We start from the raw sequence: 66,154 nt of genomic DNA on the forward strand, positions 1-66,154 counted from the left end.
CAACAATAGGTTGCCTATGTATCTCACTCCGAAAGAGGAGAATCAGGGGTGCGTAGTTCGTCCAGATTGGACAATTAAGGATTAAATAACCAGCTAGACCCTGACGTAAGAGATTCGACCAAAGACAAACGATGAACAATGTTATAAAATATTTTTGAGTTTTTTCATTTGACACTTCACATAAAACTGACACCAACAACTACGAAAGGAAGATCTTTTTGGTATTTTATTTTATGAAATGAACACAACTACTACCATTTTTTTGAATTTTCTTTTATAAAGAAGCTCCTATTAAGAGAAAAAATCTTTTTTGAAAATTTTGAATTATGAATGCATGGTAAAGAAATAAAAGGAAAAAAAATTTGATGTTTTTGAGAACATGAGTGCAAAGTGTAAAACATCTTTTTGAATTGTGACAAAAAAAATCAAAAGTCATAAAGAACTCTAAAACTACGAAACACTCTTTTTTTACTCACCTTTCTTTTTTCTCTCTTTTTTTCAACATTTTCTTGTCTACACACTTTACTTCTAACACATGCTTTCCCCAAATTAATCGGTCAAATGACCATGTTATCTTTAGGGATGCAACATTTAGCATGTAGGGATGCTTTAGAGGTAAGTCTTCTACAAAGGACTAAGTGAGTCCCACTAGGTCTCAATATGATGCAGATAAGCATGATCTAAAGACTAACCTACGCTGGGATCCACTAACAAGGTTGTTCGGGGGAGCGTATGATCGATAGTGGCTGCGAGAGCTTCCCACCCACTCCATAACACCGACGGCTCCCCCTCTTAAAATAGGGGTGACTCAACTAGAGGTCGTGTACAACACGTGTACTACAGACTTATTGTAGAAAGAATGACTCGGGTTATGCACATGATGCCAGATATAAAGCGGTAACACGTAAAGAAAAACTGTAAACACATAACAAGTAGGCACTCAACAATGATAAAACAAATACGAACAATAACACAAAAATGTCTATACACCCATAATGTCAAACAAAGCCGATACAACTTCAAAAATTAGCTCGAATTCTGAAAAATCCTCAGCAAAGTCGCCAGAGCTGTCACACCCCTTTTTTTTCAACTCCAAAAAGATTCATGAATTGTTTTGAAAGGATTTTTATTATTAAGTGACAAAATATGAAAATTTGTTTCGAAAAAGATTCATTTTATTCTAAACTCAAAGTCGCCACTTGGCATAAATCGGGTGTGCCAAGTCACCCGTGGATATCCTTTTTCAAAATGGTTTTGACTCTGTAAAACTGATCTGCGAACAGAGATTCCGGCTAAGGAATTCTGTTGGTCGAAGGAAAGGTGTTAGGAACCCCTCGATCTCGTGGTTCGACCACGGTCGCTTGGTGAAGCGTATCGGCTAATTTTGACACTACGAATGTACAAACCACAAAGAAGCACGTAAAGCAATCAAACAAACAAACCAAACAAAACGAATAAAAGTATAGTGTTCAGTCCAATTATACAGTCCCAAAAATAAAAAAAATGTAAAAATAAATCATATCTAACCTATACTAATCCTAACTATGCTCCCTTGCTTTACTCGACGCCTCGGGCCTTCCTCATGAACGTCTTTCTGCCAACATAGTACGTCGGGGCATTCCCCAGTGAACAAACACAAATACCTCGGGGCATTCCCCGACCAAATGAATACATTTAATGAAATGTGATGAAAATGAAGAAAAGCACTCAACACAAATATTTACACATTCGGTGATTAAAATCCTACGAGTTGCCTACCCACCAAAACCTAGAACTTGACTATCAATGTCCAACCTAAGACATGATACTATTACACTAAACATCAATATTTATTTCAAAATAAACCGACAACAATAAATCAAGACTGATCCTTATTCATTTTATCAATTTTTCGATCTCGACCCCAAACAACAACTTTAATTCTCAATCAACGATTAACTAATCTTTAGACTATCAATTTAATCTTCATAATTTGAATTCAACATCAACCGACATTTATGATTCAAACATCACAAAATCAAACAAAAACAAGATCTACACATTTTCAATTCGCCACACAAAATATCAAAATTTAAAATTATTCAAGAAAAGGGATGAAAAATGAACCTCAATCGAAGCTTTTATTGTGTCAAATAATGTGATTAAAAAATAGAATCGGGTCCAAAAGCCTCAAGTCGAACCTCAATCGCGAACTGACCAACTCCAAAACTCGGTATCACAAAAATCAAAACCCGAAACTGACCACAATGACCCAATCGAGACAAATCGAACCTTTGAAGCGTGTCTTTCAATTTTAAAAAATCTTTAAAATAGAGCAACCCTTAAACCTTGTATAAAATTCACACTCATTAAAGAATCGATCTTAGCTTCTATTTTTGCCTTAACCGATGGTGCAGAAAACACCAAAATTCCAACAAACCTAGATTTTTACCCAAAATCTCAAAATCAAAGCAATGAGGGAGAAAGAAAGTAAATTCGACAGCTCCTCAAAGAATTCCGTGACTGTTTTATGGTTTATCCTATGAAGATCAATGCGAAGGGAGTCATCTAGTCAGTAATGAAATGGAATTTTGGAGATGAAGATGTGGGTGACGTATAACCCAAAATGAAAGAGGGTTTGTGCTGTTATTCTAGGAAGAAAAAGAGAAGGGGGTGTGAATGTCGATGGTTGTGCGTGTATAGTGTGTCAAGAAAGAGTGACGATGGAAGGAGTAGTGTTGGTGTTTGTCTACAGTGAGAGAATTGTAAGGGGTGAGTGTGAGAGTGTGTTGGTTAGGATAGGATTAAAACAAGATAAAATTTATTAGGGATTTTGTTGAGGGTTGTTATTTTTCGTACATTTGTGGGATATAATCACACGGGTGAGGGCACGCAGTAAAAAGAGGATAAAATGGTAAAAAAAAGCTTTCAGGGAGGGATAAAATTATGTGTCTACACCAAATATGCATTTGAACTGGTCCATGTAGATTTATAGGGCCCTTACCACACATCTACACATGACAATTACAAGTATTTCCTCACTATGGTGGATGATTATAGTAGATCTACCTGGACACATTTATTGAACACCACAAGTAATACCTTGTCTGTCCTAAAAACCTTCATCTCATTGATAGAGAACCAATTCAATACCTCAGTCAAAATAATTAGATCTGACAATGGTCTTGAGTTCACCAATAATGAAGCCTTAGATTTCTTTCATTCCAAAAGTATAAACCATCAGAAAACTTACCCATATACACCACAACAAAATAGTGTGGTGGAAAAGAAACACAAATATTTACTTGAAACATATAGAGCACTCTTATTTCAATAAAAATTACCTCTAAAGTATTAGGGTGATTGTCTTTTAGCAGTAACATATATCGTTAACAGACTTTCCTCTACCCATCTCAACAACAAATGCCCTTATGAACTGTTGTACAATCAAAAGCCTGATTACTTCCACTTGAGATCATTTGGATGTTTATGTTATCCAACAGTACCCAAAGTGGATAAACTTGAGCCAAGAACTACACCCCATGTCTTTATTGGATATCCATTTGGAACAAAGGGCTATAAGGTGATGAGTCTTGCCACAAAAAGGATACATATCTCCAGGGATGTCATTTTTCATGAACATGTTTTTTCTTTCAATCTAGTGTCTGAGAATCATACTTTTCCTTCTGTTCTCAAATCTGTTTTCAATAGTAATCCCATGTACAGTGATTATGAACCACAACAAACCTTGGTGAATGATCATGGTAGTGATTCTGTTACACATACTGCACCACCATCCAATCTTGGTCCTACACACCCATCTCAAACATCTCCCACACTACATGTAACCTTTTATGACTCTTCTCATCATGGACAAACCAACAATATTCCTACAGAGGTGCAGAGAAGGAGGTCCACCAGGGAAAATAGGACTCATCATCACTTCAAAGACTTCATCTATTCCATTCCTACTTTAAAGACCATTATACCATCTCCAAATACACATGCTGATTCATACGCTGATCCATCCCCTACCAATTTCTATTTAAGTGCCATATTTACTAACCACCATCATGTGTCTCCTGATGTTATTGCATACCATAGTCAAATACAAATATTTTTCATGATAGTGAGCCATCCTTTAATGAGGAAGCAGCCATAAATCCTGCTTGGAAAAAGTCTATAATCCAAGAATTTGAGGCACTATATGCTAATAATACCTAGGATCTTGTTGAGTTACCTCCAGGAAAACAAGTAATTGGATGTAAGTGGGTATATAAAGTTAAGCATAAAGCAGATAAGAGTGTAGAAAGGTTCAAAGCTAGGCTTGTGGTGAAGGGATATACACAGCAGGCTGGAATAGACTATACTGAAACATATTCACCAGTAGTCAAAATGACTACAGTTAGGACATTGATAGCATGTGCAGTGAAGAAAGGTTAGAACATGTTCCAACTGGATGTAAATAATGCATTTCTTCATGAAGATCTATATGAAGAAGTATATATGCAGGTGCCTCAGGGTCTAAATATTGGAGATTGTAAATTGGTCTACTGGTTGAACAAGTCTCTTTATGAACTAAAACAGACAAGTAGATAATGGTATGCCAAATTGACTGAGGCCTTATCTGCTAGAGGATACCATCACTCACATCATGATTATTCTTTATTCTATAAGAAAAATGGACCATTTATGTTGTTCATAGCAGTCTATGTAGATGATGTAATTCTGACAGGAACAAATTCAGAAGAAATTATAATGCTTAAGAACTATCTGCATGAAAGTTTTGGGATCAAAGACCTAAGACAATTGTACTATTTCCTGGGAATGGAGGTGTTAAAAACAGAAGGAGGTGCCATTATTTCTCAGAGGAAGTTTACCATGGACTTTCTCAAGGAGTACAATTGCTTTGATTACAGTTCAATGTCATCACCACTTGATCCCACCACTAAGCTGAAAGCCAAAGAAGGAGATCCATTGCCAGATCCCACATATTATAGAAAGCTTATAGGGAAGTTGAATTTCCTCACTAATACTAGATTGGATATAGCATTTAGTGTGCAACAATTAAGTCAATACATACAAGATCCCAGATTGCCTCATCTCAAGGCAACTTTTTACTTGCTTAGATACCTAAATAAAGATCCAACACTTGGAATTTATATGTCCAAAGATGCAGATTGCACAGTAAAGACCTTCTGTGACTCTAACTGGGCCTCTTGTCCTGATTCACGGAGGTCAGTTAGTGGTTACTTAGTGCTTCTGGGAAACAACCCCATCAGCTAGAAGTCCAAGAAATAGGTTACCATCTTTTTATCCTCTGCAGAAGCTGAGTACAGATCCTTAAGAAAAGTAGTGGGTGAGTTGGTATGGTTTGATAGATTGTTTGCTGAGTTGAGTGTTCATCATTCATCTCCTAGTGAGGTATATTGTGAAAGCCAATCAGCAATACACATAGCTCGAAATCCTGTGTTTCATGAGCGTACAAAACACATTGAGGTCGACTGCCACTTTGTTAGGAAAAAGCTTCAAAAGGGGCTTTTCACTCTTCATCACGTTGATACTACTCACCAGTTGTCTGACATCCTTACAAAGGCTCTCACTGGAGTTAAGCACTCTACTTTTCTACACAAGTTGGTTGTGAAGTCATCACCTCCAACTTGAGGAGGGGTATTAAAATTAGAGATTAATTATCATAAGATTGTATATTTTAGTTTGTTAATGATTAGTTAGTTTGTTAGTGATTAGTTAGTTAGTTGGATTAATAGTGATGTCCAACTGTCAAGCAAGTTGCCACTTGTATATATATTGTACTCTACAAAGGAGTAAAAACAGTTTTCATTTTCTCCTCTTAACTGTTTGTTGTTTCTCTCCAATGGAGAGTATTCTCTTTTTATCAATAATGCATGTTTGTCAACGTGTTTCTCAATAGTAAAGTATTCATTGCTTACTTAGACTGCATAAATCAATCGAGTTTAGACTTTTGGTCTACCAAGGTTACTTGGCTTTAGAATGCTTCCCACTATGTTTCTACTTTCATAGGTCTAAGTTTGTTGATCTCATGAACATAAATATTTCATTTCATTTGTGATTTGATAAAAAGTTCACTAAAATTTGGCTATATGTGCTCTCAACAACAACATACCTAGTGTATTCCTAAATAATGGGGTTCGGGAGGGTAAAGTGTACCCAAACCATACCACTACCTCAGGTGAAGTAGAGAGACTGAAACTGATAAACCCCCGACTCAGGACAGATAACATTATAACAAACAAAAAAACATAAAAGCGTGTAAACTAACACTGCTAGCTACTACAAGAAACAATACAACCACAAGATAATACTATACACAATCTATCCGAAAATCATAAACATCACTCAAACACCCCGAACAGGGAACTCCAGGCGCAAACAAAGTACGCTTCCCTACTGTCGCAGACGGACTCCTACCCCTTAACCCTCTACCCTAATCTGCGTCCTTCACACCTTCCTATCAAGGGTCATATCCTCTATAAGCTTTAACTACTTCATATCATGCCTAATCACCTCCAATTTTTTCAAACTAAATGGACTTTTAGTAATCGTAGAAACTAAAGTTGTGCTTTTATGAAATTTTTTCAAAATTAGGCTTGTGCTTTTGTTTGTACAGCCAATTTTCAAGTTGATGCCAACAAAAGAACTAACAAAATAGCTAAATATTTTAGGAAATTGAATTTAAGGTGAAGTTTGGATTAAAATGTAAAAATGTGTTTGATCATGGTTTTTGGAAATATACTTCACTGTTTTTTGAAAAATTATAAAAAATGACATATATCCATAAATTTCAAAAACTATCAAAAATATTCACAAATTTGAAACAGAATTTTTATTTTTATAATCAACGATAGGTACATTATTCTAAAATTATAATATGATATTTTAATGAAAATTATTGATAACATAATTACCAGCTACTATAATTCGTCAATTAGAATTAATTATGAAAATCTTGAATCCATTAGTGAAAAGGAAGGAGCAAATAATAACAACAATAGTAACAATCAAATGGAGTCATAATTATGGACTTGTGTTAATATAAAATATAAAAAATTCTAGTAAGTTTTATAAATTCCTAAAGAAACCAATAACTATATTTTGACCCAAAAACATTTTTTTGCACTTTCTTGAAATTGTGGAATTTAATTTCCACAATCTCTCAAATATTAGACAATTCCATGGCCAAACATATATTTGGCCAACATTTTCCCAAAAATTACCTCCAAAATATAAGGCCAAAAAGGTCCTTGCTTGTTCACGTGAATATCCATCAGCAGACATCACATGTCGCCATGGCAAGTGAAGGTACCAATCAGAAGAAATTACCAAGATTTCTTTGCCTTCATGGATTTAGAACAAGTGGAGCAATTTTGAAGAAGCAAATTTTTGATAAATGGCCAACTCAAGTTGTGGATAAATTGGATCTTGTTTTTATTGATGCACCTTTTCCATGTCAAGGCAAATCTGAAGTTGAGGGCATATTTGACCCTCCTTATTACGAATGGTATCAGTTCAATAAGGTTGCAGTTCTAATTTTTATTTTTTCTGAATTAAAGCAATAAAGTACTAAATCTCGGTAGATCGTGGCGACAAGGCTACCCTGCCACTTAAAATGACCCATTGCTTGTTTAGATGGTATTCTAATTGTAGTTAAAGCTTGTTACATGAGTTTATGCTAAATTAATTGAAAAAGGAAAAGAAAAAATATTTTTATTTTGTTTTATAACTGTTGTTGTTTTGAACTGCAGGATTTGAAAGTGTATGAGAATTTTGATAAATGTCTTGAATACATAGAAGAATGTATGATTAAACATGGACCTTTCGATGGTCTTCTTGGTTTCTCCCAGGTATGTCTTCAATTTTTCCTTTTCAGATTTTAAAAAAAAATTGTTGTAGTTTTCCTTATTCTCTTAGGATGCTTGGATTTAAATTTGGTACAATTTTTTGGGGGGGTTTATTTTGGAAAAAATTGATATTGATTTTGTGAGAGGGAAAAATCTATTTTCTGCATTTCTGAATGACTTCGACAGTCCTAGACTCTTTTAAGTACTTTCTCTTGTTGTCATTTCAAATTTGTGATGGTCTGTATCTTTCTTTATAGGAAATTTGCACAATCTGATTCTGAGTATCTGTGTCTTTTGGTAAACTTCAGGGGGCAATTATTTCTGGAGGATTGCCTGGGTTGCAGGATAAGGTAAACACTAGGCATTAGAAATGTTTCCCCATATAGTTGGATGTCTTTCTTTGATGTGTAAAAATGAAAATGTTGATTGTTTCGAGAGACGTTAGTGATAAACACTCCTTTATTTCTAAATAAGTGTATGTTTAGCATTTTCATTTGTTTCTAATAGTGGATACTTTATATAATTAAAGAAGATATTAATGACATTCTTTCAATTTTATCCTTTTTTAAGTAAAGAAAATTTTACAAAATCAAGAATTGCTAAAGAGTTAAGTAATAATTTTTTTCAAGATATTTATTACGAATAAGTTAGTAAAAATATTTTTTATTTTCTACAAATGAATAATTTTTTAAGAGGTGTGCTCAAGTTAAAATGTTCGCTTGTTTAAGAACGGAGGATGAATGTCACAATTTGGACCATAATGTATTATTGTTCTTGGTGTTCAATTAAACTTGTCCATCTTGTGATGGTTATTTTGGTGTGATATTATTGTTCTTGGTGTTCAATTAAACCTGTCCATCTTGTGATGGTTATTTTGGTGTGATATTGGCAGGGAGTGGGACTTACAAAGGTGCCAAAAATAAAATATCTGATAATTATTGGAGGTGCTAAATTGCAGGATAATTCAGTGGCAGAGAAAGCTTATTCATCACCAATTACATGCCCTTCTGTTCACTTCTTAGGTACTTTCTGTTCCTACAAATTACCACACGGCCTCGTTTGGCCATGAATTTTTTTCATTTTTTCAGAAAAATTCTTCACTTTATGTCATAATATAGCTTCAAGTTGATGTTTGGTTACGAGATTTCCACATATAACTTGGAGTTATATTTGAAAAAGTGAAAAACAAGAAAAACTTGTTTTCACTTTTTTTTCATTATTTTTCTTTCATGAAAATTCAAAAACAACTTCAATTATTTTCATCAACTTTAGCTCAAACTCCAACTCAAACTTCAATTTTTATGTCCAAATTCCTTCTTTGTATGTGCTACACAAAACACCTTGTACTATGACTTAGTTATGAATAAATTCCTTAAATTTTAAATTCAAATACTTACGTCGTCCTACTATAAAAATACTACATTTACACCCCTAAGATGTATATTCCTAGCTTTTTCGGTGTTACTTTTATGGGTTTTTCCAAAAAAGAAGTCGAAGGAAACATTTAACAAACTTTTTTTTTTACGTAAAAGTTACATAAATTCCAACTCTTTTGAAGTTAATTATTCATTATATCAATTTTTTCTGATTTAGTCCACATAAATACATCACATTCTTCCTAATACATAACTTAATTTTGCCCGAATACATTACATTCAGTACGGATACATCACATTCTTCAGTGATGTATCCGAATTTTAAGTGAAATCAGGACTTTATGTAATTATTTAAAAGAATTGGGATTTTAAATAGTTATGGTAAGTTAAGTTGTGGTACGGTGTAATTTTTTTCATTATGTTTTGATTATATGGTTACAAATTATTTAATAAGATATACCAATTATTAGTAATACACTTTGCACTCTAGAATGTGTCCTAGTGGATAATGAAATGAGTTGAACATTATTCGGTCTTAGGTTTAAATTCTAGAGAGAGAAAATATCGGAGTAAGTGATTTTTACTCATTTAATTTGTCCTAAACTTGATGATCAAAGTTAGCTGATACTTGTTGTGGTGGGAGGTGGCAGATACCCTAGTGGACAACACTATTTAGTATTTGTTGCTGTGGGAGAAGGAGAGCTTTGAAGTAACTGATAAACTTTATGTGATCAGAAGGTCACGAGTTTAAACCTTGAAAACAACATCCGACAGAAATGTAAGATAAGACTGCGTACAATAGACTCTTGTGGTCGGACTCTTCTCCAAACCCTGCCTATAGCGAGCACTTTAATGCACCGGGTTGCCCCTTAAACTTACTCGTGCTTTTCCGATCAAAGTCCCTCCCCTCTGTTATCATCTCTTACCCTCCTATTCATGGACCATTCACCATTCTCACTTTTGTTTGTTACATGCATTAGAAAACAAATTAAAAAGATTTTAAATTTGTAAATTTCTTATTGATTATGGATATTATAGGTGAGCAAGACTACCTAAAGAAGTATGGGATGGAGCTCTTGGAACTATATGTTGATCCAGTGGTGATTCATCATCCCAAGGGTCACACTATACCAAGATTTGGTAAACCTCTTTAACATTTTTATTTATTCAACTCCATTTATTGTACTAATTATATTCTGTGCAGCCCAACTTGTTGTTTAGCAACAATGACAAATATCATCCTTCTTTTCTTTTCTTTTTTCAGATGAGAAAGGATTAGAGAGCATGCTTAGTTTCATTGAGAAGGTGCAAGCAGAGATTAACAAGTGATCAACTTTGATAATTTTTTATTTTATTTTATTTTTCTTGAAGCTCCATGTTTTTGGAAATTTTTCTTCCTTTAATTTTTAAAAATAAAATCACTTCAAATAATTAGATTTTTTAACCTATAGGGAAGAAAAATTCTAGGCCTTACTAGAAAAGTTAAAGAACTATATCTATATGTGGCCATACTATTTATTGTATTTACGGCTCTCTATGCCATTGGATTATTTTACATCCTTGATATGTTTCTCTTGGTTAAAGAAAATTCTTGTTCATTTCGGATTACTTGCTTAAATTCAATGTGCAAATATTGGCTATACATCACTTTGATATGTAAATATTGGGATATACAATAACATACCTTGTATATTTCCACATAGCAGGGATTTGAGGAGGGTGGAGTGTACCCAGACCATACCACTGATCTGCGTACACTCCCCCCTCCTCAGACCCCCACTATATATATATTGGATCATTTCATTGGATTTAAATGTGTGGGTTGTGGAGAGCAAATCAAAAGTGTCAATGTAGAAAAAAGAAAGGAATCAATAAAGTTATATCATGTAATGTTGATATGCATGGAAGTACTTGGCATTGGCAAGTAGAATCCTTCTTTTCCTTAGAGCTCCCAATTTTATCATTTGTTGGGAGCCTTATATGAGCTTTTCACAAATATATTTAAGGGATGAATCACAAGATTAAAATGATGAAATCTTATTTACTTCTTAGCTTAAAAATAGCGGAGAAATGTTAGGTAAATTATTTTTTGTCTACCACTACTAGTATATAACACGTTATAAGGAGAAATTGATACAAGATCAATGGGCTCCACTCCTTTGGGATTGATGCTTCAAGGATCACATCTATGGATCCAAGATTTAGTTGTTTTAGGGGAACAAATACGTGTGTGGATGATAGCTTGGAGCGCGGGAGAAGCTACATTTGATGATGTCATCCACGGAAGCATTGAGCCACGACGTGTTTGGAAGATAGCGTGGGCTTCGAGGGAGCATGGACGCCCATGACATTATTTTGGGCTTTGGGTCACTTTTGGGCCCAATAGCTTTTAGGGTCAGTTTTGGACCCATTGTGTAATAAAGATGCATGGCCTATAAATAGTCAGTTTGTTTAAGGGGAGATTTTAGATGACATATTTGTAGCCTCTTTTGAGAGCCTCTTTCAAGGTGGAATTCTTGGGCAAGGCAAAATCTTGTGTTGATGATTTGCTTAGAAACGGAGATTGTTTGGGGGTTCCGGTTCCCTTGAGGTCACGTAAGAGATAGGTTTAGGTTGTGTGTGATATTAAAGGTCCAAAAGTGGAATAAGCTTTTGGATTGTTAATATTACATCTTTATTTTTCTATCTATCTATCTTTACTTTCTTGCAATCGCTTGTCTATATCTAGTGTAATCCATTTGTGCTCTTGTCTTGTAACCGTGTGTTGTTGTTATTGCATCTTGTTCATCAAGTGTTGTTATTGTTTTTAGTGTGTTTTACTCTTGATGTCATTTCCTTTCTTGTTCTTCTTGTGAATCCGAGAGAGGTCATCAAAGGGGTCCTCGGTTCTTCAAATCGTTGACTATTTTGGTGTATGTTTTTGTGTCTTCCTTGTCGATCTCGTATCAGAAATCTTTAGCAAAATTGGTCATCCCGATTTGAATTTGTTTGATAATGATAGTTTGAGCAGTCTGCACCTTGGTCATTTTGTTCCGTTTATATTTGTACGTAAAAAAGAGTATGATCAATGTTTCAAAAATTAATTATTTTTTTTTACCTTTTTTTTTTTCCATTCCTAGGAACTGGGTGTGGCTCAAACTCTTTGAGATTGAAAGTGAGGGGTGCTTACCATCAATTACTATGTTTTAATTTGATAATTTCTCTAAAATTATGAAGGACAAAAGGTTTTTTTTTTTTCATTACTAATAATGCGATACTCTTCTTTTTAAAATTGAATACTAATATTCATGTTTATTTTGAACTGTTTTTTAATACTCTAAAATTAAGTTAAAAGTAATTTGAAAGGAATAGTGCTACTCCAAGTATTGAGGTTTTTTTTTTTGGTGATTCTAGTTTTTGAACACGGGTGATTCTCGTTAGAGAAAAATGAATTCATAGGCCCTCCCAAGTCTTTAATTAGAAAATGGGGATAAGTGGGTCCCACAATCTTTTAAAGTTAAAAAAATAGAGTCTCTTGAACAATTGAGACAGTTGTTCGACAATTGCATTAGTTGTCTCAACAACTTCACACAGTTGTTGAACAACTTCGCAAAGTTGTCGAACAACTTCGCGCAGTTATTAAACAACTTTGCGCAGTTGTCGAACAACTTTAATAATTGTTGAACAACTTCGTAAAGTTGTCGAACAACTATCAAAGTTGTTCAACAATTGGGAGAAGTTGTTGGAACGAAAAAACTTTAAAAAAAAACTCAAAAAAATTTTGTCCCTTCCACCTAATTTTAAAAACTTGAATGACCCTCACTTAATTGGAAAACTTGTTTGTCCCTTTTAATCCAAAGTCCCGGCTCGGAGTCTTTTGATGTTTCTGGTCCTCAAAGACGAAGACATTGATTATTGAAGTTATGTTTAAAACTAAAAACCAAATAACATAGATATACACTTTAATTTACCAAAGTATTTATAAAAATCTCAGTTAATTATGTATCTTTGTTAGTTGTATTGGGAGTTAATTACATATCGTAACAGACCAAAAATCAGAAAAAAATTATCCAAAGCTAATTATTTATTTTTTACAAGAAAATAATGTATCTTTATTGGATGAATCAGGAGCTAATTGTGTATCTCGACAGACTCAAAATTGGGATTTCAGTAATTATATAATATGTCAAAATTTTCTGTAATTAAACTTTAAATTGTTGGAATTTATGTTGTTTTCCCTAAATAGTAACTGGGGGGGAAGGACACCCAGTGGCCATTTTTAAAACAAATGGCCAGCATTTGATCAATTTGACACTTTATGACCAGTCGGTCAAATTAATACCAATTAATAGTCATTGGGCTACTTTAGTCCATTCCTGCATATACAGTGTTTATACAAAATTTATACAACGCTTATACCTATTGATACACTTTTTCAAAAGAGACGGAACCTATGCATGCATATACAATTTCTATACCAAATTGATACAACGCTTATACCATATTGATACACTTTTTCAAAAGAGACGGAACCTATGCATGCATATACAACCCCTATACAAAATTAATACTACGTTTACACCATATTGATATACTTTTTCAAAAGAGAGGAAACCTACATATGCATATACAATTTCTATACCAAATCGATACAATGCTTATACCACTTTGACACATTTTATTTTTTAAAAAATACAATAGTGAAATAAAACAAAAGAGAAAAGTTGAATTCCTCTTTCATAAGAAAAATGAACCAAGTTTTTTTAAAAAAAATTGAACAACAAAAACTTTAAAAATAAAAAATAAAGAAGGAGACGAAGCCTACATCAAAATGGCTAAACGTAGGAATTAATTTAGTAGCTAATTACAGGCAATTAATTTTGAATGATTGTTACGATGAAATTATTTTTGAGTGAAGTGATATTTTTGTCCTTTCTTCCTATAACTATTAGGGAAAATTTCAGAAATAGCAACTGTAGAGCCTTAATTATAACTTTTATAATAACAGTTTTAAAATTACAAAAAATAGCAACATGTATTCTGTATTTTAGTAAAAGGTTGCTATATAAATACATATACAAATAGGGTATCCATTCCTTATTTAACTCTAATCAGTTAGAGTTAAATAAGGGATGAAATTGTTCCTTAATTTATATCACAATTAATTAAACAGATTCATTTACCTTATATGACTCTTTTATTTTTACCTCAACCATTAATTTACATCAACATTATTCAAATTCAAAAATCATTTTTCATAAACAGTAATTCAAAGCTAATTCAAAAAAAAAAAAAGTGCTTCCAATATTATTGATCAACGTCTGAAATTTGTGAAGAAAATTTGAAAATACAATGCTACAATTACAGGTATTGATAAACAAACTTGATTCCGTTTGTGAATTTCATAAAATATATTTGCAAAAAATTCTGAAAAATTAATAAGTAACAAGTTTGCGTAACAGTCATGAAGTTCAAATTTTGAGATCGTATTTTGAAAAGTTTTCTCAACGATTTTTTTTTCTCAATTTCAAAGTTGTCCTTGTCGTTGTGTATTTATAAAATCGAATAACAATTTGTATACGTTAAATTTGAATTTTAGTCGATGATACATATTATTCGACTAAAGAATTTGTTTCGTTGAAATTTGTTTTCCAGTTGTATATATACAAATGATTAATTGTATGTAGTATGTATTTGATAATTGAATTTATATTTACTGTTTTGTGGTGTTCTGGACATTGACAATGGAAAGCATACTTGTTATCGTTAAGCACTTTAGTAGATGGACATATGAATAACAATATGAAGATTACATCAGTGATACTGTATTGATGAGCATAAATGCTTTGTATAATCAACACTACACACTACTAGCTTCTTATATTGATGTAGATCTGAATTGCAAATGCATTCAAATTGAATATACATATGCATAGCAGAAAAATATATATGCAGACTTGTAAAATACACATACAGACTTGTAAAATACATATGTTGCATTGGCAAAATACATTTGCTAATTGGAAAATTGCAAATGTCAAAATTATTTTTATTTTTATAATTTTTTATAATAATTTCAAGTTATACCAATCTTAAAGTGTGTCTATACGGTCCACGACAAGGAGCAACATTTTATTGTTTGCCTTAAGAAAAAAAAATATTTTTGCCGTACGTTCCAATTGAACTAGATACCGTGTGTGCATGTTTATGCAGTACTTGATAAAAAAAAAATTAAGAAGGGACCATATTGCTCAGATCTATACAAGCTAAAAACAGTCTTGAGAACGTATGATCTTCTAGTTTATTCTTTACCGCACAAAGATGACTGGGTAATTTCATCAGAGATATTGGAGGAGGTTGTTCTGCCCCCAAAGTACAAGCAGCCACCTGAAAGACCTCCAAAGAAGGATCATAGAAAATTAGGAAGAGATATATTCGGAAAGAAGAACAAAAATTATTGTAGTTTATGTAGATTTAAAGGTCATAATAGGCGTTCATGTAGGAAATATAATAAAGGATAAGTTTGTTGATGTATTCAGTCAAAAAATAAGTGTTAAATTTTTTCATTGACAATTATGTGATTCTACATTGTAAGACAAATGTTTGATTTTCTTGAATTTATTATAATTAATTTGTTGCAACTATTTTACTGAAGTTGCAAATATATACATCATTAATATAACGTCATTATATATGTAATTAATTAATACAACCGATTATTTTGTAAAATATATATTTAAACCTAAAGATAATGAAAACTACACATGCAAATAGTTAAAATCTGAAAAATACGTATAAGGATCTAATAAGTAACTATGCCCATAAAATACATATATAAACTGAAAAGGTACATTTGCGTTATTGATAAATACATATGTATCATAAAAATATATGAAACTGAAAAAAACATATAACGACATATTAATCAGAACTAAAAATATATATGTATTAATAAAAAAAAATATGTGTTAAAGATACATACATATGCGTTATTCATAACTACATATGAATATAAAAAAATTACATATGTATTGCACAAATGACTATGACACTTGTAGAATTTTTCTTAGTCTCAAGTGACATAATACATCTCCCTAATTGCGCTTAAACCACATAATTCTTCTTCTTCACGTAGACATCAAATATACTATTATTACAAAACATCTTGTACTGATTCTTCGTTACTATTGACTTAATACGATCTTCAATGTCGTTGACCGTATGACATTCTATATGTGGTACAAATTTGGACAATACTCTTGCCATGTATATTTGATCGCGCAACATCTACATACCACAAAAAATACAATTACAAGTCTAAACAGTGTCACATATGTATTTACAAAAAACATCTTAAATTTACATTACAACATGTATACATAAATTCAGTGTATGTATTTTATGAATACATCACTGACCCAAAATTAAGTTGTCATACATCAAAATACATATCGTGTTCATCATCTCATGAATAACAAATACAACTGAACAAACAAAAAAAATCTTAGAACAAACAAATACAAAATACATATCTAACCCGTAACAAATACATTACATATAATTACAAAATACATATCTTAAAAGTAACAAATACATATCTTCACACTACAATTCCATATCTTAACAGTAACTTTCACATAAGCAGATAATTTATCAAATGTATATATAAAATACATATCTGAACATACAGTCTAAAAAAATTAAAATATAAATACATAAAATTTTATGAATACATGAATGGTCCAAATTTAAGTTATCAAGAAAAGAATACAACTGAACATCAAATACAAATCTTATCAGTAACTAATACAAATATCCAACACATATCTTAAATACAAAATACATATCTTAAATATGTGTTTTTTCATCCGACTTCCTCTTTTTCATCGATTTTTAAATTTTTGTGGGTTTTGGGGATGAAGATTTTCTCAATGCTTTCCGTTTTATGATTTTCACAATTTTTTTCGAATCGTTACACTGATTCAATCTCACACCTCCCTTATACTGAAAATTAGTAGAAACCAAGTTAATTTTTTCTTTTGTTAAATCAAGACTAAATGATGGTAGTTCATCAGACTCAAAATTCATCGGTGGAATCCCATTAACTGAACTGCTACGATGTGTATGTACTGGCATTATCGCGTAACTCCAAAAATTTCAAACCGCAAAAAAAAAAAAAAAAAAACTCATAGAAGAAGGTTGAAAAGCCGAAATTAATTTACAAAAAAAAAATTATATGAAAAAAAATAACAAGCATTAGCTGTAAAATCATCTTCCCTTAATTATTGGGGAACAAGCTTATCCGAAATTAGAGAGCACATAGCGATTTTGAAAAAAAAAAAAAAAAGCAAACGTTAAAATGGAGGAAACTGAAATAGGTAAATTGCTTGAAAATAGGGTAAATTGCCTTGAAAATAGGTAAAGGAAAAGTAATTGGTGGAATCCACGCTCATAACTCTAGAAAAATCAAAATATTTCTAGTTTTGACATAAGTTGTAATTTTGAGAAAATATCATTATTAATTGTAATTAAAGTCTTAAGATTGTTAGTTTCTGTAGGCCCAATTACTTCGGATTTGGCCCAAATTCCCTAAACCCACTAGTTATTTGAAAAAAAAAAAAAAAAAGGACTCTAGTCAATGTTTTCTTACTTGTTTTCAATCCAAACAGTGAGAGTAGCAATTAATATAATTGCTTAAAGTTAGGAGGGCTCAATTGCCACTTGTCATATTATATAAGTAGTCTTTTGCAATTAAATCAAAAGCCAAAAATTAGAAAAGAAACTCAAATAACCAACCGTTGAATGTCGCTGGGTTGTAGCACTACGGGCTCCAGGTACTTTCTAATTTCCTTTATTTAACCTGATTTGAGTCGTGAAAATAGCCTCTGTGGTCCGGGCCAGCTGTAATTTTGGGGGATTGGAGGAGTTAGCAGCTTTGTTAGTTAACAGGAGGCAAACTCAAGAATCTATGTATAGATCACGCGACTCAAATTCTTCACCTTGTTCAAATTTGATTGAGTTGTGAAGGGGAATCGTTGCAATGGACCTGATTTCAATTGAATTTAAAGCTAATGATTAGATGTTTTTGATGAGAGATGAGGGTTTACTGATATGTAGGTGTGAAATCATGATGGTTGAAGGTGATAAAATGACATGAGGTAGATTTATAATCACATGGAAGGAAGTTATGTAAATGAACCTCCAATATCTTGAAATCTATATGAAATTTGTGATGAACGGAATACAATAAATGCAAATAATCCATATAGGCAATACGAACTGGTTGGATTAATATAGTCATTATTCACACATTTATATTAGATCATGCATTTGATAAGAGTCTATGAAGTATGTTTAGAGATTGTATGGAAGTGTAAGGATACGTGCAAGATTAGAGAATCTCTAATTTTTCATAGAAATACAAACAATTGAATGGTAGAATGAGACGTCCCAAATCCAAAAGAATAGATATAGAGAATGCATATAGCGCGCACCTCACTAGTTTGGAGTTGAGGTGTTATTGTTAATGTAATGCTATTCTTGCCTTTCCGAGCTGTCAATATAGGTCTTCAGATAAAGGATCCTCTGAAATTCCTCCTTATTTATTTTGAAAATACTGATAAAAATAATGTGGTTATATAGGATCCAATAATTAAGCAAATCCCTGCAAGTCGTCACTTGCTGCCCCCCATATTCTCATGATAATATATTAATTTTAAGATAGCATTAGTTACATAACTAAGTTTTTTACCCTTCCGATGGCGAATTACTCCATAATTGCAAGTTTATGCGCCATCAGCTTCTGCACATGCATGCTTCTTCTTCTATTCGATCTTGCAATTTCTTAGGTTAACTGAAAATGGTCTCGTCAAACCACAATCTATCTTAAAGTTATCTAATTGGCTCCCATTCCAGCCTGACCTACAGTGTAGCTGTCGGAGTTTTGATTTGCTCGCTTACATTTTCTTTCGGATTTCTATCACTAACTTCAATCATAGTACATGAGCTATATTTACATTTGTTATTACTTGGTTTAAGGAAAATTTTGAGCTTATCATCAGCATGTTTCTTAAAGAGCTCTCAAGTTTAGTGGTTAGGGTCAGATTCAAATTATTTCAAGTCCTTTGACAGAACTCATTTTGGTGTAACTTGCCACTTACTTCACCTCATATGATTGCGTGGTGGAATGGTCAAGACTTAATTTTTAGCAACAACAGCTCATACTTTCTGTCATACTCCTCAATTTCACTTATGGTCTTTGAAATAGTATAGCACTTCCTTCAGCTTTTGAAGAAAAATATAAAAAGAAAGCTTTACAAGGAAGCAACTGATTCTTGTGTCTCTTATGCTTTTAATGGATATGTGAATGTAGACTCTAGTGCCATTGAATTGTGAGCTCGACATTGTGCAACAATAAGCTTACTAATCATATTATACAATATTAAATGTTTCGGATGCAAGTGAAGATGAGGAATATAATGATGTCACTCCTTAAAGATTCTCATTTAAACAGTAATATACAAGCTACTTTCTCTGTGATGGATCAGATGTTTATCCTGCTACTTGATACTCGTTGCCATGTCTTCTTTCACTAGTTCCCAATTTGTCACACAATAAAAATAATTCATGCTTTGGCTGCTGCAAGACTATGACATTTTGAGTTATAGTTCATATTGTCTAATAGGTCCCATGCAAGCATGGAATTTCAGAGCTAGCAGTTGAGGTGTTGTTGATATTGTTGTTTATTTTTAAATAACAACAAGATAGTAGTTGTACCAAATGTAATGAGAAATCTCCAGAAATAGAAGTGGTACACAAAAAGTATAGAACTTGTAATAAACATGGTTATATATGAAAGACATGCAACTATATATACTAACAGGAACCTATAGGTGTATCAAAACAAAGGGACAAAAACCAAACCCTTATATATACAAGTTTTTTTTGAAGAGGGACAAAGCTAGCAGTTGAATAATTGGACAAACGAGTAGTTCAGTCAATGCAACACAAAATTGCTTGCCAAATCATTATTCCCTAGGGTTGGATCTACTTACAAATTAGAGGTCGACAAATGTGCATGTTTCTTGCATATCCATGTTCTCGTTTTGCACAAATCATTCTAATATCCCAGTTTCAATTTCAACATTTCTGCTGCATTAAATTCCTAGAAACTAGGCGTCCATCAGTTATTTTTTGTGACAGTGAATACTTCCATATGATGCAATCTGATTTATTGGCTCAACTGTTTTATACTATAATCTCTAGGGCATTTGCTCTTTGTCCGTATGATGCATGTTATTCTGAACCCACAGTAGAAAAGATTTGGCTTATATTGTGCTTGACAAACAATTTTTGTGTCTATATTTGCCAATTTTGTTCGATGATTTTTCAACAACGCTGTGCAAACCTAAACTGTCTGATATCCAGTGCCATTAATGGGATTGGCTGGTTATCTAGCCTGTTTGTTTAGGAAAAACTCTTCCACACCTATAATTTCACTTCGTAAAGTATCCATTAGCTTACCTAGACTGCATAAATCAACCAAGTTTAGACTGTTGGTTCTACCAAGGTTAGTTGGCTCTAAAATGCTTCCCACTATGTTTCTGCTTTCATAGGTCTAAGTTTGTTGATCTCATGAACATAAATGTTTTATTTCATTTGTGGTTTGATAAAAACTTCACCAAAATGTGGCTCTATGTGCACTCATAAAATTTGAATGAGCTTTTTCCATATGCAATTTGTCTTCGTAGTCCTCCTCCTGTGGCATCTTACAACATTATGACATCTTGCTTGGTCAAGTATTAGTGCAGATATAAAACATTTGAGACCTTAGTGTTTCATGTCTATTGCATTATTTTGAGAAATAAGACTAAAGCATTTATGCTTTCTGGGCAGGAGAAAAAAATGAGGCATTTCAGCTTCTCTTTGGTCTGGTTAGCACATTAGCCTTTTAATGCAAGTTGTTGCTTCAAAGGTGCCCTTCAGGAGTCTCCACACAAAGTTTTATGATTTTGAAAGATACAAGTCGAGCACATAACAAGTATGCTTGTCTATCTTTTAAATGATTACTCTTATTGTACTTGTATATGGTATTGTATATGGTATTACTGGATATGTTGATTTTGTCCTTTTATTATTCCTTGTCTAGATTGTTTTATTTTGAGCCGGGGGTCTATCGGTAACAGCCTCTCTATCTCATTTCTGAGGTAGTGATACAGATTGCGTACACTTACCCTCTGCAGACCCCACTTGGTGGAAATATACTGGGTATGTTGTTGTTGTACTCTTATTGCTTGAATCCAGTTAGAAAGCGGGACGAAATAACTTTGAACTACTAGATCAGGTTGAACTTGTACAATTTGTAGGTCAACATTAAGAGATTTTAAGGACAACTGGCACCTTTTGCTCCTCAAGCTACTGCTTAATTTCAAACCCTGGATTGTTGCACTTGGCTGGTCTTTAATTTGTTTAGAAGGAGACAGTCTGGTCCTTTTTGGTAATTCAATCAACCAATCTGACCCTTTTTGGCAATTCAATCAACCAATCTTTTTAAGAATCCCATAAGTTCCAGAGTCTTCCAACCCTTTCTTCTTTTGCCCATCTCTCATATCCTTCATAATCCATCATCAGACCTTGCAACCCCTTATGCACTCCTAACTCTGCTCCCTACTTCTAGCAACCTTGCTGTTTGCCTCATACACTGCATTTCTCCATGCATTCCCCCTGGTTGGGAAATGGCGCTGCAGCATGTGCAACAGGATGAGGAAGAATGCAAATGTTGCGGGTACTTAAAGATGGGGTTGCAAGGTGCAGGGGAAGGTCATAGAGCCACTTAGTGGTCATTTAGATGCCACTTACACACTGACACCTCCATATTATTAATACGGTGCATCAACAGTACACCAAACTCTGGTAATTTACCACACCTGCCTCAATGTTGTTAAAAATGTCTTTCTCACAGATTAATTTGAGTTAGTTCTTTTTTTCCAATTCAATTTTAGGTAATTACCAAAGTGGGGTTCATATATCTCTAAAATTAGAGATGGCATACTTTGTCTACCATTTGTCCTATCTCTATATCAACTGTAGCACTAATCTCGAGATCATAATGCAGCTGTATATCAATACTTTATAATGCACATATTATCTTCTCTTTGCATGAGATGAACCCTTGGAGGGATAATCATTGAAGCTAATTGTTGTACAAATTTTATTCTGATTTAGTTGTTCCAATTAGAATGAAAATGTAAAGCGCTGGATTTTGTTTTGCTAAGTATTACTTTTTCGTTCAGGCGCTAAGATGAGCACAAGGGCATTTGAAAGGTTAAAAATGTGTATGACACCTAAATCTTATGCTTAAGAGGTTTTATGGATGTTTATAATAAGGAGGAGTAAACTTGGCAAAATTTGGAAATGTTTGACGAAAGAAAATGATCATAGTCGCACTTAATCTAACTTCAAAAGATCATATCTCCCTACGTATATTGAGTTGAGCTTTGAGATAAATGTCAAATTTAAGCCCTTGACGTCTAGTTTCCGGAACATCAAACCGTTCGTTAATCTGAGTGTAGTAAGTTATGACTGTTTTTCCAAAGGGTGATTGTGCTGTCACATGTGGGGCAATGGTAGGGCGAAGCATAGCCATAGCACCACAAAATGGAGGATTCTAGAATGTATGAGGGCGATAGTGGGGCGACTAGCAAGGATCCCCAAGCCCAAAAAACACAGAAGTCTGGGAAGGTTTTCCCAATCATAGTGTAACATAACCCCTGCAATTTTTGAAGAGTTTTTCCTCTAAGGATCTCTTACAACATCTAAGATCAGTTTCCTACCATCAAATTGAGTTTAAGCTATGATATTAACACTGATAGGTTCCTTTAATATCGAGTAAAGATTTTAAAGTGAGATCGCCTAAAGAGCAAGAATTAGTAGAATTGCCCATAAACAACTTTCCCAAGAGTTACAAGAACCCTAGATTTTGAGAAGAAGAGAGAAAAGAGAAGTTTACTGATATTTCTTAATCCACAAAAACTGCTTACAATTGAGAATGCAACTGTTGCTTTATACAGGGGAATTTCCAGAAGTTAGTTATAACTAACTTTCACCTAACAGCTCCAACAACTTTAACTAACTCCCTCTGTCACGTGCTAGTCATGTGACTATTTAATTCCTAATTACAATTGATTAAATCGGAAAGAAAATTACAAAAATCACTAGAGTTGTAACAATACTCCCCCCATCACAGCATCCATGTCCTCAAGGATGGAAATCTGGAAACTGCTGGCAGATAATGTGGTAATCCTCCCATGTACTATCCTCCGTAGGAGCATTGAACCATTTGATAAGCCATTGTGAAACAGCTCGACCTCTCTTTTGCACCATCCTCGTATCTATAACAGCTTCAGGTACTAGCAAAACGGACCCTCAACTAGAGTGCACCACAGGGAAAGTAACAGAAACTGGATGGGATCCTACCTTCAATTTCAGTTGTGATATGTGGAAAGTAGGGTGGATTTTAGCATCCGCAGGCAAATCCAGTGTATAAGCAACCTTCTCCACCTTTGCAACAATTTGGAAAGGTCCAAAAAACCTAGCCGAGAGTTTCTGAAAAGAGTGAGACTTGAGTGACGCTTGTCTATAAGGCTGCAACTTAACGTACACTCAATCACCAATGTTGTAGCACTTGTCAGTTCTTTCTTTATCAGCTTGTACCTTCATTCTACTTTGGGCTTTAGTCAAGCAAGCCTTGATAGACCTCAAAGTGGCCTCTCTAGCCACCAAGCTTCTGTCGACAACATCCAATTGAGAGTCAAGTGGTAAGTAAGGCAGTAGAGGAGGTGGTGGTTGACCATATACAACCTCATAAGGAGTCATCTTGATTGAGGAATGGTAAGTGGTATTATACCACCACTCAGATAAGGGTAACCACATAGGCCACTCTTTAGGTTTCTCAAATGTCATGCATCTCAAGTAGCATTCTAAACATCTGTTAACCACCTCAGTTTGCCCATCAGTCTGAGGGTGGTATGTAGTGGATGTCAACAAAGAGACCTTCTGAAGAGCAAACAATTCCTTCCAAAATCTGCTAGTGAAAACAACATCTCTGTCTGAAACAATGGGCTTAGGCATGCCATGCAGCCTAAAAACTTCATTCATGAACAACTGAGCTACATCCAAGGCTGAATAGGGATGTTTGAGAGGCAAAAAGTGAGCAGCTTTTCTTAACCTATCCACAACCACAAAGATCACCCTTTTCCCAGCAACGGGAGGTAAACCCTCAATGAAATCCATTGAAATATCTTGCCACACACTAGTAGGAATGGGTAAAGGTTGTAGAAGACCTGGATAAGACACATTTTCCGCTTTGCATTTTTGACAAACATCACAGTGTCTGACAAAGTTATACACCTCTTGCTTCATCTTTTTCCCATAAAAGCCTTGCCTCAATCTTTGTAAAGTGGCTTTGATCCCTGAATGACCTCCCAGGCACTCTCATGATAGAAAACCATAAGTTTTATTCGAAGAGCTTCATCATTCCCCACCATTAACTTGCCTTTCTTGCTTAATATACCAGTTTGATATTTGAGGTAAGGTTTGTGTGGTAAACAGCTTGAATTGTTTGAATCAACCTCATGAGTGCAGGATCTATCAACCACGATTGTTTAACTTCTTCCACTGAACTTCGGAAATGCTGTTGAGTTGGATCAAACTATCCTTCCTGGACAAGGCATTAGCCACAGTGTTATCTTTCCCTTTCTTATAATCAATGGTATAGTCATACCCTAGCAACTTGACCAACCATTTTTGTTGACTCGGAGTAGTAATCTTTTGTTCTAACAAATATTTAAGGCTGTTATGATCAGTCTTGACCACAAAATGCCTACCAAGAAGGTAAGGTCTTCACTTCTGAACTGCTGAAACCAAATCAAGTAGTTCCCTTTCATAGACTGACAGAGCTTGATTCTTATCACATAAGCCCTGGCTAAAAAAAGCAATTGGTTTACCTTCTTGAGTCAACACTGCACCTATGCCTCCATCTGAAGTATCCGTCTCAATGACAAACTCTTTGGAAAAATCAGGAAGAGTGAGTATTGGTGCTGAAGTGATACTAGTTTTGAGTGATTCAAATGCTGTAGTGGCCTTCTCATTCCATGCAAACTTTCCATTCCTTAACAAATCATGCAAGGGCCTCGCAATGAGGCCATAGCCCTTTATAAATCTCCTATAATATTCGGCCAACCCCAGGAACCCTCTTAATTGTTTAATAGTTGATGGTAAAGGCCAATTCACCACTGCATCTACCTTGTGTGGATCCATAGCTACCCCTTGTCCAGATATAAAATTAGCCTAAATAATCAATCTGAGAAACTCCAAAAGCACACTTGCTTTGTTTGACAAATAAGGTATGATCCCTCAAAATTTGAAAAGTGATTCTCAAATGAACTAAATGATCAGACATTGTAGGACTGTATACCAAAATGTCATCACTAACACTGATAGGTTCCTTTAATATCTTTAAAGTGAGATCGCCTAAAGAGCAAGAATTAGTATAATTGCCCTTGAACAACTTTCCCAAGAGTTACAAGAACCTTAGATTTTGAGAAAGAAAAGAGAAGTTTACTGATATTTCTTGATCCATAAAAACTGCTTACAATTGAGAATGCAACTGTTGCTTTATACAGGGGAATTTCCAGAAGTTAGTTATAACTAACTTTCACCTAACAGCTCCAACAACTTTAACTAACTCCCTCTGTCACGTGCTAGTCATGTGACTATTTAATTCCTAATTACAATTGATGAAATTGGAAAGAAAATTACAAAAATCACTAGAGTTGTAACAAACACCTTAATTACAAGGAAACCTTTTCAACCCATAGATTTCAAGAAAAATCGGCAACAAGTTCAAAGAATGATTTTAACTAAGTTCTTCGATGAAGTAAGTCTTACAACACTATCGTATTCAAAAATCGATTATAAGTCTTTGAACGATTCTAGTATACAGAATCACATTATATAACTAGAGCCACCATCACCTTGGAAAGATTGAAACTTGAACCTAGGGTTCTTGAGAACTAACAAAGATCATTAATGGTATACCTAATCATTACCTTTGGTGATGAAATTCAATGTAGATTCAGAATGTTTTTGGTGATTATTGAGTGACTTTGTTATGAATTTAACCAAGATGGAGGTCCTATTTGCAAAGATGTCAAATTACATTTGGGACCTCGGGAAGATGTTTATATATAGTAGAGGAATATAATCTATTAGAGGAATGTTATGAAGTTGTCTTTTATTTTCTTAGTAGTTTTAACATTCTGAAATCTCCCTTTTCTATTTTCCTTTTGTTTCTATGATGAATTCTTATTTCAATGTATGTGAATATGAATCTCCTTACCAATATGATTCCCCATCGTTACAATGGTGCTTTCATTGTCCCTCCTTTACCAAATGGGTATCATCTTCCTTTCAAACTCCTCCAGCCCCATACAACCAGTAAGAATTACTGCCCCTTCATCACCGAGCCCCACTTATCCACCTCCAATTTTGGAGAAGATCTTCACTTCCCTCAAAATCGTGCAGGATGCAGTGGTAGAGTCGCAAGAACGTAGCAAACGTATCCTCTCATCTATTTGCCATGTGTGATCAGTGTTGCAGGAGGAGATGCAATCGAACTCCACTTCCATTGATGCTCCAGAGATTTTAAATGCTATAAATATCACCTCTGTACAAGAGTCAACTTACGTTGATAGTAACGCCGAGGTGGCTGATATGGTGAAATCCCATTTTGATTCAGAGCTTCCTGTTCTTGGTGTTGGAGATAAAATACCGCAATACGTTTTTCCTGACGTGCTGTCCAGTGATTCTATTGATGCTACCGAGCTCAAATTCTCACCTCTCTTTCTCAGTTAAGGGATCACTAGAGTTTGACTGCAAGGTGTTCGATGGAGTGCCGAAGAGGGATATTTCTGCAGAATTTCATAGTCCTAGTGCACCTATTGGCTCGCTTCCACCTGTTTTGAGCATTAATGATTGCAAGTGGGTGGATACTGGGCGGTTAAGTGATTCATTTGACAGGCACTAATACAACCAAATTAAGCTCTTAGGTTGTGCTCCTCTTTTGATTAATCGTTTAAGTTCCTCATCAGATACACCTAAACTGTTCGATAAACTGGCTGAAAGAAGTAGATGGCTTTCCATGTTGCATGACTCTGAATATATAGGTGAGGCCGCCTAAACTGTTCGATAAACTGGCTGAAAGAATTAGATGGCTTTCCATGTTGCATGACTCTGAATATATAGGTGAGGCCGAAGTGCTAATTGAATGCAGTGATAATCTTATAAGTTTTTGTAATTCCTACAAGCTATTGGGTATATCTCTAGAGAATTCATTTTTGTATTTTCTTGATCGGGCTGCTATTTCTCGTGTGGAGAGGTACGCAATTAATCAATTCAGGCATGTTAGGGCCAACTGCAAGAGGGATATTAGTATGGAGAGGTACATATTCGAGAACGCAAATGTTTTTAGTGGAAATTTCAGATCTTATATATATCTATTGTCTGATAATATGGCACGTGCAACAACTTTATCTTTATTGATTGAGCTTTGTTCATCCGAACAAGTAGAACCAGGCTTGCCTCTTCGGTTGCCTTTCGACTTTAGGTATAAGATTGGAAATTTTACACGGCAAATAAATCTGGAATTGGTGATTTCTCAGCCTGCACGAATACTTGAATGGATTGATTCTCTCAAGGGTTGGACGTCACTTTCGCCTCGACAAGAACAAGTTGAAGGAATTTCGATGCTTGTTGGTCAGATTGAAGGATTGTCTGACTATGATTATGACTCATGCGTGGTATATGTACCTAACAGCAAATTCTTGTCAAGGAATGGCCCAACACATGTCAAATATTGGGAGAGATATACAGGACTCGACTTAGTGAAAGGGTGGAGGAAACATCTTGACATAATACTTCCAATATTAGTGACTTCTATCTGGGTAACTTAGGGAGCATATATTATGGCCTGTTTTGTGGATGGTAAGATTTTAAAAGCTACAGTGCTACATAATGAGATGGTTGTGCAAGAAATTAAATCAAATATTGTGCTATGCACCAATCAGATTCATGAATTTTGCAATGAATATATGCCATTGGAAGCTGGTTTTGTGTTGGTTGCCGGAAGTACTTGGCTCGAGGTGCAACCTTTTTCTTATTCCTCAACAGCTTTTCTTATTTTTATCAGGTTTTCAATCCATACCTTTGATCCTGGTATACTCAATATCCATATAACTGATGATATGGACCTGGCCATGCATACACATACTAGTACTCCTGCTACTTATTATTTAATTGCTATACTGGGGCGCGACCGAGTACATGACCCTAGATAGGAAGGTCTGGAAGACGCGAATTACGGCAGAGGATTAGGGCCAGTTTGGGTCGCTAGTGTAGGTAATTACTTGATGGGGGTTTTATTCCTGTTATGATTCCGCATTCCGTGTTCCATGTTTATTACGAATCTGTGTGCTTCCCTCTGCTTTCCTCTGTTTTATATTCCTTATGGGTGCCGTATTTAGGTTATGTAATCTGCTTCTGTGCTTTACTATGTGTTTGTGTGGTATCTCGTGCCTTGAGCCGGGTCTTTCGGAAACAGCCTTTCTACTTCATCAGAGGTAGAGGTATGGACTGCGTACATCTTACCCCCCCCCAGACCCCACTAGGTGGGAATACACTGGGTTTGTTGTTGTTGTTGTATACTGGGGCGCGAGCAAATTGGTGGCCTTGTGATGGAAGAAGTAGGCACTGATGCATTTGTAAATTTTGATAAAATGACCAAGTCCAGTGCTCAAGTGTTCTTGTTATCTGAAACGGTGATGTTTGACATTCACAAATCAAATGGTCCTTTGTCTGTTGTAGTTAAGAAGTGCATTTTGATGTTCTTTGAAATATCATAGAATAGAACGGAACACAACAATTTGTATGAAGCAATTTCCAAGAACATCCAGTTCGGTATCCTTCTTGCAACAAATAGTTTGGCTCTTAGCTATGTGGTTCTTGAACACTCAATAATGGACTTAGTCGCTAAGCTTGCAGTTGGATTGACACATGTTTTTGGTCTATCAATGTCTCTTTCATATCTTACTGTTGATGTTGTTTCTCATATACTCATCTTTGCCTACACAACTATTCTAGTAATTTTCATAAAGACCAAATACTCCTTCCAAAATATCACAGTAATGCAAGAGTACGTGAAGGACCCAAGCAAGTTTACTACGATTACTCTAGCTCCAGTTCCTGCTACTTTTTGTGACCCTTATGGTACCCAGACTTGGCGCAAACCACTTGAGACTACTGATGCAGAAGAAAAGGAAAAGCAATATTCCATGATTAGTAGTAAAGATGTCTTGACCCATCACCCTCGTTGCCATGTTTCTCAGTATAAGTTTCATTTTTGCAAAGCAGAAATATTTGTGGAGAATTACTCCAGATCTTGGAATCATTTTTCATCATTTATGTGCACATGTAATTGGTGGCACATTAAACTTTCTTATCTGGAGAAAACATGGATGCAACTCTTGTGGCTTTTAAATGATGCTTTCCCTTGGATTTCTAGTAAGTTGGTTTTGAAAGTGCCTATACGTTGGGGTGCTTCTTGGATTACAGAGATCCTACATGTGCTAATGCCACCAATACAAACTGCTTTAGAGGAATCTGATCCAACTATTAACAGTGATCTTAACTCAAAGCTCCATCAAGTGTTCAATGTTTGCCCTTTGGTTCTACCATCCAAGGAACTCTTTGGTGATTATCTTGTTAGATGTGGATGCATCCTCTAGTTTGAAAAGCAAAAAGAAGGATCAATATTGGAAGTTGCTTTGGATAATGAAGCTTTTGAGGAATTCTTTTGGGTTGTTAACACTGACAAAGAGGAACATAACAACACCATGTCTCTGTACGACTATACTCGAACCTTGAGGACAAGGTTCTTATTGAGGGTGGGAGAATTGTTATGAATTTAACCAAGATGGAGGTCCTATTTGCAAAGATGTCAAATTACATTTGGGACCCCGGGAAGATGTCTATATATAGTAGAGGAATATAATCTATTAGAGGAATGTTATGAAGTTGTCTTTTATTTTCTTAGTAGTTTTAACATTCTGAAATCTCCCTTTTCTATTTTCCTTTTGTTTCTATGATGAATTCTTATTTCAATGTATGTGAATATGAATCTCCTTACCAATATGATTCCCCATCGTTACAGACTTGTAGCAGGTAGTGTTCAAAAGGAAGAAATCGAGTTGAGTAACAACAATGCTTTTACTAAAGTTGTCTCCTCACAAAATTCATAACATGTATTTTTAGGTAACGTGTTTATATTGTTAATATGAGTTTGATTGGAGCGGGCTGGCTCATATTATCCATCAAATAATGTTGTCAGAATGATATTCCATTAAAAGTATAGATCCTTATTCTCAAAAGTTGCATTCCATGCATTCACATGTTTTTATCAAAGTGTAATAACATTTTTGAGTCGTGGAATTCTTTTATTTATAAATGATGCATTCTCTTTGACGCGAGATTTGATTTTAAACTGTTTGAGCAGGGAATGATTTATTGTTGAACTGTCTTAATGAGAATTTCAAAGAAAAATTGTTATTCAAGTTTTATGATTTGAGAATTGTTTATAACTGTTTTTGGGAGTCCCGAGATCTCTGAGACAGGTTAGTAACCCTTGGTGATTTACGAAGCCTTAAAACAACTTGTGCCAGAGTGGGAATTATCAATGTACCGTTGGTTCAGGTACAGTAAGAAGCCCGGTAAGGCTTAAATTTATCAGTTTTGCCGTTGGTTCAGGCACGGTAAGAAAGCCTTGGTAAGGCTTATAAGTATACATGCATGTTAAGAATCTTGATCAGTATGGAAACCACAGTGATGGGACTCGGCAATTAGGTGGGGATTGTCCTTGACTGTACAAAGAAGAAGAAGAATGAATCAGAATCCCTAGAAAAAAAAAAAAAATTTACAGAAGTTACAAAGAATGATTTTTCCTAAAGACGCACCAGGTTCTTGCATTAACTGTTTATAAAGAAGTTTATGATTTTTAACTAAGTCATGCATATCATGTTTTCATCTATGCCGCGTTTTAGGTTTAGCGGGAGGACTGCTTTACTCACTGGGTACTACTGCTTGGTGTACTGACACCCTGTTATTTTCTATGGGACCTACCTTGGCTTCTGACAATGTAGATGCAAGTTATATATGAGAGCAAGCGACAAGTTAGAATTTCCTCCTTCCAGCTGAGTTGGTGAGCTCCGTTGATACCATGGAGTTCATGAGCCGTTTATTATCATTCTTTATTTACGCATTTATTTACACCTGAGGATTAGTTGGACATTTATATCCCAAGCAATCCACGTATTCTTAGAGGCTTCATAGATAATTCAGAGCCATAAGTTAATTCTAAGTATTCATATCGATTTTCATATGTTTAATTATTTTTTTTCAAAGTTGAAACATGTGAAATGTTTTCAGACTAGTCTTTGAATATCTAAAAGAACGTCTTCTTTTATTTAAATGCTTTGACTGCATGACTAGGTAAGTTGTAAGACCAGAAAGGGTACATTCGATCAAGTTAAGACATCGGGTGCTGATCGCGGCTCAGTCAGAAATCGGTTTGTGATGGAAAAATTGGCTAGTTCTTAGAGAAGATGAAATTTAAATCTGTTGAGTGTGTCATCAGGATTGCTAACAAATGTACCAGAACAAACGTACAAATAGGGGAAGAAAAGAACGAAGATATAGAATTTTCATGGAGTGGGAGTGCGGGACAAACATATTCATAAAACAGACTTGGTAGAAGTATAAGTTGTATGATAAGATAATATCCAGTCTTATGCAAAATACTGGTATGTGTATAAATATCTAACCAGAAAGGAAGCTGAAATGAACAATAAAATTTTTAGGGAAAGAGCAAACAGGATACATACAGATTATTAGTTTTATTTATTTATAATATCTACTGCTGGGTTTATTCCATTCTTTCTTTAAGAGCCTGATGAAATTTTGGATTAGTTGCATTAGTTCAGAATCCACACAAAGTGGAATTCTCAGCCTTGTTGAAGATTTTGTTTTTATGTGTTCTTACTGATCAGGTGCCTATCGTAATAAATTTTACACATTTCATATAGTATGTCATTTTCATGAGGAGATTACGAAATTGCAAGTGGGAGAAAGAATCAATTAGCATCCCGACTAGTATTGTTGGCATTTGGGAATGAATATGTAATGCCGACTATCTTTTTCTTTTATGATTTGACTCTACTATTTTGTAAAGACAAATGTACATTATGGTGATTGATAAAGTTGTGCCACTTTTCAAAATTTGATTCGTGCATATTGCACACGCGTAGAGGTATAATTACGTGCGCACCTTCACCTAAATCACAAATGACTGCACATTTGTGAATGTATGTCAACTGTTGACTAAGATCAATCTTCCTCAAGTAGTGCATGCCCAATGTAAGATGGATGCGGATGCTAAGATAAGCATGGTCATACAAGACTAGACAAGATTAAAAGTGATCACATTCGCGATAAAGTTCAAGTAGCACAAATTAAGGATAACATAAGAGAAGTCACTTGAGATAATTTGGTCATGTCTTGTGTCGAGCACCATAGGCACGGTTCCATAGATGTGATCATGGTGAGCATAGGTGTTAAAACAGGACTAGATAGGCCTAAAATAACTTAGATTGAAATCTCGAAAGACCTACAATCTATTAGGATCCATGCAGATTAGCAAAAACTAGGACATTATGGAAGAAAAGATCTATATAGGCAATACCTATTCGTTGACAATATGTTTTCATCATATTAACACTTCTACTTTATATCCTATGCTTTTTTAGGAGTTGTTGATCCTAATGAAGATTTATATGTTAGTGGAATATAATGAACTTCTAGTACGTTTTATTTATCAATTATTATTTTGTATAATGTTGGCCTGAGATGAGTTTATATGGAGTATTCATAAAGCCGGCCACAACTTGTTTGGTATTGATTATTTTTTGGTGCCTGAGATGAGTTTATATGAAGTAACAATCCCAAATTGTTTGGGATTGAGGAGTTGTTATTGTATTTATTTTGTCTATTTTTAATTTGAGATCATCCTCAAGTTTTATCTGCATCTCCATGTTATAGGTGAAATCTCTTGTACAACAAAAAGAACAAGAATATAAATGCTAAATTCAACAGTGTGGCATCTTGATCGATGATGTCTGATGCATTTGAGGTGGGAATTGCAGGCAACCTTTCCTCGGGTTTCATTGTATCTCATCATCTTGTATGTGGGAGACACCAGGTATTTCAGTGGAGAGGAGATAATCTTGAATTCCTAGGTTAAATATTTCGTCCTATTCACTTCATAATCGAGTTAGATAAGTCCTTTTTTCCTTTTCGACTTGGAGGAGTTATGCAGAGTTTGTTAAGACAATATCCAAATGCTTCATGACAATTGCTCCTTGTAAATATTTCTGATTATGTAGGACAATTTGAAGTCTCCAGCATCTGCTTGTCGTCATTAACTTTGATGCTTAGTTCAAACCATCTTAGAGATAGTTATCAGGTAATCATGTTCTTATAGACTAAAACCAAAAAGCAAATTATTGATTTGAATAATGTTGCTTGGTCATGGTTAAAGGATCAAAACATGATGAATTTTTTGGCATTCTTTCTTGTTACAATTCTTTTGCCCCATGTGGATGATGTAGACTTGTTATTATGTTTTCTTGTGTAGTACTTAAATCATTTTACTCCTTTGGTTGGTTTGAGTGGGATGGATGGCTCAAGAAGGATATGACATATTTGTTCCTCTTATACGTAAGTTTCTGGTGATGTGCACTAATTAAATCTTGACTTGATGATTAGACATTTTTTAGTCAAGAATATGGTACACACACAAAAAAAAGCTTGAAAGCAAAGCCTTGAATGTATTTGATCAAGAATCTGGCTATGCCTAACATCATTTCAGCTAGGTAGAACCTAGCCTAAGAATTTGGGAGTGTTTCTTTTATGGATTCTTTGTTGATTAACATTGTATATTTGTACAATATATCACATTTACATGAAGCTTAAAAGAGTGTAAAGCTGAATTGGGACCACCATGAAAATACTTTTAGGAATTTCTTTTCAAAACTTTTTTGACCACTTGAACCTCAAAACTCTGATTCTTTTTCTTTTTTCCTTTCTCTGAAAGGCCATTTTGATGGAGAGTGACTTGACCACTTTTTCTTCAGAGGATAGTTTTTCATTTTCAAAGACAACATACCTGTGTAATCCCACCAAATGGGGTCTGGGGAGGGTACGATGTATGCATACCTAACCTCTACCTTAGAGGTAGAGCGATTGTTTCCAATAGACCCTCGGCTTCAAGATAAAAACACTCTATACAAGAAGTACCGGAGATTTTCATTTTCATTGAAAATTTTATTTAAAGATATCCGAATATATTTCAGGGTGGTTTTGTGGATTAGAATTCCAATGAAAGCCACTGCACCATACATTTATCCATCAGAGAATGACAAGTACTAAAGAGAAGATTGAGGGGGAGGGAAGAGTTTTCTTTTTCTTTCCTTTTGAGTTCTACAGTTGAAATGATTAGAAGATTCCCTCTTTTTTTCACAAAGCTTTATATCATCAATGAGTTTTTAGATGCTGTGCTTTGTGTTTATCATTTCAGTAGTGGGTGAAGCTATTGGATTATTGAACTTTTTCATCTTTTCTTTATAGGAAAGGTGAAGAGAAAAAAAGAATTTGGAGTGATATGTTGGAGACCATCACTGGCATTGACCAACGTTACCTCAACATCACTGAATCTTGAACCATTCTTAGAGTAGTGAATAAGGTGGATGATTTTGACAACCTCGAAAAAGATTGAAAAACAAACATTAAAAGTAGGAACTTTTATTACACATGTCCACTAAGGAGAAATTTAAGTCTTATGTACGAGGAAATCCAAAGGCGAATCTAGAATCTACGGTTTAAATTCTATGTATATATTTTCATGTATAAAGATAGTTCGAGATGAAGTTTAACTACAGAACTCACCCTTGTGATAACGCTCAATTGAACCTTCGTTAAAAAGTAAAACAATGGTCATATACTCATCATAATAAAAATCAAAGTGTTTCATGTTGAATTTAACATAAAATTAGTAATTATATGAGGTTATTAAGTCCTAGTTCGTTGATTTATATGCAACACAAATACCAATTATCTTTTAAATGGATTTTGATTAATAATAAAAACCAACAATTAAGAATGTGTAGTAAAGATAGATAATCCATATGAGAAAAAAAAAAAAAAACAGGTTTCATTGTTTCTATGAATATATTTATTCAATTTCATTAATCGTACGTCATGGTCTTTCGATACAGAGATATTTTCTTTACTTAACCCATATCCCTAATCATTAAGCATGTTTAGCCATTCATGCTAAGATCAACACAAACAAATAAATAAGAAAATTCATCATATTAATCATGAAATAGAATAAATGAGTTTTAAAATCGAATACAAAGCTTGGATTCCTCCATATACTTACTTGTGTTGCTATTCTTTGTTACATATATTCTCTAAGTTTTACTATAAGACCTACAAAAACATATGTAAATGACGTTGAATAAATGGTAAAATCACCCTCCCTATAACTCTACCCCACCGCAAAAAATCAAATTGCAACCATTGACTAAGATAAATTCATGATTTCTCTCACAGATGTCATCAAGAAGGGGCATATAGAAATTGGCCCAAATTTTTGAAGGTATAGTAGTACTTGAGAAGATGGCCAGACCAGAATAAAATACTTGATTGGACTTTCAAAGAGTTAGCTAAGCAGTCATAAATCAAAATAATACCAGATTATATCAACTAAGTGTGGTGTGACACTGGTTCTTTTTTCTTTGAACATCAGTGGCACTTATCTTTATGGACTGACTCTACGACTATACATCACATGGTACCGTTTGGTGTCACTTCAATTGATTTAACTTGGTACTATCTACCTGCCAATTCTAGGTTTTATTTGACACTACTACGCTCAAAGTTTCTCACTTAACTTGAAAGTTTGGTAGACCTTCCTCTAAAAGTATTGCTGTCAAAATGAAATATACATACAAAATAGAAAAGGTAAATTTGTGAAGAGTCCCATATTGATGGTTTAAGAGATGAGTGCATGAGCTAGCTAATTTTTGGTATTAAGTTTAAGTCCTAACTTTTACGTGTTACACAAAACACTCATCCCAATTGTTGTTTATGGATGACGGACTTCCAGATTACATTATCCAAGCACCAGATGTCTAGTTCTAAGCGTGGGGTGAGGGGTGTAAAGAGTCTCACATCTTTGGTTTTAAGGGATTTGAGTTATGCCCAAGATATATTTTTGTAGTTGAGTTAGGCACAATATCTATTTCTTTACAAAATTGATTGTCCCTCCTGTATCGAATGGCTAGTGGGTTAGCTATAATTGAAGAAAGATGTAACCTATCAATGTTTCAAAACGCGACATTCCACCACTAAAATCTATGCAGATAGGAAGTAATAGATATCTTGTGAAATTAGTCGAAGTATATACAAACTTACAAATCACGAGATTCCTGCAATACCGATTGTTCCCGGTGTGTGTGTTTGTTGAACAAAAACACAAACACCGGGTTATGCTCGTTCTGAAGCTTATCGATGATCATGAATAAGATTTTACAACTTTTAAGAAGTCTTATTTCACCATTTACTTTTCAATTACAACTTAAAAGTGTCTTGTAGATGGACCAAAAAGAAAAAATGCAAACGGGAACTTTCAAGTTTGACCACTTTTTCCTAATTCCTGCAGCTAGGAAGTGGCTATAGTTTAAGTGCAGATATTTACCTTTAACAATGTCAGAATCACACTCACAAGTGAAAAAAGTAGCCAAACTTTAAAAAGTATTACTATTAGCTAGGTCATGCATACAAATAGCAAAATAGGGCTTCTAGAGTAATTAACTTTGTTGACATAATTGACCGCTTTCTTTGTACAACTAATCATTTTAAGACACCAAGGATTCATGTATTGGGACGTAAACATGTTCTCTTCAAGTAGCAGGAAATCATTAGGGCAAACTAAATAAAATAAACAAAAGTAGATAGATAAAAACATACAAAGAAACAAAAACAAAAAACACACACAGACACACACAATATTAATGCTTACCTTGTGAGTTGGCCTTTTGTCTTCTCGAGTCCTTTTCTTTTTTATCATGTGATGTTTGTTAACATCTTGGTTAGAGCTTTTTGCTTGTCAAGCCGACTCATGTGACTAGAATATGAGAGAATAACCCCACACAAATAATACAGTTAAGATTTTGAGTTTATGTTTTTTGGATCCTAAAAGTTGTTTTTACTTATTTATATAATTTTAAGTGAAATTTTAAACACAAATTACATAATCTGAACCAAAATTATTGAGTTCTGTCGAATTAACAAACGGGCTTTTAGCTTCGTCTTACACAGAGGGCAAAGCTAGAGCACAGAAAAGCGCAAAAGATTCATTCAAATTCCCTTCACTATATAGAAAGTCAAAAATATTTTATATATGCATGTAGTAGATATTGAATTCTCTCAACTTTTTCGTATATTTACTTTTTTTGATATATTTTGAATCTCCTACTGAAAATCCTGACTCTGTCGCTAACCCCGCTCCCCTTACTTCTAGATTGGGTGGAGAGGTATTCAAATATGTATATCACTTGAGTCAAAAATTAGGCTTGTGCTTTTGTTTGTATAGCCAATTTTCAAGTTGATGCCAACATTTTCCAAGAAAGTCATGTTTGTTATATTTCTTTTTCTAAAAACAAAAGAACAACATCTTACTCGTTCACATGATCCATCACCAGACATCACACGCAAGTATGACAAGAAATCTAAGTAAATTTAATTCATTAAGAATTCATGTCTTCTATAGTGGACAAAGGAATTTTTTATTTTTAGAAAAAATGGGAAAGAGAAAAAAAGAAAAGGAAAATTTGATATTGCAGACACAAACTTTTTTGAAAAAATGAATTGCCCATCAAATGTGATCTCATTATTTTTATATCTGTGTGATCCGATCAGAAGGCAGGCCGAATTAACACAAGTACAAAGTTTCAGTGTCTCCAAAATATTTTAATCTACCTAAATATTATAGGTCATTCACATTTTTCCCCATATTTTATGTCGTTCTTTAATTTTATATTGTCATAAAAAAAAAAAAGAATTGCGGGACATAAGTTTGTACTTTTGTGTTGTAATATTCCATAAGTTGCGCTTGGACATGACTTGTGTTTTCGATTACTAGAATACAAAAAAATTAAAAACCAGCCTTTTTAAAGAGCAAATGTGTAATTTTATGAAATATTATATATCACAAGTGTCTCCCAACGAAAATTCTTTTCAAAATTCTCTATTAACTGATTGATGTTTGTATTGAGATTTAATTAGTTTAATTTATATCGCATAAAGTTTATTTAAAAAGAAAACATTCCTTGATAAGATTTTTTTTTCATATATGATGCTCGAACCTGATACTTCTCTTATTAAGGGCGAAGAAAACTGATTGATTTCAATATTATGTAATTGAGAGGCGTCTAACATTTTTTGTGTTTATCCACATGTGCCATATCCAATCAATCAATTAGGCCTTGATGTATAAATAGTTAGATTGATTATATGCATCATGTATATCTTTAACTTTTCACTATTCAAATACAGGCCATTCAAATAACTAAATTATCTTATGTTGGACTCCATACGATTTAAAACCAGCTTTTCAAGTGAGAAAACTTTTCCATTCACCAAGGTGTCGTTTATAAGGAATAATGAACTAATTTTAGAATGAATTTATTTCATGTTTGATCGTAATAAAATGCATGAAATAAGCTTATTTCAAAAATAATTCTCGCAAAATTATTTTGTTACTTTTATCCCACCTTGAAGGTGAAATAGCTAATATCAAGATAAATAATCCCGACATAACTTATTTCCAATAAAATAACCCCTAAGTACATTTAACTATCTCTTTTCAAATCTACTTTGTTTAAATATCACATTTCTTTTATGTTCAAAACACCTACTAAGAAAGTTCCTTTCTCTTTAATCAATTATTGAACCCAAACAAGTTAATCAAGAATTATGAATGTTGAAATAGTGGTCAAGAAAAGTTTTTTAAAAAAATGGGATAAGATATTTTAATTATAAGAAAGGGAAAACACACGTATGCATATGTATATATAAATAGTAAAAATGGAAGAGAGAAAACGAAGAAAGTGGAGGAGCACGAAGAGAGGAAAAAGGGGATATACTTTAGTGGTTGACCTCCTGCTTACTTCAGCCATTAATGTGTGCTTAAACAGACAAATCTTGTGCATCAATACCCCTTAATTAATCCCTCTTTTGGATTCACCCACTTTACGAAATTCTAACTCCCCCCCAATCCATTATTCTAGGTTAATAGAGATGGATTCAAGATCAATATAATATTTAGAGAGTAGATGGCATATTTATAGTTTATTGAGGACATATATAATTTTAGATAGAAGAATATAGAGGTTGAGAATTGAAGTAGAAGGTTAGTAGATAGTCGGGTGTTGTCTAATTTTTTTTATTATTTTTTTACTATTTTTTTCTTCAATTTGTATTACATGTTAGTTTCATTTGTTTCGATTATCACATTGTTTTGTTGTTGTTAATTTTTTTTTATCGTTATTTTCAACAGGGCTATTTCACTATTCCATTTTTCTTAATACCTGATTTAATGTTTTATATTTGATCTGAGAGTATCTCTACCATCATAAGGTAGGAATAATAAGGCCCCTAGAAATTATCCTTTTCAGACCGTACTTCTAGTAAACCATGAGTACGTTATTGTTTATAATTATTACTCTCTACATGTTATTGTTCAAGCCTTAGAAACAACTTCTGACAAAAATGCAATATAAAAGTTGAGTATAATATTGAGTTCGAAATCGAGAGGGCGTCATACGTTTGCAAATTAATATGGTGATAATTCAGATGACACAAAACTAAACTAAAAAAGCATAATGTTATTGATATGGTTTGGTCAATCGGTCTGCATATTAAAAACTAATGTTGAAAAAAATAAAATTTATTGGGAGAAAATTCCCCCCTAAACAAGACTCATAAATGACTACATTGTGAATGATACTATGTTATGAATTGAGAAGAGAGTCTTCTATTTATAGAGTTTCAAAACCTTTCCCCCAAGAAATTTGTTAAATATGAAAAAGTTTTATATTTTTCTTTCAGAAAAAGTATAACTTAATTTTGGTAAGAAAATCAGGGCAAAAACCCTAAGAAATCTCCCCTTTTGCTTGATTTTATTCCCTTGATCCGTCTTCTTCACAACCTTGATCTTTGTTTTTTACATAATCTTCATCACTGTTGTTTGACAAGCTTAAAAATTGAAACTTTTTGGGTTAAAAATTTATGAGCCCTTTCGAGTTAAAAATATTGAAGCCTTTTGTAAAAGTGAGCTTTATTTTCAAATATGTAACAGCAGGATTATTGAAAATATGATTGACAATTGTCTCCATATGTAGTTTTATTTTGATAAAATATTTTCACCATCGTCAAATTGGTTGCAACTTTAATCTCACCGTGTCCTCAATCTGAACCATCGAACCATTGAACCATAGGCTCCGATACCACTTGTTAGGTTCGAAATCGAGAGGGCGTCATGCGGAAGCTTAAAGTTTGCAAACTAATATGGTAATAATTCAGATGACACAAAACTAAACTAAAAAGCATACTGTTATTGATATGGTTTGGCCAATCGGCCTACATATTAAAAACTAATCTTGAAAAAACATAAAATATATTGGAAGAAAATCTCCTAAACAAGACTGTAAATGACTACATTGTGGAGGTTATTATGTTATGAATTGAGAAGAGGGTCTTTTATTTATAGAGTTCCAAAATCTTGCCTTCAAGAAAGAGGTTTGTCAAATATGAAAAAGTTTATATTTTCCTTTCAGAAAAAATATAACTTAATTTGGTAAGAAAATCAGGGCAAAAACCCTAATAAATCTCTCTTTTTTTACTTGATTTTCTTTCCTTGATCCATTTTCTTCACATTCTTGATTTTTGTTCTTCACATAATCTTCATCATTGTTGCTTGGCATTCTTAAAAATTGAAGTTTTGGGGTTAAAATATATATATATATATGAACCCTTTCGGATTAAAAATATTGAAGCCCTTTTTAAAAGTGAGCTTTATTTTCAAATATATAACAACAGGATTATTGAAAATATGATTGACAATTGTCTTCACATGTAGTTTTATTTTGACAAAATATCTTCACTGTCGTCAAATTGATTACAACTTTAATCTCACCATGTCCTCAACCTGAACCATCGGGCCATTGAACCATAGGCTCTGATACCACTTGTTGGATTTAAAATCGAGAGAGCGTCATGCGGAAGCTTAAAGTTTGCAAACTAATATGGTGATAATTCAGATGACACAAAACTAAACTAAAAAGCATAATGTTATTGATATGGTTTGGCCAATCGGCCTATATATTAAAAACTAATGTTAAAAAACATAAAATTTAATGGGAGAAAATCTTCCCCTAAACAAGACTCGTGAATGATTACATTGTGGATGCTATTATGTTATTAATTGAGAAAAGGGTCTTCTATTTATATTGTTCCAAAACCTTTCCTTCAGAAAAGAGGTTTGTCAAATATGAAAAAGTTTTATATTTTTCTTTCAGAAAAATATAGCAAACACCCTAACATATAATACATCATTGTGGTAAAGGTCTTCCTCGGGCTTGCGAATAGTGAGAGTTTTAGTTCACCGGGCTGCATTTTTTTAATTACTCTCTCTGTTCCAAATTTATTGACCTGTTTTGACTTATCACAAAGTTTAAGAAAATAAAAAAAAATGAACATTAAAATCTTAAATAAAAAATATGTCAAATGTATCAAAATATCTTTTAATTTTATAATTCTAAAATATATCTATGAAAAGTTGAAAATAAAAAATCAATTCTCTTTAAATAAATTATTTTAAAAAATCAAATAAATTAAAGCTCACGAAAATATTTTGTATGTACTCCTTCCGTTTTATTTTATTCGTTTTAATTTGATATTGTATATTAATTAAGAAAAATAATTAATAACATAACTATTTTTTTATTGTATTTCTATTAAATGATATTTATATTTTAATTTAGAGAAAAAATAATTAATACTAAAGATAAAAAAGAAAAAAAATTCTCTTAATTAATAAAAAATAAGAAATTAAATTAAAATATTTGAAACGAGTAAAATGAGATGAAAATAAGAAATTAAATTAAAAAATTTGAAAGGAGTAAAACGTGACGAAGGAGTAATTGACATAGGAAGACAGAAAGGGGCAGACGAATAGTACTAAGGCGTAGGCGGTGACGAGATCATTGGCCAACTTGGGACATAAAACAGTGTGTTTTTCATTTGTGATTGTGAGTGTGAATGTGATGCTCAGAACTCACAACTAGTACTAGTACCATTAATTAAGTAATTAAAGATGATTACTCAATTTAATACTACTACTTTATGCATAATAAGAAGAAAATAAAAGAGGGGGTGGCATTAATGTATTCCACCTCCCATACCGTACACGTGGCCCACCAAAACTCAATGATCAGTGTAGTAGGGGTCCACTGTTCAGATGATTTGGGCCAATTCTAACCAATTTTTTTGCTAAAGGAGTTCAACTTTGTAGCTTAAGCACTTTGATGTATGTGTCTACCTAATTTGCTTAGTCAGTGTCTAGTGAACCTCTCATTCATTGCTATCTATATTTTTAATCAATTTCATAAATGATCCAACTTACTATATTTTACTTGCATCAAAGTCACCATGTCTTGCACTTCCTCCATTCCTTTATAAGTTTTTGGATTGTGATTTTGTTTCTAAATAAGTATATATGTATAAGTCTTCAAGAATATTTTGATCATAATCTTTCTAATATGTTTTTTAATTTAAATATAGTAATCAATATCAATTGAGATAGAGAAAATATAATTAGGAGTAAATTAGCAAAGTTATCTTTACTTTTTTAAGAGTGAATAGTATAGTAAAGAGTGTGCTAAAGCCAAACGAATTACTTATTTAGGAATGGAGTAAGTTTAATAAAAGAATCACTTAAATTTTGCCTTAAATATCACAAAAAGTCGCACCTAAGGATATGGCCTAATGGTCGATGAAGTAGTTGAAAATCATGAAGTCACAAATTCAAATTTTAGTAAAGACAAAAAGAGTAGGTGATTTCTTTACATCTGTTCTAATTTTAATGAATAACATTTTCTTTCCATTTGTTCTAATCTTTATCGATTGTATTGTTCTAGCCTAGATGGATAATGTTATCTGGATAATGTTATCTGATATTTGTTGTTAATTGAAGGTGACAAATATTTCGTGAAATTAGTCGAGGTGCAGCAAGCTCGCCCGAACAAAAAATCATTCAACTTTACCTATATATCATATTTCTCTTATCAGTTTTTTCCAATGACCTTTTGTGATATTTAGGCAAAATTTAATGATCTTATGTTACAAAAAAAAAAAAAATTATCAAGTGACATTTTGTGGTACTAAAGGAAAGTTGAGTGGATTTATTCTTACAGAAGAAATACTTTAGTGGCTTCTTGTGACCCTCAAGCAAAGTTGAGTGACCATTCATAAACTTACTATATATATATATTAAGTTGTCCATATTCATTAATTATGTCAGATGTATCCATCAGAAGTGGTCTTCAAACGCATAGGATGGCCGAGATTGAAAGATGCTTGAGCCTGTCCTTCATTAATTATGTCAGATGTATCCATCAGAAGTGGTCTTCAAACGCATAGGATGGCCGAGATTGAAAGATGCTTGAGCCTGTCCTTATTGTTCGGTCACTTTCCATGTATTTTTCTCACACTGTTGTGTCACTTTTTTTCCTACCAAGGCCAATGAGCTTTTTTTTTTCTTTTTTTTTTTTTTGAAAATGAAAAGCAAACCTTTCTGAAAACACACAACAGAAATCATCCTCTAATGAACCCATGATGGACAAGTAAATAGTTTTTTATCCTCTAATGAACCCATGATGGACAAGTAAATAGTTTTTTAATAACCGTGGTGTTTGAATCAATTTATCTGTACCTCGATTAATTTCACAAGATACATGTCCCCTCCCACCAACAATAATTATCAGGTAACCCGATTCATCAAGACTAAAACAAATGAAACGACATCTCCTAGCATTATTGTCTCGAGTTGGACAATCACTAGGCCATAGTCTTTTTACTTCACTAAATGATTGATAGTCAACTTGCACAGAAGCTAGTAATACTCAGTTACCATCATCTTGCTTGGTGAAAGATCAAGAGTTATTAAGTTGCCTTGAGTTATATGAATTTCATGAGTCTGTCAGAGGCAAGTAGGAAAACAAAAAATGGGGTGGTCCACTTATCCTACAAATGTTTAGACAAAAAGAAAATGGAAGTCTTACTTCCCATCACTTATTCAATTTGCATACTCAGATCCCACTTTGTTAAACAGGGTTTTGCTTTTTTACCATATGCCAAAGAAAATATCAGCAGGGAAGGCAGATTTCTCCTCATTATTACATACCAGTCTCATCCAGCAGACACAACACACACACACACACACAAAAGCATTGAATTCTTTTGAGATGGGAATGACTTTGAGTTGGTTTTGCCTTTTCTTGAAACTCAAATAAAGGGGTAGTGACAAAATCATCAAACAAATCCGTTAAGAGATTGGTCCCACTATGAATTGTACTCAAATAAAGATCAAGAATGCAGGAGCAGCATATGAACAGTGTGCAGATAACACAGCAGGCTCCTCAAGACTCTTATCCAAAAGAATCAGATTGTGTTCAATGAATTATCATAAAGGTACATCAGCAGAAAACAAGGGGTGTGGTGCTGTACTATCCTTTCCACTACAAAGGCTCCTCCATAGTGAACAGATGAGACATAGGGAGGGGAAATAAGGGCCATTCATCAGCTGGAAAGGTAGAGAGGATAAGACTCATACATGGATCCCACAAAGAGGGGGGAAGGGAGGGGGTATAGTGTTTAGGAGAGGGGGAGAGGGAGTGAGGGACCTGCATTTTGTACTTGTACAAGGCTTTCCACACATCATTTATGGGTCTCACTATCAAGCTGATCATTCCACACAAAGAAAAGGCAAGACAAACACACACTAGCATCTGGTCCATGCATATTTGGCATTTATTACCCATCTCACATTTCTTCTAACAATAACAATAATAAATTCAACAGTCAGGTGCTAGGGAAACAACACATCCTGGAAAGAACAAATATTTCTAGAGAGCGAGATGGAGAGATCCAACTGCGGTATCCTTCTGAGCATTAGGCTATCACCAACTAGAATAAAAAAAGCTTCAACTCTAAACTAACAATGAAACAAAAAATAAGGGCTTCAATTGTATGAAAAGATACTACTTGACGATCCAGTACCCTGACCGAGCATGCAGGTGTATTCCATGTGTGTTGATTCTGAATAGACCAATTCTCCCGAAAGACTTTTAGAAATCTCATTGAGCAGCAATTTGATCCGCCACCGTGCAATTTGGAACGTCCACCCTAACTGTGGCCTTAGCAACCACTCCATTTGCTAATTGAAGGCTCCATGAATATGAAGAAAATGAAAGTGAAAAGAAAAGATTACTGATACAACATTTGTCTTCTCGATTGCTTTGCTGGAAAAAACAATCTCTGTACTGAACCATATACAATGACATCCATGGAGGCCAGCATTGAATACAGAATAGATTGCTCACTGCCTTTGCAAGCGGTGCACCATTTGTTTTCCCAAGAAGTAAACTTGTACCTTCATATAGGTCGCAACAGATTTCTGTAGAGCATCTCTTCCCAAGAAAATAGTTAATCATTTCTCAAAGATCATCTCTTCCCAAGAAAATAGTTAATCATTTCTCAAAGATCCCCCAATCAATTACTGCAGAAAATTCCTATCTTCTAAAAAGGTCGGTCACAGTATTTGCACAAATGATGGTGCATCAGCTCTCGGTCCATCAAGAGACCGGTACATGTACAATGTATTAACATGCTCGGGAGAAACACTCCTTTCCTCATCTTCACCACTAATCACTTCCACTACTAGACGGGGCAATTGGCAAGCAATCTCCTGACAACCTTGTAGAGTTACTCTACAAGATGACAGCCAAAGGAACCTCATGTTGTAATAGTGGTGTAAACCAGAACGCAAAGACAAATCTCCAAATGGGCAATCTCTGATCTCTAATTTCTGCAACTTAGGGCAGCCCTCGAGCACATACTTCAGAGCCATGTCACTGTCTCCAGCAAAAGCAACTGATAAGGTTCGGACTAGTTTCCCGTATTGTCCAATGTAACTGAAAGCCTTATCCGTCAGTAAACCAGATACAGCGAGTCTAGTAAGCTTCTTACAGTTCTTGACAATAGCCCCGAAGCCTTCATCCATTGGTTCACCAGTAACATGGTCAGGCAAGTGTCGACCCATAATGCATAGTCGGAATACCACAAGGTCTGGGCAGTTCTTTGACATAGCTATAACAGCTGCATTTGTCATTCGTTGGCAAAAATATAAGATAGACTTGAGTTTCCTGCAACCCTCGGAAATTGCAAGGAGACCTACATCAGAAACTGGGGCTTCTGCATCTTCCCGAGCTTCGATAGGGAAAACCCGAATCTCCCGCAGATCCTTACATGTTTCAGCAGCTGCCTCAAGTCCTTCATCGCATACAGAATCAAACACCTGAAAGATCAAAATTGCTTAGAAAAACTATATAATGGAGTACAATTTCCTTTAAAAGAACATTTAGCAAATTCGAACCACATACCCACAATACTTGGAGCTTATGGCAGCGGCTGATGACAGATTTGAATTGTTCAGTATTAATGTTGGCACCATAGCTGAAATTAAGAGAGGTCAGATTGCAACAAACTGAATAGATAGCAGGCAGATACTCTGGAGCAATTTCCCTGAAACCAGAGAGACAGACAATGGACTTGCAGGCAGCAAATGCTGAAGCATAATCAGGATCTTGTTCATCAGTCAGCGTAGGGTTGCCAAATGAGCCTGTTCCCAGACTGGTCAGCTGCGGAGCTCGAATCATCAATCGGTACAGCTGCGTAATAGAAACAAACCGATTCAACCTTAGTCTCTTCAAACTAGGTGACCTGATTACTAGCTTCTCCAATGCCTCAAAGTCAATAGGACATTCAACACAATCAAAGGCCAAAGACTCCAAACACGTCTCGTTCTCAGGGAAGTACGAAATCCAGTCCACTTCATCGTCCGATACGTCAGACTCAATCAGATCAAGCGCTCTAATTTTCCTGCAGCAAAAACCTTCTATTATGCACAAGAAAATCACACTACCTAACCATATTGCACAGCTGCAAACTCACAAATCCAATACAAGAAGTCACTACATCCAAACACAAAACAAAGTCAAAACCCAAATATCACAGTTTCAATGCTAGTGTCCTCGAGAAACATCATTAAGATTCAAATGCAGAAATTAAACAACATGACTAATACAATCTCACAAAGAGGTCCGAGAAGGGTAGATTGTGCGCAAACCTTACCGCCACCTCAGAGGCAGAGAAGCTATTTCCGATAGACCCTCAGCTCAAAGGAAATGCAGAAATTAAACAGCTAACGAATAACCCAGCCACATAACTAATTCAAACACCAGCACAAATGAAGCACCTAACTTCTAAGCTAAGCTATAAATTTCCCATTAGAGTAAAGAATTCAGCTCATAGAAATGAAAAATCTAATCTTTACCAAAAGGGTGTGCACAAAAACAGATCTATCCACTAACCTGCAATCACGGGCTAGAATAGCAAGTCCACTAGTCCCAAAACCTTCGCAACAAACAAGAACAAGCTCTTTGAAACTAGGGAAACAACGGGCCAACAAAGCTAGATCATCATCAGAGATAGACATACGTTTGAGGTACAATTTCTCAAGCCCGCGATACGAATCACCCATAACAGAAGCCCAAGGAGTAAAGTGTGCACCCCAATCAGGTGGAAGCAAACTGAAATCAGCAAACCTCGGTTTCCCCTTAATAGCAACAGAAGTCACCCTTTCGAAACGGGCCGTGACACGGCCCGGAGAGACTGCATAACAATTGCCAATAAACACTTCGGATCTGGTTAGGGCTTCGGCCCGATGCCAAGATTTGCTCACAAGCGATGCAGCGTTACGGTCACGTCGATCCGTTAGGAAACAAAGAACGTTTTCTAGCACATTTTCAAGCACTTGATCTGGGTGTGGTGAGAAGTGAAAGCCACCAACTCCGCCGGATACGCCGCCGCTAACGCCGCCAGAGACGGCGGCGTTGAAGCAACAGTTTCTTGCTTTTGCGGTGGCGCCGCCGGTGAGATCTGAAGGACAAGGGCGCTCCTCATCTTCAGACATCTCACTACCACTCATGTGAGGGGTTTTTGGGGTGAGTTAGATTTATGAGAAAGTTTTTCTCTGAAATCTGAATGAATAATTTATTTATATATACACATACACACAAAAATAATAGTAATAATTTTTGCCCCTTGTGTAGTAATTAATAAACTATATTTCCTTTCAGATCCAGAAGAGTTGAGCTAGATGAAAAACAAGGGGTGTTACTATTCTCTTTTATTTTTTGTTCTTTTTGGGTTAGTGTTTTAGTGATGCTAACCAAGATTTTTAGCTTGATTCTTGGGTTTGACACACATAGGGGGTGGGGTGGGAGTGGGTGGGTAGGGGGAGAAGAATGAATTCTGAATTAGAGTTGAATCAATGAAGTAGTAGTACTATGTGATGACTATGGGCTTGAGGGGTGGGGGGGTAGAGGTAGCATTGGGATTCTCCAATGGCTTCTTTCTTTCTTTCTTTCTTTCTTTTTTTTTTTGTAGAAATGGTAAGTCTGCAAAATCCAATGGCTCTCCACACATTTGTTTCTTCATTATTTGAGGGGGGCTTTTCTTTAAGCTAGCTTTTGTCTTTTTCTTTTGCCATTTCCTTTGGACCCTTTGGTGTTTGTAGTTTTTTAGAAAATTATTTTTTGAAAAAAAACTATTTTAGGAAAAAATTGAATTTTTGTGAAATGATATTTTGAAGAATATTCTGAACTTTTCTGTTAAAGGTTATTGTCGTTTGGATTTGATATTAGTATAGGTTCCTTAAAAATAATTTTTAAATAATTATGTGTTTGATCTTTTATTTTTGTATTATGAAAACTTTAGTAGTATTAGGTATCCTATTTTGATTTTTTCACATTGTATTTATTTTTTAAAAAAAAAATGTAAATTTTTTTCCAAGCATACGTCTTAATCACATGTTGTATACATGTTATGGGTTAATGCCAAAGCTTGTTTGGTGAGAGGAACCCCTTGTCTTTTGGCTATTTGCTTTTAGGGCCACTATGGTTTTGTTAATTCAAATTTGAAGTAGTATCTTCTGTGAGATACAGTCAAATTCAAATTGTGAAATAGTCAATCACTCAATAAAAAGAAATCTGTGTTTTGGGAAATTATTCTACCCAATGATACACCCTTTATCAAAATTTTCCCAAAATTATTTAATTGGATACGAAGTTTTAAAAAAAAAAAGATATTCTTGCATTTATTGTCTTAAAAGCATAAAATTTATGTGATTATAAACCTTCTGAAATTTATGTTTTTAAGCATGTCATACATATATATGGCTAACAAAGCTTCTCATTAAAGACAAAAAATGGAAGTTTAAATAAATTGTTTTGAAATTTAGAGATATAAATTTTTTTTAACGGAGTAGAAAGTAAATAAATTTGTACATTGAAATGGAGGGAGTAATGCGACAATTATTTTAAGGGGTCGTTTGGTTGGAAAGTATTTATCTCAGAATATCCAGAATAGCTTATTTCATCATGCATATGGGATAACTTATCTCATTACTATGGCGTAAGTGATGGGATAAGTTATCCCAATATTGACTAATACCTCCAACCAAACATGGGATAAAATAATCCTCATTTTATCCCGAGACTTATTTATTCCTTATACATTACATGGTGTAAAGTATAGAAACAAATAATTCCGAGATAAAATAATAATCCCAGATTAAAAATTTTAATGCATGTTTGGTTGACAATATTTGGGATAACTTATTCCAGAACTAATAAATAGTACCGGGATAAGCTATTCACTTATTTGGTGGGATAACAATCCCATTATTATTTATTCTTGGGATAAAAGTAGAAAATGACACAATTGTCTTTCAAATTCTTAAATTATCACATTATATATATATATATATATATATATATATATATTACTGTACTTTACTTTACTTTTTTATATAAAATATAAGGTATTTGTATAATGAGATAGGTTAGATTTTAATGCGAATGAATATGGAACATGAAGTTCAAATTTTTAAGTAGTCGTTTGGCCATGAAAACTAAAATTTTCTAGAGTTGAAATTGGAGTTGGAGTTAGTGTTTGCATGTCTTTTTTGAATTTTTTTTTTTTACTTTTGAAAAAACTTTTTTAAATATGATTTTATGCCCTAACTTTTACAAACTATCAAAATCACCCAACTAAAATTTACCTTTAATGAAAAAAGAACACAATTAACCACTATTATAAAATAATTACATATACATGGTCATATTTAATGAATTTCAATTATGATGTATATAATATTTACATTAATAGTCGTTTTCTCATATTTGAAAATTTTAAATATGGATGTTATATTAACATATCACTGTTTCCTGTTTTTTAGGTATTAAATATTATCTTTCAAACAAATTTATTTTTTTAGGAATTTATTTAATTTATTTCCTTCATTTTTTGTTCCTAAAAAATAGGAAATGACGAGTTGTTATTAAATTTTAGGGTGTCGCTAATTTATTTCTTTAATTTTCTTATACATGAAAGATTTTACTGTGTGTGAATAAATTATTTTTATGTAAAACATGCTTTGCATATTTATGGTATATTACATCATATACCATAAATATATAAATATGCTTAGTAGGTTTCTTTATACTTTGTATTTTTATATATGTGTGTATATGGTATATACATGGTATAAACTTCATATATAACATACTTTGTACATTTATATTATAAATATGCTTAGTATGTTTCTTAATACTTTGTATATTTATATATGTGTGTATATGATATATGCATGGTATAAACTTTATATATAACATACTTTGTATATTTCTATTATAAATATAATACTTTATATATTTATGGGTATAAATATAAATTAGCAGTTAAATAATGTCTTAAACAAGGGATAAAAATAATGATGAGAGAGAAAAAGAGATATATATTAATTAGGATAGCATTAAGTTTGAAATTAATTATCTTATTCTTTAAAATTATTATATACGTAATATTGAAAAAGTAATGTTATAAGGAGAGTTTTATATAAAAATTTAAAAGATTGAGGTTATATGTAATAATAATAAAAGTTGAAAAATTGTGAAAACAACAAAAACCTATTTTTTCTTTTTAGAAAAAATTTCCGAAATTATTTTTTGAATTTTCATGGCCAAACACCACAATTTCCAACTCCGAAAAAAAATTCTGGAAAAAAGGAAAAAAAATTCATGGCCAAATGGGCCCTAAATGAGATGAAAATATAAATTACAAAATTTTGTGTATAATAGTTTGCTGTTTCTACACAAGTTTTTCATCGTTTTTATTTTACTTTTTCTACCAATTTACTCAAATAATTTTATCTAAAAATTAAAAAAACAAAAACAACCACTACACGATTCAGTGTTATATATGTTTTGGAGAAAGTAAAAAATTCAAACTTACAAATAAAGAGAAAAATCATATGAATCAAATAAATAATTTTTTATGTTGAGTAGTAGAGAATCTAGATTATTTTAAAATCTTTTACAAAACTATAGCTAATAACACCTTTTCAAATGATTTTACTGATATATATATATATATATATATATATATATATATAAGAGAAAATGTGAGATTTTAGTAGTCCTCGCATCAAATATTTTTTTTAATCATTTTATCTCTAATTTAAATTTTAATTACTCTGCAAATTTTTATTCATTTTGATAAATTTGAACAATTATATGAGCTTATTAAATACTACAAAAGTGATGAGTAATAGAAAAATGATAGTGACACCATAAAATTATTTATAGAATTAAGTTCAAAATTGATGCAAGAATTTATTGCTTTTCTATAGAAATGTTTATTAATCGTACTTTAGATTTTTATTTTCCCTAACAAATTTATCATAGACATAAATTTTTATTTTTCCTAACAAATTTATCATAGACATAAATTTTTATTTTTTCTGACAAATTTATCATGGACAAGTTATTAAAGTGTGTTGACATTCCCTTTCTAACTTAATACATGCTTAATTATTAAATAAAAAAATATCTAAAAATTTAATTTTTTAAAAAATATAATTTGACTCTCCAAATATTAATGATACTAAATAATGAAAAATGAGAGTAATTCTTTTTCACATTTTTTGATGATGAATTTTTTTAACAAAAAATGGGATTATCAATATTTTATGAAATTTAGAACAAAATAAGCAATTTAACATGAAATATTAGAGATTCATACACATTTAAGAAATATTTTATTTATGAATATATTATACGTTAAATTTATTTGAATAGTTATTATGTTTATTTATATATTTTAATTTCTCTAAAAAATTATAAAAATGTCGACTCCATTGTTGAATTACATATTTTAAATTAAATAGTTTTTCAATCACTTGAAAATTTATATTGTATATATCAATTAAAATGAATTTTAATATTCTTTTTTTTTGTTAAACAGAGATTAGATTGCATAACTAAATAAGAGTTTACAAAGGTGGCTATTAGCCTAGATCCAAAATAACACCCTCTTGGGGTTTATTACAAAGGGAATGTTTCTTTCAAATATAGTTCCAACGTTATCTGCCCATACTGTTTTCCGGACAAACAATGGTGGAACTAACCAAATGTTCATTAGTAATTTGGTTACTTGCACCTTCCTTGGCTAGTAGATCTGCCACCTGGTTCTGTTCCCTATAGCAATGTTGTACTGGAGGTGCCCCTATGCTTCGAAGTCTTGACCTGCATTCATCCAAAAGCACATGGTAGAGTAGATTATCATTTGTTAGCATGTTAATAACCTCAGTTGAATCAGTATTAATTTCTATCGGTAAGAAGTTGAATTGTTCCACCAGCTTAAGGCCTTCCCTGAGTGTAAGGAGTTCCATGAAGTTGTTCGTGTTTCTCCCGAAACTCCAGTGGAATCCCACCTTCCAATCCCCATTCTCATCTCTAATCACCCCACCAATACCCCCATTACCTGGGTTACCAGCACAAGCCCCATCCACATTCATTTGTGGTGGTTTGCTTGTGGAGGGTTCCATTGGACCCAGATAGTGGTTCGAGGTCTAAGTTTATGGTGATTTTGAGCAATGTAAGCATACTCCACCGCCTCAGCATAGGCATGTCGGAATTCAGGCTTACCTTTCTTGTTGGTAAAGGTATTGAGGTTCCTTGCTTTCCAAATGGTCCACAGGCTAAAGAGGAAAATGACCTTCCAACACACAAAGTTATCAAACCTAGCATTTCTAATCCTCATCCAGGTGCTTACCCAGTTCTCAGTGTTAAAACTCGATTTGTTAAGAACATGAGTGTGGTTAGTGCATTTGGTTAGTAAAGTGTTCCAAAAGTTAGAAACTATTAAGCACTGAAAGAAGATGTGTTAGATGTCTTCAGTGTGGTGGTTGCAAAGTGAGCACCCAGGATCTAAGGTTAGACCTCTATGATTGATGAGGCAGTTCGTGGGGAGCTTTCTATGTTGGAGCATCCAGAGAAAGGATTTGATTTTATTAGGTAAAGGGAGTTTCCAAATATGTGCGAAATCCTCCTCCCCCTGCTGAATGGAATGAACCTCCCTTTCTGTAATTAACTTGTAGGCACTAGAGTTTGAGTAAAGCCCATTCCCTGTCAAGCTCCAGACTAAGTAGTCTTTAGAAGCTCTTTGATTGGGATAGATGGTGTGTTGAATACTATGCTTCAATTCCTCAGTGATTTCCATGGGGAGAGCCTCAAATACCCAATTTCTGTTGACCCAAATACTAGAGACTTTAGTGTGCATTTGGTGCTCTAATAAGGGATCATGGACTAGATTAATTAGAGGTGGGAGATTGGGGATCCAGGTATCAAACCATGGATTTACATTTTGGCCATCATGGATCTTTCATAAGCCAGTTTTTTTGCATATCTCCCAACCTTTGAGCATGGCTTTCCAGGTTCTGGAGTTGATGCAGCTGTTGTTGTACTTTTCCTTGAGGATCTTAGCCCAGAGGCTGTTGTGGCTATGGTTGTATCTCCAAGCCAAGCTGGTAAGAGAGGAGAAGCTCTTATAAGATACTTTGTGGATTCTAAGTCCTCCTTTTCTTTTGGCAGGGTAATGGTTTTTCAATTTAGGAAATACATCCTTTTTTTGTCTAAGGTGGTACCCCAAAGGAAGTTCCTCTCGGTTCTATATATGAGATTAAGGATTTGTGTAGAGAGGGCTATATACTGCATGATGTTATTTGGTATATTGCTCAAAGAAGCCTTAATTAGGGTTGTTCTTCCTGCCATGTTGAGCATCTTTGTTTTCCACCCTGCCAATTTGGAATGAAGGTTGTCCAGAATAAATTGGAAATCCCCATTGGTGGGTTTCTTATGGAAGATTAGGAAACCAAGACATTTCTCAAAGTTTTCCCTAACAGGAATGGTTAGGATATTTGAGAGATTTACTTTATCAACATCAGAATAGTTGCTAGAGAAGATGACTTTAGACTTAGAGGAGTTGACCTTTTGCCTTGAAAAATGACTAAAGCTACTAAGAGTAGTCGTGATGGTTTGACAGTTATGAGTGTCAGCTCTGGCAAATAAGGTAAGATCATCTGCAAAGAACAGATGGGATATTTTGGTTCCCCAGTGGTAATAGAGAGGGAAGTCTAGTTGAGGATATCTACTTCATGATCAATCCTCCTGGGAAGCAACTCCATATAAAGAATGAAGATGTAAGGAGATATATGGCCCCCCTGTCTGATAACCCTAGTAGCTTTGAAGAAAGTGGTCTTACCTCCATTTACCAAAATAGAGATAGAAGAAGTGGTGAGACAAGACATAATGAGCTTAATCAGATTCAGAGGGAAGTTAAAGAAATGGAGAGCTTGCCTAACAAAAGACCACTCAATTCTGTCAAAAGCCTTTTTAAGTCAATTTAAAAAATCATATTAGGCTTCTTTCCTTTCATTTTTGCAAAATGGGAGATGAATTCCTGTACCACAATGGCGTGATTAGAAGCTCTTCTGTGGGTGAGCTAATGATGTCATTGAGAAGAGGTTTTATCCTATTGGCTATGATTTTTGTGATGATCTTGCATTGAGTGTTACATAAGCCAATAGGTCTAAAATTTCTTAAATTAACAATATTCATGCATTTTGGGATTAGGCATAAGAGAGTCTCGTTGGCTCTACTATCCATGGTGCAAGTAGTGAAAGTATCCTTACAGAAAACCACAACAGATTGATTCATCAGGTTCCAGTATTTTTAGGATGAATTCCACCTGGTCCTGGTGCTTTAGTAAGATGAAAAGAGAAGACAACTTTCTTAATTTCCTGATTGGAAGGAATGGCTGTCAGATTCTGATGGTAGTCAGAAGAGATTGAGCCTTTTTGGGAAGGATTTGGTTGATGCCTCCTGGGGGAGAAGGAGTGGTCAGTCTTGTAGAAATTGAAGTAATAGGTGTAAATCCTATCCCTTATCTCTTGATCTAAATAGGCCTAATTCCCCGCCTCATTCTTCAAGGAGTTAATCCTATTTCTTCTTCTTCTATTGATGGTAGAAGCATGAAAGAATTTAGTGTTATTGTCCCCTCCAGTTAGCCAGTTATTTCTGTATTTAAGTCTCTAGAATTTCTATTCTTGGGTTAGAAAATCACTGAATTCTTTAGTCAGGGTTGATTCCAGGTCACAGAGGAAACTGCTGAAGGGATAGCTAGCAGATCTTTGGATTCCAGCTAGTCTGGCTAACAAAGTCTTTTTTTTGTGAAAGATGTTTCCAAAGACTTATGTATTACAGATTTGGGCTTGGGATCTAAACTGAGCTATGGCTACAGGTCATCCTCGTATTTTGTATATCATGAATACTTGTCAAGGTGCAAAATGCTTTTTGAACCAATGTTTGCATTTATATTATCTATTTCATTGAATTCAGACTCTCAATGAAAGCATCAATGTAACAATCCAAATTTCTCAATTCAACAATCAATAAACAAAGGAAACGAAGCTAATAACTTTGATTAATACAGAAAGGAGCAATTACAATATAGAGAACATGAATAGTAGCAAGAGAGGATGAGAGGACTAGAGATAATTTGGAATGAAAAAGACAGTGTTTGTCTAAAAATAATCACAATTTGCATAAACTTTCCAAAACCACAGGCATACATTCTTTTTTATCTCTACTCAACCTAGATCACATGCAAATCTATTGTTGAGTTGTCTAATCCTTAGGCCTCTTCGTGGTTTAACCCCAAACCCAATAGCTTGGCTAGTCTTTGGACTATCCATGTTCATTGTTCACAACAAAATAGATAGAGTACTATCTTTTAGTAAAGTACATGGAGTTTAGTAGGAAAGTTTTTGTGTACTCCCTCCATGCTATAATGTGTTAAAGATGAATTAAAATGTGAATAGTTCTCCTTTAAAAAAATACTTTAGTATTAGATATTTTAGTCTGAGCATTTCATGTTTTCTTTAATTTGCAGAAAGGGGAGAAAAACATGTATAGGTTTAATCTTTGGAATACAATTTTTTTTTTTTACACAAATGAAAGGGCCTGAGCTTTAGTTTTTGCAAAAAATAAGGTCAATATCACATCATCCAATGAAAATCGAGAGTTTTTGGAACAAGATAATGAGTCGCCCTCAAGAATTCCTTTTTCTTTCTTTTTTTTTCTTTGTAGAAGACAAACTAACTAGAAATAGGAGGTGATTTCTCCATTGTTGATTTAAGATTTGAGATTGAATTTCTGAAAATGAAAAAAAATCATATTGAGGGTGTCACTTTCAAAAATATGTCATACAACACGTAAATTTGAATGTAATCCAACTTTAATATGAATATATCAAGTAAACAATTAAAAATAATTTTATCAATATGGATTGTAGTGAAATAATTCAAAATTCATCCATCATTAATCATAGATCTCGAATTCGAGCCTGTAAAAATATATATTTTTTTTTATTGAAAGTGTCGTCTTCAGAAACGAATTATGTAATATACTTATATTATTTATGGGTAGCTAGGATTGCAAAATTATTAGGTTACATGACTCATTTGTAAATAACTTAAAAACCATGTATTGATTACTACAAAATTTCACTTGCTTCCAAGAAAATATACACCAGGAAACAAGAAAGGGCAAAAGAAGTGTTGAAATTGAAGGCTACGCTATCCAAATGCAAGTGGATTACACCCATCCACTTATGTTGAGAAACTGTCACCTTTCTATGAAATAATGATAATTAATATACCCATCCTTTTCTTAATCCTTATGAAATAATTAATATTTCATGTCATTTTATTTTTGATAACACTATTTTTATCGATGAAAGCATTTGGAATAGAATAAGTAATAAGAATTCAGTACAAATCAACTATGAAACTGAAAAGTGAAATATAATGACATAAATTTTTCGATAACAATAAACGAAGTTATATATATTTCCTGAGGCTATCAGACATCAATAAAAAAATATTTAACATTTTTTTAATTATCGATGATAATTTTAATTTTGTTTTTTACAGCTTCTATAATTTCTACCTCACTTCATTATTTTCACTTAATTCATAGGATTTCCTGTGCTGATCAATAACTGAATTATGATTATAGGTCAATTTGAAAAAATAACTCGTATTTATATTCAATTATATTCAAATCTAATTACGAATTGGCTTTTCAAATGTCACCTATGAGTCTAAAAACAAAATATAATATTTTATGCATTTTAGGAAATATGCATCAAACACCTAATATTATTTATAAAATAAAATCACACACAACTTCATCTCAAACTTGAACGTAAATTTAAAAAAAAAAAAAAAAGAAAAAGAAAAAATTTCTAATAATATGTAGTAGCTCGTTTATGAAATCTGAATTTGATCCATGACATTATGTGACTATCTATTATTTTGAGATATTCCTCTATTAGAATAAATTTGACTATATATTTCAACTAAATTAGTCAAATTAAATGATTTTATTAGTTTTTGAAAATTGAAAAGTACTATAAATTATATTTTAAAAAAGTACATTTAAAATTACGTATCAGAACTGTGTCTGCACGCGCAATTTTAACGGTGTGGGAAAAAAGGATTTGACTGCAATCGATTCGTTTATAATCTGCCATGATCTTTTATTTTCTGTATATATTGTATGGTTGCTTCCTTTCACATTATGTTAAGACAGAAGAATAATGTAGTAGTAATACTTTTACTATTAGAACAAGAAAAATTTAAAAAGGAGAACAGAAACAGTAAAGGGAAAAAGAAAAAGAAAAAGAAAGGGTGGAATGTTAACTGAATCTGAATGTGACCTCTATATTTTTCTTTCTTTTTCACTATTCGTATGCGAATTTGCATATTGCATGATTCATTTTTAGAGATAAGATTTTCTTCATTTGGATGAAGCGATTTCAATCATTCCATCACAATTCATGTTGATAACTGAATTTGACCTTTCCTTGCAAACATGCTATAATATCAGTAGGATTTTCTTTAGGCAGCTTTTTGGATTCAACCGTACTATTTTTTTTTCTTTCATTGGGATTTTTAATTTAGAGATATCTAGTGGTATATGAACTCCTCCCTTTTTCCTTTCGTTTGCAAACATGTTAATTTAAATTTTAAATGAGAAATGATACCGACCGGAGGTAAATAAACATTTTAATTCAGAAAAGAAATTCATTTTAAAAGGTAATTTTCTTTAATTTTATTCAAAGATTCAAATTTGTTTGCGAGAATATGGTAGTTCATTTCGAAAAGAAAGACAATTAAGTCATCTACAAGGAGAAATCTAAAAAGAGAAACTTATATATTCTTCTTTATTATTGTGGTTCTATTTCATGCATCAAGCCAATTTAAGCCAATTAAGCTATAGTAAGATGATTTTTTTCCCAACTCTTGTAACTATTCTTGGTAGCTAGTCAAAGGTCAAATTTATCAAAGCATATTACTTTCTTGTAAGTTAGTATAAGAACTTTAGGAGAAGAATAACTGCTCTTGTTGGAATTAGAGGAGGGTTATATTATATGGTAAAGATTTCTCATATCTAGAACATGGTAAAAATAGCGAGTTTTTATTTTTAATTTTGAGATTAGATTATAACATAATCAGAATAATAAATTAATAAACATGCTCAAATGTTCAAGACAGTTCAAGCAATCGAAGAACTAAACCTAATATTCTTACCAATAGAGTCAAGTAGAGTGGTGTAGCCACGTTTAGTAAAGGATAGTAAGTTGATAAATGCCACTGGTAATATCGAAATTATACTGTACATATAGAAATTATATAAAGTATAAAGTAAATTATAGAAAATTTTGAATGACGTTATGAAATTTTTGACATCACCACGAGTCAAACACCTATATATCACAAGTCAAATAAAATCTCCAAAATTCAAAATATACACATTGACAAAGAGTCTTCTTACCAATTTCGAAGTCATAAATAATATCCCATTACAAATTACAATGAGAAATTCTTCGAACTGATGTAAGTTGCATATTGTCTCAAAAATCGAAAAATGCTTTAGTTTTCTTCAAATATGGTAGATGGAAAATATGGTTATGAACTAAAGTTAGTATTATTTACTTTAATATTTGACGTTGCTTTGCTCATCTCGAACAAACTTGGAATGTAATATGGTTCAGTAACTATTAAAATTCAGAGGTTAATCTATAATGTGTCAATTTCCATTCACACGAATTACCGGGATACTTAGAGTCCGTCTACCCTTAATTAGAAATTTTTGGTTTGAGCTCCATGAAAATGAAAAAAAAAAAAAATCATATTGAGAGTGTCATCTCTAAAAATGAATCCTACAATGTGAAAATCCTAATTTTTATCGAATTTCAATGTGAATATCGTATGTAAAATAGAAATAGAAAAAAGACATGTCAATTTTCAAAAGCATGGTATTCATCGATTTTCTATCATACGTAGTAGTAAGTAGAAGGTATTAGACAAATCAATGCATGTATTAGTTTTGATATAACTAGTTACTTATTTAGTATACTTTTTCAACCTATACTTGACTAAACACAATTATTTAGTCATCCGATTTGGTATTATCGTATATATAATTAATATCTAGCAATTAGATAGTTTTATGAGTATCGTAATCACAAATTAAATTAATTTACAGTGTTGGCTTTACTAGTAAATTAGACCATCCCCTCCCCCGAGAAATAATTTACAGTGTTGGCTTTACTCTATCGTAATCACAAATATTTTTTTGTCGTTTGCATTATCGCCTCTTTGATTTGCAAACTATAAGCTTCCGCATTACACCTCTAGATTTCAAACCCAACAGTTTGATGGATTTATGAAAGTAACGAAGTTGTGTCAAATATCTATATACCTTTACTGGAACTTTTAACAAATATAATTCTACAAATTGTGATTTAGACTTAACATTACTCGAATATCTCCTTTAATTTGATTATCAAAGAAGGAAACTCGACTTAAACGTGTCCAAGAAAAGTTTTTTCTTTGAGAATCAAACAACTTATGCAGAAACTTTCCAACAGTTCAGTCTCGATACTACGCAAAAAGTTAACCAAAATCACCGAATATAAAAAAATCAACAGCAACTCAAATTCCTAGTCATTTCATAAACATATAAATTGTAGGTAAAATCTTTTACAAATTATAGCAAATAATACTACAATTAAATTATCTTATCCAGTGTAATCAAAGAAAACTTCATGTGAGCCCTTCTTTTTTAGAAACCATTTATCTTAATTTTTTCTTCTTTAGATCAAAACCGATTGATTTCTTTTTTATTTCAAAATTTGTTATCCTTAAATCTTAAAATAAATTAACAAAATGATAACGAGGCCTATATAAATTTTTGAGTAGTATTACGTGGGGTCATTTAAGAATCAAACACTGGCTGCTAAATTTTGATAATTAATTTGCTGTGTTAGAAGAAAAATCCCAAAAGTTTGGTAAGGAGTGAAACTTGTAATACTATGATTATTTCATTAATCATGGTATATATATCTTATCAGCACATAGAAATAATTTGCAAGAATTTAGAAGAAGATAGAGTAATGTATGTTGGGGTTTCTTCTTCTTCTACTAATTATATTATTAAAAAGGAACAATTGGTAAGGTTATCATTGATCCCACTTCACTTACAAGCATGTAATTCATTGATATGATTGTGTTTTCTATTTTACTGCTTATTCGACCTCATGCAAATTAAGCTCAAAATTACTATATAACAAGACAGTTAAATTCTATATATCAAGATTACTTTAAAAAAAAAAGAATTGGAAGAATGTTTCGTCGCAACGTCATAAAATTATAAGACTTTTAGCAAAAAAAAAATCGTCGGAAAATGTACACTTTTTAGTGGTGTAATCATATTATAAAAGAATTTTAAATATCAAATCATCTAAAAGATAACTATCCATAATGATATATTAAAAAAGTGAGATTGGTAAGCTGTAAAATTAGGCTAGTTACACGTTAATATAGGTTAAAATAGTGATAGTATTAAGATAGTTTAAACTATTAACATATGAGTCAAATTAAAGTATTAATTGATGAATTATTCTTTAATGGGGGGTTACATTTATAATTAAAATTATTCAATTGAGATATCATGTTAAAAGTTGAAAGAATATTAAGCAACTGTTATGGGTAAAAGTTTGTATACCAAATTAAGGAAACGAAATGACATTGAAGAGTAAGAAAAGAAATTAACCTCAATTAGCCATTAGGAAGGGAAGAGTATAATCTGTCCAAATTAATGATAAATAAACTTTATGGATGAGATTATAGATTTGTCAACTCTACTTTTAATTGAAGACAGAAAGAAAAAGTAGTAGTGTAAAAACAAGATAAAGAAATGGTCCTGATTCTCTAGTCATCATTTCCTAATATAATTAGCCACTTAGCATTATGAGCATACTAATTATAAGCTTATAAGAAAATACAGTACCCTAATATCCTGTCTCAGTCATGCGCAAATTGCGATTAATGACTTTAAAACTTAATTAACTAATTGAGCAATGTTTTAATGGCAGCTTGGCCATGAATATTCTTTTAATTTTTTTTACAAAGTTGAACTTCCGAAATTATGTTTTACTGTAAAAATTAAGAAAATTCCAAAATTAAATACATCAAAGAGTTTTTTCCCACTTTTCCACTCTAACTTATAAAAATTCAAAAACAATTTCAATTCATATCATGACCAAATACAACTTCAATTTTCAAATACCATTTTTAGACCGAAAACGAAAACTATTTTTTTTTCAAATCTCATAATTTTTATGACCAAATGGACCACTTTTTTGGAAGAAAGGCAAAAAACTATTGAACTATTTAACATTATTGTCCATTACGTTCTTGGCCCAAATATACCTCGTTGTAATTAGTTAATTGGCTTGCTAATGCCTTTGAATTGATAAGTAGCTCAAAAATATCTTTTCAATTAACAGTTAGTACTCCAAAATAAGCAGAAAAATCAATTTTGTTCTTGAATTATTCAAAATGAGACAATTTTACTCTTAATTCTTTCATTCTTTTTGGAAGAAGGGGGAGGTGGATTAACTATTTCTTCTCAGCCAATTTATATGTTAAACTTAAAATTTTAGAATTAATTAGATGAACTTAATACTTTGTATGGCTTATCATTAGTGAGAATTTATCTTTTATGTTCTTTATATTTTTCACTACCATACATACAGTAAAAAAAGTTGGAGAAAAAGAAAAGAGAGAATCAGGTAATGAGAAATTAAAGCATAAAAGTGGGAAAAGTTGAAGACAAAAGAAGGCATTGATTTAACTGGTGCTTTTAGGTGTTTTAGAGTAAGCCTTTTTAGGCTATGTGGCTAGTTAAAAAGAAGCAGCTATATATATATATATTACTACTACCAAAAGACATTGAGAAGACAGTTTTTAGGCAGGTGAAAGTTTTAAAAAAGTGGAGAATGCTTTACATATAAACTTACTTACATGCACTTCCTAAGAAATCCCCACTAACTAAAGAAACAAAATTAATTCTATACATCAATAGTGAAAAAGAATATTACTACTACATAATTGTGTCATGTATTAAATAATTACTATAAAACAATCAATTAGTAAACATTAACAAATCATTTGGTTCAATTCTATAGATACTTTCGGTATTTTGGTAAATCTTTTAACATGGTTTTAGCCAATACTACAATCACATACTGAACGAATTTAATCTCAAAATTTATATTGGAATATAATCCTTAATCTTTGTAACCAAACGACTCCTTAATTGATAGCCTGGAAAAAATAATGATTGACATGCTATCACATATTAAAATTCATCAATAGTAGAAATGAAGATGTTGAGAATATGGATGTGTGAGTTTACTAGGAGAGATAGAATGAGAAACGAAGATACTCGAGATAAGGTGAGTATGTCTCGTGTTGGATAAGATGAGGGAGGTGAATCTGAGACGAGTCATGGATGTGAAGTCCCAATGAGGAGGTGAAAGAGATTGACTATGACATGTATGAGGAAAGGAAGATGTAGGTCGGAAAAATATTTGGGGGAGTTGATTAGATATAGAACATGACAAACTTCCAAGGTTATCGAGAACATGATCTTTGATAAGATCAGGATATGGAGGTCGAAGAATAGGGTAGAGGATTAATAGGTAGTTAACGTTGTTTAGTTTATTTTTCTTATCGGAATTCTTACTCTTATAGTATATTGTTCTTCGAATTTATTATTACTTAGCTTGTTTTTTACGTTGTTTCGAGTATCGTTTTATGTGTTGTATGTCTTTTTTCATACTTAATTTTATATATTTCACTTGAACCTAAAATCTATCAGAAACACATTCTCTACCTTTACAAGACAGGGGTACGTTGCGTACGCATCACCTTTTCTATACACCATTTATCAGACTACAGTGAGTTACTAAATAAAGTAAAAATCCTTTAACCATTAGGAGAAGGCAATAGACACACCTTGCTCCTAGACAAAATGCAAGTAGTCCACCAGAAAATCCAAAAATATAAGTCTCCATTATTGTCCATGGACAAAACCTTTGGTATTGGGCCAACAACAAAAACATAAAAAATGGTCTGGGCTATCCAGCAATTAGCCAGCTTGCAAATCACAATACTTGGAAGTTGCTTTATTTGGGAATTTGGGATTTCCCAAGAAATCAGGTATTCATATTTCCACTTTAGTAATTTGAAGAAAAAATTGTAGTGGTGTCAATTCACACAACCACTATACTGGTGAAAAAAATAAAATAAAATGACACAACCACTCTATGGTTTATGATAATGTAGAACAAAATTTTAAATTACTCTTCCAACTCCTTTCAGAGATCTCAATTTCTTAAAATCAACAAAGCTAGACAAATAGATAAATTGGAGTCTATTACAATAAATTTTCAATTGAAAATTTTGTTTTTATGGAAAAATTACCAAACTAGCGAGTTGGCCCACATGTTACTCTTTATGGTGGTTCTTTGAAAAAATTTCATAACATAGCGAGATTATGCAATCATATATACACTTATACATGTATCTATATATCTGAAAACCCTAGTTGACACTGCCACACGTACATTCAGCTTATACTTTGAAAACACACACACATAATAGTTGGCCACACATACATACACATACGATTACAATCAAAAACTGTACCCACGTGATTTACAGTTAGAATGAGATATCGTATGCGCACGGATACATATAGACTGCTATGTGTTGAAATTGAGCACTGCTATGTTTTTGAAATATAGCAAAATCTCACTGTTTTGTGGTAAAATTGGCAATGTCCATTCTGCTCAAATTTTGGTGAGCCAAAAAACATTGCAAAAAAACTTGCAAATACTAGTTGGTTAAGTCCATAAGTTTGGATCTTGCAAATTATTGGTTAAGCCCAAAAGTTTGGATTCAGACAGCCTAATGGGATCCAAACTTGTGGGCTTAATCAATAATTTGCAAAGTTTTCTTACAATGTTTTAAGATTTAATTAATTAATTTAATTAGAATATTTTTATAGGTTATTTGTATGTCTTGTGGATAGTACATGGGAGAGGGATTTAAACAAGAAGGAAAAACAGCCAACGTTTGAGGTAAGGGTGTTAAGTAGGTCGGACCGGGTCAACCCGGAACCGGCCCGTTAAGTTTAGCCGGGTTAGGCCGGGTTCGGGTTCAACAGAAGAATTTTTATAAACAACCCTGAATCGGCCCACTAAACCTAACCCGGTCTAACCCACCTAAATCAGGTCAAACTCGGTTAAAAATCCGATCAAACCCGGTCAAAAACAAAAAAAAAAAGTTTTTTTTCCAATATACACTATATATACCCACCTATATACATTTTAAATACGTTAAATAATATATATAAACTATATATATAGTATATAATACATTAGAATTTAAGAAATATATACACATATACACAATTACACATATATACGTAACATTCAATATATACGACTATACGTACTTCTTTAAATAAAATATATACTACAATATATATA

The 66,154-nt window shown here is 33.2% G+C and overlaps 2 protein-coding genes and 1 long non-coding RNA gene across 9 annotated transcripts; 2 read left to right on the top strand and 1 right to left on the bottom strand.

Moving 5' to 3' along the window:
- The first annotated feature begins 7,070 nt into the window (after window positions 1-7,070).
- On the top strand, window positions 7,071-10,833 carry LOC107867414 (esterase OVCA2). 2 transcript variants are annotated; one of them, XM_016713642.2, is made up of 6 exons: window positions 7,071-7,535; window positions 7,764-7,862; window positions 8,168-8,209; window positions 8,752-8,881; window positions 10,274-10,375; window positions 10,500-10,833. In XM_016713642.2, exons 1-6 carry the CDS (start codon window positions 7,194-7,196, stop codon window positions 10,562-10,564), a joined length of 780 nt encoding a protein of 259 aa, XP_016569128.1. In that variant the 5' UTR covers window positions 7,071-7,193; the 3' UTR covers window positions 10,565-10,833. The 2 variants fall into 2 exon arrangements, with proteins under 2 accessions (XP_016569128.1, XP_016569130.1); XM_016713644.2 differs by having other exon boundaries at window positions 7,117-7,535; window positions 8,818-8,881.
- Window positions 10,834-17,888: 7,055 nt separating this feature from the next.
- LOC124897719 lies at window positions 17,889-35,414 on the top strand. 6 transcript variants are annotated; one of them, XR_007054615.1, is made up of 6 exons: window positions 17,904-18,048; window positions 21,110-21,254; window positions 33,419-33,578; window positions 33,763-33,842; window positions 34,014-34,096; window positions 35,006-35,414. It is a non-coding gene; the product is annotated as an uncharacterized LOC124897719 (long non-coding RNA). The 6 variants fall into 6 exon arrangements; XR_007054617.1 differs by adding an exon at window positions 31,366-31,523 and having other exon boundaries at window positions 17,889-18,048; window positions 33,419-34,096; XR_007054618.1 differs by having other exon boundaries at window positions 33,419-33,842.
- Window positions 35,415-45,511: 10,097 nt separating this feature from the next.
- On the bottom strand, window positions 45,512-49,293 carry LOC107867415 (transport inhibitor response 1-like protein). Its single transcript, XM_016713645.2, has 3 exons — window positions 48,154-49,293; window positions 47,164-47,662; window positions 45,512-47,078 (listed from the first exon to the last, which is right to left on the bottom strand). Exons 1-3 carry the CDS (start codon window positions 48,768-48,770, stop codon window positions 46,314-46,316), a joined length of 1,881 nt encoding a protein of 626 aa, XP_016569131.1. The 5' UTR covers window positions 48,771-49,293; the 3' UTR covers window positions 45,512-46,313.
- Window positions 49,294-66,154: the final 16,861 nt, after the last annotated feature.

The sequence above is a fragment of the Capsicum annuum genome, chromosome 4, assembly GCF_002878395.1.
Source record: "Capsicum annuum cultivar UCD-10X-F1 chromosome 4, UCD10Xv1.1, whole genome shotgun sequence".
NCBI classification, from domain to species: domain Eukaryota; kingdom Viridiplantae; phylum Streptophyta; class Magnoliopsida; order Solanales; family Solanaceae; genus Capsicum; species Capsicum annuum.

Coding starts and splice junctions, on each gene's coding strand:
- LOC107867414 (XM_016713642.2), top strand. CDS start 7,194: ATGGCCAAACATATATTTGGCCAACATTTTCCCAAAAATTACCTCCAA. Junction 7,863..8,167: donor GTCTTCTTGGTTTCTCCCAG/GTATGTCTTCAA, acceptor GGTAAACTTCAG/GGGGCAATTATTTCTGGAGG. Junction 10,376..10,499: donor TCACACTATACCAAGATTTG/GTAAACCTCTTT, acceptor TTCTTTTTTCAG/ATGAGAAAGGATTAGAGAGC.
- LOC107867415 (XM_016713645.2), bottom strand. CDS start 48,770: ATGAGTGGTAGTGAGATGTCTGAAGATGAGGAGCGCCCTTGTCCTTCA. Junction 47,663..48,153: donor ATTCTAGCCCGTGATTGCAG/GTTAGTGGATAG, acceptor TTTTTGCTGCAG/GAAAATTAGAGCGCTTGATC. Junction 47,079..47,163: donor ATAAGCTCCAAGTATTGTGG/GTATGTGGTTCG, acceptor TTGATCTTTCAG/GTGTTTGATTCTGTATGCGA.